Raw genomic sequence first — 72,089 nt, forward strand, 5'->3', positions numbered from 1 at the left:
CATAAAAAAAGGTCATGTGATTGATTAATGTAAAGATTTCCACAATGAGGTGATACAAATGCTAACTCAAGGTACTCTAAGAACCAAAGAGGCAATGAGAAAAGAGATACTCGTAGTTGAAGAACTTAGAAAAAATATAGATGTTCGCTAGGTACAATTTATTACCAATGGGTTACCCAAACTGATTTTGTCCGAAACCAAAGTAGCAAGTAATGAGAGCTACAATGCCTTGCTATACAATGATAGGTTTTCCTCTCAAAGCACATAACCAAATATTGTTTTTCAAGTAAACATTTGAGGCTTGACTCATAGTAGAAGGTGATTTACCTCTAAGGAGCTTGAGAAGTAAAGAAAAGCTAAGGGAAAAGAGGTAATCGATTTGTTCAACAAAGTAAAAATGCCTTTAATTAAAAAATAAACTAATGAATTCTTGAAATTGACGAAGCATAATGAGTATAATGTCATTGAACAACTAAAAAAAACTACTAAAATATCTTTGTTATCTTTGATCTTAAGTTTCAAATTGCATTGAAAGGCTCTATAAAAGGTGCTAAATGAGGCATATGTTCCTCAAGATATCAATCAAGAGACCATAGAGCACATTGTAGGCAGAATCCAAGCCTCAAATTTTCTATATTTTATTATAGATGAGTTGGACCCTAAGGGTATTAGACATAATAAATTATTAAACATCACAGTACAATGCAAAGACATTTTGATAGGCGAGGTTCTAATTGATAATGACTCAACATGACATATGTTACCAAGATATATGTTAGAGGAGATGCCTAATGATGTATCTCGTATGAAGTCGAGTAATATAGTGGTAAGGGCGTATGATGGCTCCCTAAGATAGATAATCAGGACCTTGGAAGTAGAGCTGTATGTGGGTTTGCAAGTGTTTTTCATAACACTAAAAGTGATGAACATCCATCTTTTCTATAACATGTTGTTAGGAAGGCCTTAGATCCATATTACTGAGGCAATAACTTCATCATTGCATCAAAGCTTGAAGTGTATCATAAAATCATTTATATGATAAGTAATGTGATTGTACCCATCATTTAAGTAGAGGATTGTAGGGATGGAAATATTTATGCTCTCAAGATTATGAATACGAAGTGCGTTCATGAAAATATTGTGTTGAGAAAGCCAAAAATCTTTGAAGCATCATGGATGATAGCTAAATATTTCTTGAACTATGGAATTTCATTTCAATATGACCCTGACATTATATTGTCGAAAAGGGTTAATATAATGAAATTGATATGTGTTGATCAAAGGTTCAGGCTTGGATATTAGCCCAAAAAAGATGACTATAAATGGGTTGCTAGGATTAAAAGAGAAACAAGAATGACAATAATTGAAGGAAAAATACTAGAAGATGAGAAGTTGAGAATCCCATCAATCCGAGTAATTTTACCAAGGTCTGCTTAAGTGATAAGATCTTATGCTAAAGTGCTAAAGATAGTTGATCTCCATATAAACATCTTAGAGTTTGAGAATAAGGGACAAAATATGGAGATAAAAGTGAAGGATAAAATGCTTCCTCAGTTATCTATCTACACAGTTGAGGAAACTCTTGTAAGAGCTTTTGTAAGGAGAGTATAAGATAAGGAGGAACTCCATATTTGAAAGGTTGATCTTGTTCCTTTTATGTTTAAAAAGTAATTGTTCTTGCTTGATCATGCCTGCTTAAATGCTTTGTCTTTGTTTCATTTTTATTTTACCTTTATGATCTTATTGTCAATCCAACTCATGATGCCATAAGCTTTTCCTTTGTTAATGAGCCTTTGTTTTAATAAGATCATGCATTCTCCTTTTTATTCAAAATGTGTTTTGTTTCCTTTTACTTTTCTATGTAAATACACATTTACACTAGCACACCTTTTGCTTTCAGGAATTATGAAAGTGAATCTTCTACCAATCTACAAACCCACTACACTGAGAATAAATGGGTGATCAGGAATAGGAAGAATAAGACTTAAAAGAGTTTACTAGGTTGACAATTTTGAGAAAACATACAAACCTGTCGAAGAAGAATTAAAAGCGATAAATATAGGCACTGAATAAGATAGAAAAGAGTTGAAGATTGATACTCTTATCAAAGTTAAGCAAAAGGATGATATGATCTCCTTGTTGCAAGTGTTTGCAGATGTCTTTTCTTGGTCATATATAGACATGCTTGATTTGAATACTTATATTATAATACATAGAATTCCCCTAATAGAAGGTAACAAACTAGTCAAACAGAAGTTGAGACGGATACGCTCAGACATGCTACTCAAAGTAAAGGTTGAAATTGAAAAGTTATGGGATACAAGATTCTTGGATATAGTCCATTTCCCTCATTGTGTGGCCAATATAGTGGCAATTCCTAAGAAAGATGGTAGAATTATGATATGCATAGATTATAGAGTTTTGAATAAGGCGAGCCTAAAAGATGATTTTCCTTTGCCCCACATACAAGTCTTAGTTGAAAAAGCTAAAAACAAATACCAGTTATTCATTCATGAATGGGTTTACTTATATAATCAGATTAAAATGGCTAAGAAAGGCAAGGAGAAAACTATATTTATTACACTTTAAGGAATTTTCTACTATAAGGTGATGCCACTTGGGTTGAAAAATGCTAGGGCCACTTATTAAAGGGTAATGATAACTTTATTTCATGATAAGATGCATCGAGAAGTGGAGGTATATATGGATGATATACTTGCTAAAAAAAGAGAGGAAGATCATGTGCAAGTCATGAGGAAATTGTTCGAGAGGCTGTAGAAGTTTCAATTAAGATTGAATCTTGCAAAGTTTGTTTAAGGTGAAAACATGGATATTGTTGGGTTTTATAGTAAACAATTAAGGAATAGAGGTTGATCTAAATAAGGTAAAGTCTATCTAAGCTATACCAATGCCTAAGACAGAAAAAAAATAAGAGGTTTCTTTAGGAATTTTAATTATATAGTCAAGTTCATATCCCATCCTACAGTCACTTGTGAGCCAATTTTTGGATTGTTTAGAAAAAACAATCCTGGGGTGTGGGATGATGACTACCAACAAGCTTTTGATAAGATCAATAAGTATTTATAGAACTCACCTCTGATAATACCCTCTATGTCGGGAAGACCGTTGATCTTGTATCTGTGACAGTTGATTAGTACTTAAAAGTGCTTTTTTATTAAGATTTTATATCATCATATTGCACTTAAAATATCATTCAATTCCCTAACTTAAACATGTTTTATAATAACAAGTCTGATAACAAAAGATATCTTTAATTTATGGTAAATGTTCATTTTCAATGCAGGTATATCTCATAATTTAAAGGATTGATTGATGTGTTTAACTATTGAAAGTGAAAAGATAAAAAAAGGGCTAAGCTTAAAGAAGAGATGCCGGTTCAATTCAATTTGAAACATTATTTGGTTATTGGATCATAACTAGAGCTATAGAACATGGTTTTAGGTCTAGTTTATATGGATGGAAAGCTAAAACATAGGCCTAAAACTTTCATGAAGAGTCCAAGATTTAAACCAGCTGTTTTCAAGTTCAAATTGTAGCAACAAAAGAGAAGTCAGAATTTGTTCTACAGCTCAGACATTGTTCAGTGTGCAGCCCATATCTCGAGTTCTAGAAGTCCAAATGAGCTCATTCTTGTTTTGTTGGAAAGCTTAGACAAATTCCCAGAACTTGCATGCAGACTATCCGTTCAAATTCTGATATTACCAATGATGTTTTGTTCAGACAAGAAAATAATGGTTGTCACCAAGTCAATAATTCTGAATAATTAGTCATTAAATCAATAGTTTTGAATTTTAGCCTATAAAATGAGGCATTTTCCATACATTTAAACATCTTGGTTTTCTTATCAAGATCATATTCTTGCTTTCTTTCTTTGTATTTTTGTAATGTTTAAGTTTTGCTTTCATTAATCTCTTGTTTATGCTTTTCATTATAACTATGTTCTTATCTAGTTTATTTATGTTTCTTTTATTCACAATGTTTAGCTAAGTTTATTATGTCAAGGTGAAAAGGTTTCACTAATAGTGTTAGAATAGGTATAATATAAACTCAATATGAACTTCAATGTTTATATCCAAGAAAGTTTGTTATTAACATATCTTGTCTTTTTATCTTACTAATTCTTAATACCTTGCTTGTTAAATGATTAATCTAGATTTGTGTTGTACAACTCTTGGTACAACAAATACTTTGCACTTTCATAGCCTACTATATGGTATAATCGACACCTGTGCTATGAAAAGAACTTGATTTGTTGTTAACATAAGTTAACATCAAATTCCTGACAATATTTAAAAGTATGATGTTACTAAAATAAGGTAATTAATATGATCATGTTAAAAATTTATAATAAACTATTAAGGATAAATCATCCGATTAGAACCTCCTTTGTGTATGGTTTTCAATTGATTAATAAACAAAAGTTTATACTATACTTTTCTAATATTATTTGTGGATCCTCTAACCTTGATAATTGTTTTTATCTTTGATTAATACTCAAATCAATATCACATCTCAAAAGTTCTCTTCAACTCCTTGTCATTTGTTGTTTATTATTTTATATAGTTCACTTTCCTATGATTCGACCCCGGTCTTGCTGGGTTATTTATTACTTTGACACTCCTGCACTTTAGATAAGACATCAATCTTTTGATCATGTCAGTGATTAAATATGTTATAGTCTTATTCCCAATAGGAAGATGTAAGGATGAGGTTTTGTGTGATGTTGTTCCTACATATACTACACACCTATTATTGGGGAGACCTTATCAATTGATAGGAAAGTTAAGTTGGATGGTTTTAAAATAGGTATAAACTGGAAAATGATGGGAAAATATACATGATTGAGCCATTATCACCTAGATAAATGTATGAATATTAGTTGAAGCTGAAGAAATAAATAAAAAAAAGTCGAACAAACGTTGTTACAAAATAATTGTGAGGATATGAGGCCGAGTGAAAATAAGTTGAGTTATAAATATGAAACACCAAAAGGTAAAGTCTCTGCCATTAAAGAAAAAATTGAAGGCTTCAACCAAAATAAAAAATAAATAAGGGGAAGATCGAGTGTGAAGAGAAAATGAGTGGATAGAAGAAAGAAGGGGTAAGAAAAGAAAAGTGTATAGGAAAAATGGAGAAACACTTTATTTTATATGCAAAACAAAGTGATCTTACACATGTTTATTTTTCTGATATGCCTATGATTTTATTCTTGTATAAGGAGGCATAAAACCAATGATGCAATGAATATAGCAAATCCATTCTTTAGGGATGTAGTTTGATTACATGGTGTTTTAAGAAGCATTGTGTCTAATCAAAATGTTAATTTTTTGAGCTACTTTTCAAAGGTTTTGAGGGGTAAATTAGGAACTAAACTTTTATTTTCTACTACTTGTCATCCATAAATAATTGGTCAAACTAAAGTAACAAAAATGACTTTAACTCAATTATTAAGAGCTATTATTCAAAAGAATCTTAAAAATTAGAAAGATTGTTTGTCATTTATTGAATTTGCATATAATCATAGTATGCATTCTACTACTGATTATTCACCATTTAAGATTGTTTATAGTTTTATTCCTTTAACACCATTATATTTTATTCTTTTACTTGTTAATGAAAGGGTTAGTCTTGATGGTAAAAAAAACACAGGTGGTGAAAGATTTACATACAAAGATACAACAATAAATAGAGAAATAAATGAGCAATTACATTCAAGGCAAAATGAGAACACAAATTGGTATGGCTTGAACAAGAGATTGGGTGTGTGTCTATGAGAAAAAAAAAGTTTCTTAAACAAAGGAGATCAAAATTGATGTCTTAAGGAGGTGGTCATTTCTAGATCATAGAGAAGATTAATGACAATGCCTACAAAGTGGATCTACTAGGTAAGTAAGATGTTAGTCCTATATTTAATGTTTTTTTTATCTATCTTTATTTGATGTAGGTGATGATGCTAGAAAGAATCCATTCGAGAAAAGAGGAAATGATGTGATCCAAACAACACTAAGAGATTCATTAAAGGTTCTAGTTGGTCTAGTAACAAGACTTAGGGCTAAGAGGTTCAAAAAAGCTTTCAATTGGATTCTTCAAGATACATGGCCTAAGGTGGATTTCAAAAAGATATTAAATAATTAAATACAAGCCTTGATTAATGTAATTCATGTTTAAGAATAGATTTTAAATGGGCATTCAGACATTACAAAAGGATTGGAACAAGAAGATTCAAATCTACCAATTTTGACCTTTAGCTACTTTTTAGTCATAAATGGAGATATAAAAAGAATTTCAGTGTGATTTTAGTTACATTGTAAAGTAGACACCTGTATCTTTTTAGTGATATATGGACACCTTCAAATTCATTAAGACAAGAGAGAACCATGTGTTTGGAGTTGAGTTTTAATTCCGCTATCATATTAAAAAAAACAACTTTAGTCTTATTTAAATTATATAAGATATTGTTTTATTTATATTTTAGTTATTATTAGGCCTTTTAGTGATAGTAGAACCTTTATTTCCATGCGAAGTTCTTGATTGAACTTACAAACTCTTCAAATGATTAATCAATTTTATTGTGATTTTATACCATTCATTCACATCTATTTATAGGTGTAGGGTGAGTGATCATTATGTATAACTATGATTTTCCAAGACAGGTTCTTGTTTGGTTAAGTTAAAAACCATTTAAATCTGGTTTTAATGTATTTTGGAAAGTGTTTGCATCAGTAACTGAGCTTTCTAGCCTAACAACTTCATGACTTCTTAAGGGACTACAATGCTTGCCTCTTCCTCTACCTCTTCACAAATAATTTACAATCCCATTACTCCTTCACCCTAGCCTAATTATTTGATGCCCTTGTTTTTACATATCATTCATATAAAAACAATGTTTGTTCATGACTAAACAGGGAAAGAAAAGTCAAAATTGATTATGATTAGTGAAAATGACGAGGGGTGATGATCAACCAGGAATTATGATTGATCAAGAAAAAATTATTATGAATAATGAAAGTGACTATCTATTCAAAGTAGAAGTTATCAACAAATAAAATTGATCAATGCTATAGATTATTTAAGATTAATGTGGTTATCAGCAAGAAGATAAGATAAAGTTTAATTTATATTAGAATTTATCATGTAATCTTTCTTTCCCATCTTCGTAAACATGTTTTTTTCCTTGAGTGGTGTAACTTAAGCATTCATCTTTTCTTAGGATTCTAAATCTTAGATTCTCATAATTAGCTTTATTTTTTAAGGTTGCTACCTACTTTTTTTTGGATTAAGTTTCTATTGTATAGTTTTTTTTTTTTTACAAGTTGGAAATGATTAATTGATAGCATATTATCAAAAAAAATAAAATTGAGTGACCAACATCCCTGAGTAATTCCAATCACTTTCTTCATCTCAAACTTACAATGAATTTATTTTTTTTTCATTGTCAAATGAAACTGTTTCTTAAATCTTGGGAAGAAGTTTTCGGCTATATTATTGGGTCTAAGCCATGACGTCCTCTGTTCATAGTCGAATCTAGTGATGGGAAACCCTGAAGAAATCCTGCATATCATATCTGGATTAAACAAGATCAGCTCATCTGGGCACACTGATTGATTCATCTTCTAATGATGTGATGCCTCTTATCATTGATTGTCCTCTGGATGACCTTGGAAAAATATATTGCCTCGCCCTCCAACACAAGGATCACAACTCTTCACATGGCCCTCCAAGAGCTTCATCATGAACTCAGAGTTTGTCTCATCCTACCTAATGGTGCTAAGTCTTACAATGATGAATTAGTTGTTGTTAGTCGTCCCTTGGGACTTACAAACGTTAATCTTTATGTTTTCAAAGGGTTAAGATGTGACTTCTAAGATTTGGCTATTATTCTGACTGCTCGACTTGAATATTGTTGAGCCATGAATTCTTTCATAAGAACTCAACAAAGGCCACACTGCTGCCCACCCCTAAACGGGAGACTTTTACAGGTACCAACTTGAGGCAACGATAACAACAGTTGCAGACTGAAAGGGGCAGCAGCAACTTCGGCAGAAATCGTGGCGAAGGCAGCAAAAAAAGCGGCAGAGAGGCCGCGTCTTTGGCAACTTTTGTACCCAAAGAAATCATAACTATGCAGATTCTCGTGACAATCAAAATACTGCTCAAGTTGCTCCTACTCACGCAAGTTGTCAACTCTGCAACTTCTAGACACACAGCATCAAAGTGTCCTCAACGGTATAATCACCCTCTATCTCTTACTTTTTAAGTTTTTAATTAAACAATTGAACAAAAACTAGCAAACCAAATACAGGATTGTACTTGTCGGAGAGAAATGAATTGTAATAATTCCAATATCTTCTTCTTTTTTCAATCAAATGGCGCATTTAGGGGTGTGATTAATTACTTAGAAAAGGTGTGAGAACTTCACTTATACTATATGCCAAACTATGTGATCTACCAAATTTCTCTTGCCGACGCCGAAAGGAACGTGCATAGTCCAGTGATTAGCTGCCGCAAAATTTTACTTACATGACATTCGTTTATCACGGAAGGAAAATCATCCGATGATTATGATATTGCATTAAGTCCTTGTTTTCCCACAATTCATGGTTCTGCACCGTGACCAAACAAGACATATAGCTAGTAGGGTTCGAAACGCAGCCCTAGTAGTAGTTCATCGATTCTTCATTTCTATAAAATATTTGGATCAGACGCGCCTTCTGGCTTAAATCTGTCACTTCAAGGAAAGAAGACAGACAAGAGCATTTTGCGTTTTCCGTGATCATAGTTCTTCATTCTCCTCACACATCTAGCCTCATGTGTTTGTTCTATAATGGTTACATGATGTGGTTCTAGTACCTGATTTACACTGGAAACTCACATGGACTAACATGTGATGCCACCAATTCGAATTTCCAGTTAATGGCATTAGATATCTAAATATATATTTTCTTCCTAAAAAGAAGTGAGATGGTGAGCCATGAATGTCATCTTGATATTGACTTTCGGCACGCAATCAATTACCATTTGTATGTTCCTTCACCATTTCCCTTGCATAATTTACATGCCCAATTCCATTTGACATGAAAGCTGAAAGATTTTACTTAATTCTATTAATTTTTACTATGTATTGACAAGCCATGTGTGATGTGTGTATAAAGTAACCTTTCCATTTGTGTATACACCTTACAAGAAATACCATTTATCGAACAGAACCAATATATCAAGCTACTTCTTTGTCGTTCGTCATCTTATAAGCAAAAAGAAAAGAAAATCCTAATCACAGGAAAGAAAAAAAAGGTTAAATGATTATGTCGAGGGATTGGAAAAAAAACATATTCTATTATTGAATTATCTCAATCTCAAAATTTAAGTTGTTAGGTGAAATTTCAAAATATAATTTATATTATTCTTTAATAAATTATGTCAAATAAAACTTTTTGAGTTTGAAATTTATACGGACTTATATCATATTATGTTTAATTTTTATCAAATGAATAGGATAGTAAAATTCGAACTCGTGACCACTTGGTTATCAAAACTCTTTGAATCATGTCAACCTAAAAACTTAAGTTATTAAATGAGGTTTCACGATATAATTTATATTATTCTCTAACATACCCTTATATATATATATATATATATATATATATATATAGAGACACACACACTTATTTATGTTTGGATATATATATAAAGTTCAATCAAAGAATTATAATAAATAAGTGTATGCTTTATCTTGTTTGCTTCGATATATTAAATGCGACCAATTAGAGAAAAGCTTCCAAACATGTAACGGGATAACGAAAGAAGTATATATTAGTCATCATCAATCAAGAAGCATCAAATTGAGAAGCTCATGATAATCCTAATTCAAGAACTTGCTGGTTGTTGGCAAAAATTTAAGATGGTTTGTGAACATGGTTACAACAGCAAACAATTGAGGGATGGGGGAGGTAAGGGAGGGCCGGGGTCGTCCAAATTTCTAGTAGCACGTGATACTGCTAGCAAAAAGCAAATTGAAATTTCATATACGTACAATATCCTTGTATGAGAGATTTTCTCCCTCTAACATAATGTACCAGGCCATGACATGACACGTGGCGTGTCGTGTATGCCAGGGAAAGAGCATGTGATATGAGGTTTCGATAATCAAGCTTGCAACACTCACGTAGTTATGTCCCAAACAAGGAAGAAAAACAATTACATATGCGAGAGATATGGGCACCGGAGATTGATTTTGCTTTGTCCCATTATTTCAATTAGATTTGCATATTTTTATTCATACATACATAGACATCAAACATTAAATTGTGCACATGATCAAACTTCCGGTTGTAGTTTCTTGACCACAAAATGCTAGAAAAATAACAAATGGCAAATGCTAATCGTAAAGAGGAGCGTACAAGGTTATCATCATCTGCTGCGGAACCTTGTGAACTGGTTTTTTCTCCAGCTAGGTCAATGGCCACTGAGATCATGCCATGTCAAGAAATAGTGGATTGGTAAATTTTGAGTTAAGGCCCAGAAATATAGGAGTGAGGCATCATAAGGATAAACAGTCTTTAAGTAGTTCAATGTGGCAAATTGTGATTCGAGTATGAAATTCAGTGCCTTAAAAGTCCCTGATTGGAGAGGAGTAATGTCCTCTGATCACATGGTGTTGTGCATTTAGACACCCACATAAAGGCCCACTTTGTTTGCCAAAAAACAAACATATTTCTCTAAGCCCACTTGAGACCAAACCCCGAGTAAGGAACACATCAAAGAAGTGTATGGTCTCTCTCCTTTCTCTTTCTATCTCCTGAAAAAACATCAAGCCTAGTCCACTTCTTTCTTCGATGCAGTTGTCTTCATCACATCCAACATCACTGTCTTCGTTATTGTACTCTCTCTCTCTCCCTCTTCTCTCTCTATCTTCCTTCTCCCCCACCCTCTCTTCACTTGCTCTTGTGGTCCTTCTCTTTATAACCTCTCTTATCACTTTCTCCATTTCTTCACCTCCCTACCTAGCTAATTACATTCAACACATTCCTTCCATCCTTTCTTCTCTTCTTCTCATATATCTATCTTGTTACCGTTTCCCATTTGCTCTCTTGGTCCATCAGAACTCTTCCTTTTACCAACGCCAGCTGGGACTCAAACTTTCAAACAGACGCGTAACAAAAATCCGTGTGTAGGCATGTCTAGCAGAAGGTCAAGGCAATCTAGCGTTCCAAGGATCACTGATGATCAGATCATCGACCTTGTCTCCAAATTACGCCAGCTTCTCCCTGAGATTAGTCAAAGGCGCTCCGATAAGGTACGTTAGCTCCTTGTCTTTCTTTCTCTCTTGGATTGCAGGGAAGGGAGGGACATGAAATCTTGTAGGGGAAAGTAGATAGAGTGGAGAAATACATTAGTAATGCTGCACATGATATGCTGGACAAGAATAGTGTATTACATTTATAATAATTGCACTCTCTAGACATTTTGAGCTATGACCCGGCCATCAAGGAAATTATTTTCTTAGATATCCATGTTCTCTTTGACCTTAACAGTTTTTGTAGTTGGACCAACCGAACGAAACACATTTTATGGTCTTAACAACTATTTTCGACAATTTAGTGCATACACTTTAGCTACATTAAATATACGTCAATGTTCTAACTACATGTAGTACCATGTGGTTTAGACTAACATAATGACAATTTGGTAATTTGCAAGGAAGGATTATATATATATAATTTCTCCAATACTTGTAACGTAAATTAATTAGAAAGGGTTTTGCTTGTTTCACAAAAAGTAATAATTGCTTGTGACCAATTTGAATTTTGACTTTCTTGAATGCGTATATATACACAGGTATCAGCTTCCAAGGTCCTACAAGAGACTTGCAATTATATCAGGAACTTGCACAGGGAGGTTGATGACTTAAGTGAGCGATTGTCTCAGCTTTTGGCAACAATTGATGCTGATAGTCCTGAAGCAGCGATAATAAGGAGTTTAATTATGTAATATTAATTAATTAGATGATCAGGCACCGGCCCTTAAACCGATTTATATCTATTTTCAGTTTAATAATTTGTTAGTAGACTTTGATCGCTTTATAGATCAAACAATGGTTAGCATGTATCAATTTTAAGATATGCTATAAGAGTTAGGTAATGTATGTAATTAAGTTGGTATAATAAAAGGGACTTGCACTAGCAAAGCCTTTTTTATGCGTAATCTATATCTATATATATATTAATTAATTATTATGAGATTTCAGTTATATATATATATATATATATATATATATATATATATATATATATATATATATATATAGTTATGTATGAATGTATATGTTTGTCTTCTTTGACATGACAAAGGTTGATACCAAAACATAAATTTACATCAAACATATAGTGATTAAGACTTGTCCATGTTGATGCATAGACAATAGTAACATTTTACGTATTAATCGGGTGTTTTTGTCGGTAAGTAGGGATCAAGTGGCACGTAATGTAAGCATAAAACCTAAATATATGAATCATCTCTCGCTACTGATTCGATAAAACGTTTTAATTGATTAATCAATTAATATATATACTGTAATATAATCATCCAGTTAATTTTTTTAAAGTCAATTCACTCTCTAGTTCTGTTTCTAAATTTGATGTTTATTATATCGATTTATTTGTTCGTATTCATGCCTTACAATATAGGATATATATATATAGACTGGTCGGCAGGTTCCACAATCCTTCTTTGGAATTTTGTAGGGAAAAAAAAGTTGAATAAGGTAAGTGTGAATCTTAATTTTTTGGTCAGATCCTGGCCGTCTAACTTGATGCTACTTCCTACCAATTAATTACTGTATTTGATAAAGTATCTCAATTTCCTTAAAGCTAAGTTTTCATGGTGTGCAGAAATCGTAATGCTCTATGTGAGGCTAAAAATATACGTAATAATTAAATAATTCATGTTAGGATTTGAATCAAAATATATGCTCGTCTTGTTTATATGAAATTGAATTATTTTTTGAAACCAAATTCCTTGAATTTGTATTTTAAATAAATTTTTTTATTTATGAATGTGCTTTGGAAATTTATAATAATCGGTGCACATAAAATTGGCTTCAAAACGGAAAATATATATCTTTTTTTTATCCCCCTAGATAAAATCCATAAAATTAATAATAGAGAATGTTATGTTAAGTGAGTAAATCAAGTATTGGAATTAAAAGGGTGAATTTAGGTTGAAAAATTGAAATAAAATATTCATGTGTTAACTTAAAAAGTATAAAAATGGTGGAAAAGTTAAAAAAAAAAAGACAAAACAAAACAAAGAAATGTAGATAAAAAACCAAATGGAAGAGATAAAAAGAAAAAGTGATGTTCTTGGATATAATTTAATGAAGTTTGATGTAGTCTATTTAAACTCGGTATTTAAAATACATTTGAATCTAGAAAATATGACCTAACAAACATAAATAGTATAATGTAGACCTATAAAACAAAAAATTGATAAATATGAAGAATATTTATAAATTTGGGGTGAAAATATTTAGAAAAGTATTTTGAAATTTTAAAATAAATTAATATATAGTTTTACACGTAAATAACTTTGATCTCTAGTGTTAGCCTACATGCAATCGCACAGTTTTTAACCCGAAAAGAAATGAAATTTGAGAAACATTTGTACTATAAATAGGATGGAAGTTCTCAAAGAATTAATTAAAAATCTTGATGATTAGGTAGATAAAGCAGTATAAAAATTTGGTTTTTTGACATAAAATTACATGCTCATTAATTTTATGCTATCAAGCATATTTTTCAATCCAACTATTAGATTGGATTGAAATCTTACAAGAAATCTTATAATATATTTATTTATGGTAGGGTGAAATTTTAGGATGATCAGGATTCGGGAAGGCTATACAAAAATATTAACAGCCAAATAAAAATTTAAAAACAACTTATTAAGGGTAAAATGATCAATTGAACTTTGAAGCTGGAAAAGTCAGCCTCTTCTTCGTCCTTAGATTTCTAGTAGAACTTGAAATAAAGAATAGAGAGAGAAAAAATAATTTTGGTAGCTAAATAGTAAAAACCTTTAAGAGAAACGTATAAATTATGTAAGATTTATGAGTATACATGTAAGATTTATGAGTTAGGAAGTATAAAACACCAACCAATCCATCAAGTAAATATTTAATAGAAACTAAGTGAGGAAGAGTAGAAAATCAGGACTCTAACTCTTGGCCAAGAGGATGAAATTTGAAGGAGCGGAAAAAACTTTGACTGGCTAGTTTTCAAAATCTATTTTATTGTCAGGTAAGAAATTCTAAGCTGATTTAAACAATTTTAAATGAAAAAAAAAGGATTTAATGCATAATTCTTAGATTTTTGAATTAGGATTCATAGGAGAAATTTAGAGACATTGAGAAATTTTGTGGTGGAGTATATATGAATGGCTTAGTTTATGAATGTGTAAAAAAAAATTTAGGTGTTTGTTCTTGTGGAGTTTTAACCAAGATAAAGAAAGAATGAGGATAAGTAGAACTACCTTAAATTATTATTTATTTCTTGCAATTTACATGTGTTGAAATGTTAGAAGTGATGAATATTGAATAAGATGCATGTGTTTGAAAATGAAATGAAATGAAATGGAGTAAATGATGAAATAAATAAAGTAAAAAGAATAGGAGGATTGCTTGATTTTCTTGTTCTTAGACAAGTATATGAAAAATAAATGCTAATAATATAGATTTTGGATGAATTAAAAAAATAATTGAGAAAGGGTTAGTGTTTTGAAGTTGGTGGAATCAGTCATGAGATAAAAAAGTGAAAACTATGAGATTATATAATTGTTGTGTAATTATAGGTGATTAGTAATAGTTACATGATGATGATGATGATAACGAAATGATATAATGAAATCATGTGTTAATTGTAATAGATTTCTTGATATGTTGTGATTTTGACATAAATAGAAGGTTTAAGTTAAGTGAAATTTGTGCTTAGAAATTTATATAATTGATACATTTTGATATGATTATGTATTTAAAATGAAAAATAAATGTTGTGAATAAGTAGGATGAGATAAGAGATGAAAACAACATATTGATTGTAAACCCCGGGAAAAATAAATAAATAAATAAAGGTTGCTTAAATTACAAACTAACTACATGAGAAATAAAAGTGAAGAAATTCATGTATATCATTAAATAAAAAAAGGAATTCAAAAATTTTTAAATATAAATTTTCGGGCGAAATAATTCGAGATATTATAAATAAATCTGGTAATGTTGAGGGTTGGATTTAATTGAAGAGAATAATTCACTTAAAGAAAGTGGGGTCTAAATGCAAATAAGAGATATTATAGAGTATAAATACTCTTCTCCTCACAAAAAAATCTACAGGAACCGTAATGAAAGAAAATAGGGAGTTTTGCATCTATTCTTCCAAAATCAAGAGAAAAACACTAAAATTTCAAGATATCATCCAAGATTAAGGGTTTATAGATGGAATAAACATTTGTGAGCAAGGAATTAACAAGAAAATTGAACAAGAAGAGAAAAAGGAGGGCCAACTGTTATTAGAAAAGAAAAGGAGACAATTGAAAATCTTCAACTTGTTGAATATCAAAATCTTAATTCGTACCGGGTAAGGTATTCTAAATATAATCTTAAAATTCATTTCAAATTCGATAATGAATTGATGCCATGATATTGAATTATAGGTTAGGGTTCTTAGACATGAATTGGAGAAAAAGTATTTGTTGTTAAAATTAAATTAATTCATGTGTGGTATGTGATGGGGGCGTGAAACCCAAATAATTTACCCAGAAAATGTAGTTTGTAAAAGTATTGTGTGAAAAGAAGGGGGTGACGAATCTGAACAGACTTATCTCCTGACTTTTAATAAGATTTCAGGTACGCTGATGAGGGGATTAGGATTGGATTCCTTCATAGAAATTGTAGATTTAGATATTAGCTAACCAAGAAAACTAGTCTTACTCAATTTAAAGATGTAGAAATCCAGTTATGAGTTACCAACCGAGACTGAGTCGTGACTGATTCTGTAGGGCAGTTGGACTGATTAGTTGATGAGCAATTTTGACTATCTTGGAGGCAGAACTGGGTTCTCATTCCTCAAAGAACTTGTAGTCTCGTGTCTTAACTTTCCAACGAGATCAATCTCCCTTAAAATGGAGTTTTAGAACTCTAGATATAGTTAAAAATATGATGAGTGTTCAGACAGTAGTAATTCAATGTCTAGACAGTAACAGTAGGACAGTAACAGTTCAATGTCTAGACAATAACGGTTGGACAGTAACAGTTCAAAATTAGACAATAACAGTTAGACTTTCACGTGAATACTTTATATAAAAATATAAAAGAACTGAGTCACGCGAACACTTGCACGTTGAGACACCAACTCAAATATATATATATATATATATATATATATATATATGCGTGTTATTATGAGAAAATGAACATGTGTAGAAAGTAACAGATGTGTAATGAATGAATATGGATTCTCTATAATAATTGGCTTGAAGAAATTATAACCAAAAACTTCCTTGTGATTTAGAAGGAGCAACCAGAATTAGATCTTCTGTTAGGGGAGGTTACGAGACAGGCGGAGCAGGTGCGTGATTTTCCCTTCTATTTGCACTTATACAATTTAAAGTTCTTCTAGTGAATGCAATTACAATAAATATCGTGTTCAATGTAAATAAAGTCTAGCGTATTTACAAGATTAGCTTCTGCTAATGGCATCCGTGTTAGGATTATCAGGATATAAATTACAAGATTAGCTTCGGCTAATGGCATCCGTGATAGAATTGTCGAAAAATAACTTACAAGATTAGCTACGACTAATGACATCCGTGATAGGATTGCCGGGAAATGAGTTACAAGATTAGCTTCAACTAATGGCATTCGTGTTAGGATTGATAATCTTATCAATGGTAGCTTGGGCTAATGATGTCTGTATTCGGACGCCCGGGAACGATTGATAAGACTTGATTTGTAAAGGGTATTTGTGTTTAAATGACCTAGGGAAATTGATAAATATAATTGCCTAAAAATATTCAGGTTGGATTTTGAAAAGTCACCTGGCGTATGAAACTAAATAAGAGTATTCAAATTAAGGATATGCAAATGAGTATTAATTAGGTTTAAATGATTTACAAGCAAAATAAAAGTTGATTGTTAGAATTCTTATGGATCCGATAGAAAATTTATACTTCATTCATATACATTACATGAGCATATATATATATGTCTTTTATCAACATAATAATATGTTTATTTATGTAACAGGGCCATCAAAAGGAGATTATTAGTTTAGGACTCTAGTTTGTCAAGCTTATGTAAATATTTATCTTAAGCATAATGGAATTAACACATTTATACAGTATGCTCTTGTGTATACCTTGATGTATTTATAAAAGTCCAGCGTAGCATGTAGTACATTAGTTATCTTGTAATTAACCCTTTTGAAATGTTTAAGAACACTTATTATATTGTAAATACTCTCTTTACATGTTAGTATTCTTTTTTCTTTTAAATTTTATGACATGATATGTAGGCTATATTTATTCATATTGAACTTACTCGTAGGAAATATATATATATATATATATATATATATATATATATATATATATATATATATATAAAACAAAACTTTGCTGAATTTTTGGTAGATTTCTAAAACAAAAAAAAATTACCCTCATATTAAAAACATATATTAGGATCTCTTAACATTGATCAAGTTGTACAGTTTGGGTCCGTTACATTGATCAATATAGAGTGTTAGTATGGAAAAGCTGGTTATTTAGTACTGACACTAATGAGAAGTGGTTATTGATAAATTGTTAAGTGATTGATATGAAAATTTTAGTGATTGGTTGTCGATTAATATTAGCAAGGAAAATTATGAATTATTTGTAAAAATATAATGCGATAGAAGTTAATGATGACTTGGTAAAAATAAAAGGATAAATAACAAAAATTGTATAATTCTGGTTGAATTAGTTGACTGATTGGATTTACAAATTAATCTAGTTGACCATTTGTTAAAATGATCAATTAAAATTATTATTGTTTCAATCGATCGATGGAATCGATGATTTATTGGTAAGGGAAATTAACGAAATACTAGAGAAATAGGTCAATGGATTTTTTAAAAAGAGAAGTTTGAGATGCATCGTATGGTTTTGCTAGTGATTCAATTTAATTTAGGATGTGAGTAATTTGGTTGGAAGTTGTAGGAGAAGCATTAATAAAAAAACCCGACTTTTTCAGAAGCTTGGATAGCAATAGTTAAGGTAAGGGATTGATCCTCCCTTGCCTTTTTAATTATTTATACATATTTTTATAATTGTTAGAATTGCAATGGTAATTAAATTATATAGTATGTTATTGTTGATATTTTTAATGGAAGGAATATGTCTTGAAGGTAGAAATTGGTATGTAATTTGTAGTTAAATCGCATAGACAATAATGTGTAGTACATTATAAGATTGCAATAATAGAAAAACCTTGTATGTATTACTTTTGACCGCAATAGCAGGAAAACCTTGTATGTATTACATTATGAGATTCGATGTATGATCTATTACTGATTGAAATGAAGGAAATCATGTGTAATTCGTGTGAAATATTCATGAAGTGGAAAGAGTTACGAAATAACCTCAATATGAAAGGAACAATGAATGAAAGTGTTTGGATTTGACTAATCAATTTTAAAGTTGTAAGGAATAAATCATACAGTGACGAGTTAAACTAGATTATGAATGAAATGATTATCATGATGCAAGGATGATAATGTGATTAATACAATAATGAGAAGAAAATTTATCGAGGAATAATGAAAAGTATAACATGTTAAAAATTAATATAAGATCAATGTTCTTAAAGAAAATTTTATAAAATTAGTTTTGATCATATATTTATTAAACGTTGGTAAATGAGATGATGTAGAGGTCTAATATGATTTATTTTGTAATTTTATGTATGTCACAGGTAAATTCATTCGAGGACATCTAATTTTTAGGATCACTAAGCTATTCAGAATTATATAGATAGAATATTTGTATTTGAAAAACAATTAATTGAATTTTTACATAAGTGTTACATTTTTAGAGTTTAGAAAACTTTATAAAGTGAGTACAATGTTTTTTATTTATTTATGAAAATGAGAGTTTAGAACTCGTGGTTAAAAAAATAATAATATTGACATTTGAGTTATTTTTCATTGGTAGGATTATATCTTTTAAAAAAAGTAAATGGAGCCACAATTCATTGAGTGATCACAATGCAAATACACTAAACGAGTGAATTATCTCATTATCATGTAATATTTATATAATACCTATTTCCACTCGTATAAAAATAAGATTTAATACAGTAATTATTTTCACTCATCTAAAGATTTATGAAATTTTATATTATTATAAGTTACACTTTCACACAAAGGAATAATAATTACAAAATATATATAACAATGTCTCCACCTTATCTTGTACTTGTTGTAATTAAGATTCATTCTTGAACATATGATTAGTTTTATTGTCAAATCACTACATACCATGCTAATAAAGTTTTAACAAAAATAATGTTTTCTTGTCGTTTTTATTCTCAATGTAACAATTTAATTACGAGGGAAATTATACTTAGTGTGCAGTATTAATTGGTGTTTATTAAGGTTGTGGTTTTAGCTATAAATGGGTTATATCCTCTTGGAAAATATATCTCAATTCAAAACTTTGAAGGCTGAGGAAGATTTAAGACATTCTTTAGAGAGAAATCTCTTCAGATTCACCATCATTAGACACAAATATAACACAATTTCATCATTAATATAAAAGTATACTATTAGAAGAATTAAGAATTATTTTCTTCTTTTCATATGTAAAATTAACAAAACATTTTTGAAAAGAGAAGAACATAGCCTTAATTCAGAAATGGTCATAGAGAGACATATATTTAAAGTTTTAAACTGTTGTTTCCATCGTATCCCGAAAGATCAACTTGCCACTGTAATATAAATAATATCTCCTCCGAAGAGAAGAGCTCAATGTTTTTCCATAAAAGAAAAGGAACCTAATTTGAACTAAAAAAAAGCATATTTAGCAGCTGCTTGCATGGGTACATGAACCTAAAAGATTTCTCACGTCCACACAATTTTTTCAAAAGACGAACAACAAAAAGGGACTAAACTTCCCAACAAAATCCTGTGACAAACTCATAATGAAATATGATAAACCACATTCGGCCATTTTGACAATGACATTGTATCTTAGATGAATATAGGCACTAAAAAGACTTTGTTGGTTACCACACTAATAAAAGAGTGTTTCTTTATTAAAAAAAAAAGCTGGTTCTTGCAATAAATCATAATTTGAACAATCATAGCATAGGTTCTGCCCTGCAATAATTCCTAGATCCAGGGGTTGATAGAGACTTTTCATCAACTACTGGAGGGTTTTTCTTTTATTGTAATTTCAAGTGTTTGTTTGGAAGTATGGTAGTTTTATTTTTGGAATTTATATATAAAAAAGAAAAATATGGAAAACTTGTTTTTGTTTGTTGTGTTTTGTGTATTAAAATAGGTTGTATGTTTTTTTAAAAAAAATTTATCATACCCGATCACACCACACTCTCAAATATATTTAAGAAATTTTTTGAAAGAATAATATAACCAAAATCTTGTTAGGAAAATAATATATTTGATGAATTGTGCTTTTTAGACAACAATGCAATTGATTGAGTTGCCTTGATCCAAACAACATAAATCATAAATAAAAAGAGGCCCTAACCCTTTAATTTAATTGGGACAAACCTAATAAAACCTAAAATTCAAAAACCTTAATCCAAATTGAAAATCCTAACTAAAATTCAAATTCAAAACTAACTTAAACACCAAATTCTAACCAAACCCTAACCCCAACCTTAAAATCCCAAATCCTAACTAAACCCCGAAATAAAAACCCTAAATCTAAGTCCCAAATCCAAAAGGCGAAGCCTAAAATCCAAGCCTCAAACTCTAAAAATCCAACCCAAAAACACCAAATCAAAACTCAAATCTCAATTACAAACCTCAAATCCCAAAAGCCCAAAATCAAACATTACACTCCAAACTTAAATTCAAACCCCAAACTCAAACCCTAATTTATAAACCATAAACTCAAACCCTAATCTCTAGAATTCAAACTTTAAAATTCTAAATTCTAAACCTAAAACATCAAAAGTAAAACTCAAACCCTAAGCATTAAACTCTAAACTAAATTCAAACCTCAAATCCAATCTTCATACCCTAAAATTAAACCCTAAACCAATTCATTCTGTCACACGACCAATTTTTTTATTAGATTTTTTTTACTTGTATCAAACCCAACCTAACAATCTCTTATTGAATTTGCACTTTAATAAGTTATTCTCATCACTAGTCTCTCTCTTTTTTTAACCTATTATAAAAGTTTTAAAACATTTATTATTTAAGTTTATTACCATTGTGATATAGTTCAAGTTTAGTCTTGAATTCCTTATAGTGAGCATTCAATTATGTGTTTGAAATTAGTCGTTGATACGGTTCAGTATATGGTTCAGCCTTGGATTTTTCATGATGGGTTTTTACATAGGGATGCATTTGGACATATTGAGATTCTTATGGATGATGGGTCGACCAATTTTGTTTTGGTGGGTAATTCAGTCAAATCGGGATAATCTAAGCATGAGATGTTTTTGGACAGCAAAAAAATTTATTTGGAGTGTACTTTGGGTCTGATTTAGTCCTTATTAATTAATATATGTTTGGGCCACATGGAATCCAAAGTTGGCTTGAGTTAATTAAGATGTTTGGATCAGATCAGATTTGTTTAAGGTTGATTTTTTAATTCTACAAGTACTTAAATCAACAAATATTCTCCTAAAATTCAAGGAAATTTCGTTCATTATTTTTCCTATTATTTAAGAGAATATTTAACAACAAATAAGGAAGTTTCTTAGTCAACAAAAGGATGCTAAGAGGGGGCTGCTAGATTTGATTTTCTAAGCTTGGAATGATTAATTAATTATTCTCTTAATCTAGGAAGGAAACTAAATTGGCATATATAAAAGAGAGATTTTTTTTCATTAATTATCCATGTAAAATAAAGAAATCAAACACAACAAGGCGAGAAGACTTCAGAATTAATTCCACATTCAGATTAGATTTCCTAGTTTATTTGAGACTTCTTAGAGGTGACAAATCTAATTCTAGCATATCTAAGATATTAATTTTAGATTTTTATTATTTTCTTCTTAATCATTGGTTTATTATTACTTATTTAGGTCAATTTTGTAAGTGAGATCAAATCATCATTAGAGTTATTTGAAGCATTATATAAGTGTTTTGTATGCTAAAAATAGGGGGATGAGTTTATGAAATAAACTTGTATTTTGCGTAAAATAACACGTTATCTTTGTTGTGACAAAGATCAAAGGTATAGCTAACCTTGTGACAAACATCATTTGATTAAATTTTAATAGTGTTGGTGCCTTAAGATAGGTTTTCAGTCTATCACACTTCTCAAACCTAATTTTTAGCTTCCTTGATGAAGTATCATCTTTGTTGGGGGTTGCTTGACCATGTGATCAAGAGGTTCACATCAATTGGTATCAGAGTTAGGCTCCGGAATCAGGTTATATCCTTCTCATTTTTGTTATCTATTTGTTTAACGCCAGTTTCTCTTCATCTGTCATCTTTTTATTTCGGGTCAGTACTTGTTTTTCTTTCTTGTGTTTATTTTTCTTATTCTGTGTTTATTGTGTTCTATTTAGAGAGAAAAAAAAAGAAGCAATCAGAAAATGTTATTTGGGCTAAGTCAAGGTTGTATCACATCTGTGTTGCGGCAACATATGAAAACTTATCGCAATTAACTTAAAATGTATATTTTGTTTATTTGAGGTCATTTGGATATATTTTTCTAGAATCGGGTTTTGTCTTGCCATAACGAGTCTGTTTTACGTTAGCTTTCAAAACTTAGATTTGCAATTTTGAGTCTAAAATAGTGTTCTTCATGTTGTAAACTCTATTCATGTTGTGTCTTTGTCTTCTTCTTTTTTTTTGTTTTTTTTTCTATTTGTGTCATGTATTCAGCAATGGAGAAGGAATGAAGAAGGATTCTAGCTCAAGGATGCGAAAAACTAAGCCATGGTTTGAGGTTTTTAAAATAAGTTGATAAGTGTAGAAGATTATTCTACAAACTTCAAGCTTCATGGAAAAAGAAGATACAACGCCAAAAAAAGAAAGATGAAGGAGAGCTATTGTAGTTATCATTCAAAAGTATGTACAACATGCTTATTTAAAGTTCTTATCAGTCCCTAATTCCATATAGTGTTATTGGATTCCTTATAATGAGCATTCAGTTATGTATTTAAGATTGATTGTTGATATGATTTGGTATATGGTTCAACCTTAGGTTTTTCATGATGGGTTTTTACTTAGGGATACATTTAGTCAGATTGAGGTTCTTATAGATAATGGGCTTGACCCAATTTTTTTGGTGGGTAATTCGGCCAAATCATTATTAGTTATGCATGAGATGTTTTTGGGCAACAAAGAAATTTTATTTAGAGTGTATTTTGGGTTTGATTTGGTCTCTATTATTAAGTATGAGTTTTGGGTCACATGTGGTTCAGAGTTGGCTTGGGTTAATTAAGATGTTGGGATAAAATTGGATTTGTTTGGGGTTAATTTCTTAATTTTACAAGGATTTAAATTAACAAAATGTTCTTCTAAAATTCAAGGAACACATAACTGAATGCTCATTATAAGGAATCCAAGGCTGAACCTAAATTATATCACATTGTTACAAAATTCATTTGGGTTATCAATAATGGCGCAACCTAACTTGTAAAAAGGTCTGAAAAATTATTGGTTAATTGTAGCACCCCATAACATTTAAAGGGAACACACACACACACACACAACCATAAGAACTGCCTTAAACATAATTTCCATCAATTTCATTAAAAAACGCATTGATACATAATCTCTATTTACACTTTTGTGTGAGTACATCACTTTCCAATTTATTTACATGAAGTTTATTTACAAACATTCTTCAAACCATACAAAAACCTATTCAACATAGAAAAAGAACTAAGTAACTCAATAATGCTTCGTGGGAAGCTATGATCTCCTAAAGAGAATTCCTGCAGAATATACAAAATCACGAAACCCATAATGAATATTAGTGTCATCAAGATTACTAACAATTATCAATGATATAAGCAAAATCAATTTCATTAACTTTCATAGATACATCAATCTATGTTAGATTCTAATTTAATACAATTCCATTAATCTTTGATGAACTTTTTTTTTTATCATTGCACTCATTTAAGTATCATAGTCACATCATAGTTACTCTTGTTCACAACATGTTTACTATGTTTAGTTTCTTCAAACACAATTAATTTGTACAATTGTATATATTTCATAACCATATTTGGGTCATATCATTGTTTCAATTCACAATACATTTAATTTATGAAACTTTTTGTTTTACAAACATGTTTATGTCCTTTCAGCTTCTCGAGTATTTAATTTTTTCCAACCAACACTCATGTTATTTTAACTCATTATATACCATTTTGACTTCCCACGTATGATTCATTTCAGATATATATTCATGTACTTTTAACACATATCTTGCTATTTTAGCTTTTTATATGATTATTTGCCTAGTTTAATCTCATGTAATCAATATTTATCATAATCATGGTTCATCATTTCATTTCTTTTTCAGATAGACCATGTTTTTATCCTTCACATTATTTTTTACTACTTTTAAAAAATATTTAAGCCATGCATTTTACCTTAATTTATTTCTTTCAAATGGAAACTTTTCTAATTTAATGAAATTTGGTAGAGTCTCCCCTAAAAATTAAATGATCCCTCGTGTTAACATCAACAATCCACAAATATTCCAAACAAATCCATAATCCTACCATCCTAGACCTTTACCATTACATTACTAATCATGAATAAAATTCAGCAATAGTATAACAAAATATATACACCTCTATTTTATTTTATTAATCCATAATTAACACTTTAATATAAATACACCATTTTATTCTATTAGTCAACTATTTGACTCCATCCAATGATCCATTGATAACCCGACAAGTCAATCACACTGATTCCATCGAGCAGTTTAGTCAACCAAGTATCTTGATAGTTAATTACATTGACAGCACTAGCTCCCACTAATGACAACTAGTCAATTAAATATCCCAGTAGTCAATTACATTGACATCACTAGCTCAACTCTAGACAACTAGTCAAATTAAATGCGGGTCATCAACCTCGTTGATGCCACTAGAATTAAACATGTCAGCTAGTCAAATTTAAATATGTCATTCATCAATCTCGTTGATGCCATTAGTCCTAAACGGGTCGGCTAGTCAAATTAAATATCTTTGTAATCAATTTTGATTTATATAAAGATGTCCATTATTACGGTTGATCACAAATTATATATACATACACATTTCTAGCCTTATAAGCATATTTGAATCATCATTTTTTTTCTATCTATACACAGCATTCATACTATAATAATATTTCTCTTGCCCATAGGTAATATTTTTCATGATATAATGTAGTATAAAATACATATAATTTCTATCGTATTTTTGCATTAAAATTTTTTAAATAATTAAAGAAGTAAGGGGGCAATCCTTACCTTAATTTTCTATTCCACATCTCCTCGTATAACATGTAATCTTCCGGTTGTGCATCCTACACACCCCAATGATATAAATTTAATACCTCGTTTAATCATCAAATACACATAGTTAATCCATTTATAAATGTTAACACCACCAATTACAAATTCAACCATAGAGATTTCTATTCATTTTAACACTTATCGTTTGATTGTTTTGTAATTCATCTAAATGTTCACATATTATGTCAATTTTCAAATGACTTAATTTTTCATCAACAAATTCCAATATCTAATTAACTTAATTTTTCATCAATGAATTTTAATTATTCTTTACTTGACCTTTGATCATACCTAGTATCCCCATCTTAAACACATTAACAACCATTTACATATTTAAAGTAACTAATATAAACACCGCACATGCAACTAAAACATGAAAATCATCATCACATCATTCACAAAATAATTTCAACATGCAATCAACATATTTAGCTTTTAAGACAACATAAATTAATCAAATTATCATGATTAACTTATCAAATTTCATAAAATTCTCTAAACTAAGAATTTGACTAATTTCATCACTCATAATTTGTCATAATTTCCTTAACATAACCTCAACCATATTTCTTCCAACCATATAATATAATACACATTCTCATTTAGAAATTTCAACATCAAGTTTCCAAAGCTAATTCCTATACTTTCTAGACACATATCACCACGTGTCAAGTATCCATTTAATTAAGAAGTCTACTTCCTTTATAATTTCTAAAGCTTCTGCATTACACCTTAAGCATTCAATATCACATTCTCTCAAATTTCATATCCACTATTTCCCCCCAAACACATACCATTTGTAATTCACATATCCAACTAAAAATCTTTCTTAAACACATACTTATACCAAACACTTATCCTATATCATGATTCTCACATAAACATGTTAAGTTAAAATACAATTTCACAAGATTCTACTCAATTTTTCCATCCCATTCTTCCCATAATATTAACTCAATTATGAAAATCATTTATTCAACCAAAAATTCACCTTAAGTATATACACTTAGACTTGCAAAGTGTATTAACACATGTTATCACAAAACTTCAACAAAATTCTTCTTCTTTTCCTAACATCTTCCATGGCCAGCCATAACACAACATACCTATTGGTTTATTTCAATTTTATTCTTTGAATTAATCCTTATTATCATACATTTCATGCCAATTAATCATAATATCAACAAGTAACATTTAATGATAACTCTTTTCAAATTCAATATAATCATTTTTAGCATAACATATCCAAATTTCGGATAAATCAAATGGTTTCTAAATTGGAACAATACCGAACTAGCTTGAAAAATTAGGGACCTACTATTTAGGAAGAACAATTTCTAGCCGGAGTGTTTGTTTTTTATCTCCACCATTCAAACTTTAAAGTACATCTAGATGAACAACTTATAACGATTCTAGCTCAATCCAATAGTGGAAGGAGAAGAAAATATCCAGTGACTGAGAATGTGCAGAAACGTGTTTTTCCATAAATATTTTATTGGCCATATCTCTCAAACATAGCATGATATTGCAAATCCATCTAGTTATAATGTAAAAGACATTGATAAGAACATATACCCAAAACAAAGCCTAATCCAATAATAGACGGCAGAGATATGGCTGCCAAAGTGCCTATTTTCAATGTGTTTTCTCTCAAATACCAACTCATTCTCACCTAAAGTTCTCAATCATCGTTGAATCCCTTAAATATTTTAGAGAAGATGAAGGCTTTACAAGCCATTTTCATGGTTGCTAGGTTTCCAGCTGTAACAGCCTTTTAAAAAATATTTTTTTATTGCCTTATTGACTAATTTACCCCTCACACACACACACACACACACACACATATATCAACGATCAATGTTTGTCGTGCATAAAATCATACATTATTTTACTTAAAGTTCCACTCTATTTTTATTAATGTATAACTATTTTAACCTCAATTTGTAAAAAAATTCCCTTCAATAATTATTTTACCCGAGTAGAGAATTTACGTGATTCATCACTAGGTTGACATTTCACATATCAATTTATTAATTTATTCCATCCAAAATTTAAATTAAATTACAAAAGTTTTCATCTTTGTCTATAATATTTTTCCTTCTTAATTATCTTTTCTCAATCGAAACTTGTTGTTTCTAGCATTAATTTACCAGTTTTAGACAGGAGGTTTGCATTTATTCTCTCACTTAATTTTATTAATTCACACAACCATATTGCCTTCATTCTCTTGGAAAATCTGGTTTGAAAGTATAAAAATTCAAAATATGCTATTAGTTCACTCAGCCCTATTGTCTTCATTCACTTGTTCACCTATAAATGTCTGATTTGAAATTCAATTGCTCCATCTTAAATATGAAAATTCATAAATTGATCAACAATAATGATATCTTAAACTAGCATTTCTAAAATAATTATAAATGTAGAATCAAATATATGTAAAATAAACTACAAATTCATCATTAAAAAATAACAAAACAACATATAATACTATACATAACCAACTTTATCTATCCTCTTATAAGTTTATCTTAAACTAATATTAGCATGAAATATATCAACCAATACATAAAAGATAAAACTCCTCGTTTACGTTATGCCAATTGAACAAAGTGACAAAAATGTATAATTATGTTAATTCTCAATACTTGGGGCCTATCACACTTGACATTATAGTGAACCCATAAAAATAAATTTGGCTTTTTTTTTAGAAATAGGGTAAAAATGGAAAGAAAAGTTGCTACCTAATATTATAGTCACTAAAAACCCTAGTTATTCTTCATAGATCTAAGGTAAGAGATTATACTAAAGGAAAGATATTATTACTTTAAAGTATCTTACTTATAATAAGTTGCATTGTTGCATTACTAATTTTATTTTATTCTAATGGTTTGTTGTGTCAAATTTACCAATGGTCTATCTACATGGATCTATTATGATGAGTTAAACCCGGGATAGGTTTTGTGCTTATCCATTCTAAAGTCCTAGTTATTTTTGTCACTTTCAATTTGTTTGGTGAATTGACATCTTTATACCTATTTACTCCGGATCATGACTTATGACTATCGTTAGTCTATGAAGCCATATGAGTGAATAGTTGAGTGAGTTGATGTTGAGCTTATTGAACTCAGCTCAAATCTTAGAAAAAAATGTTGCTAAATATTTTGTTTATGCGAAGAAGGTTTATAGATAATTACTTATTCAGATTTATTTATCCTATAGTACTAGGGTTCACTCATAATTTTTGCTGAATAGGATATTTCATGCCCTAGTCCTAGAATATACAAGCATTATGCATTCTAGGTTGATCTATTTAGAGGTATTACTCTTGATTAAGAAAATAATACTCTAGATTAAAACTCAAGTGTCTTTGATGAATATTAGCCTGAAGGGAGAAATTAATACTCATGATCGATACTTAAGTGTCATCAGTGAATATTAAATTAAAAATTTTAATGATAAAAACATGTTTCAAAAATAAAAATAAAGTAGGGGTGTTATTCCATAATAATATTCAAAGTAATAGTTCATTGCGAGTTTATTTACTTCAAATATTATGGATGAATAACAAAAAATATTTTATGCAATTTAAAAAGAGGAGATTTTTAGGATTTTGGAATGATGGGTTTTAAAAACTTTTTAATATGGGCAAACCTTTTATAAATACATGTAATATGATAAATACTTTTTACCTTTCCTTTTTTTTAAGGAAAAATAGGAAAATCAATAATTAAAATCACATATATGAATTCAAAAGGAATGTAAGAATGTATTTTCAAAATGTATGAGGTTTGGCCATGTACAAAACTAGCATTTACCAAAAAAGAAGAGCAGTCATTATTTATTTTAATTATCACACAAAGCTAAAGCACATTTATCAAAAGAGAAGAGCATGTCATTATTTATTTTATCACACAAAGCTAAAGCATGCAGCGTTGTCGAGAGGTTGTTTGGCACTAGAAAGAAAACTAGGCAACCATGTCTTTTTCTAAAAAATATCCATGCTAAAATCATATAAAAACAACAAGGATGAAGACACAATCACATAGACATGCACATACAAAGAAATAAATGCATCCTAGTGAAATAGACCCATAACCATGCTAAGAAACCACAAGTTCAAACAAATAAAACTGAAAGACTAACCTTCCTGCCTTATTGTTCTTCACATGCTCTCAAACCAACAATGTTATGCAAATACAAAGACCTAAAACAACTATCTCTTCTCTTTCTAAAGCAACCTGAGGCTCTTCTTTACAAAAACTAGACCTACACATACGTAGGAACTAAGAACCCATGGGTAAAAAACTACTTCAATGTTAACACAGCAAGAGAGCCAAAGATGTCCACTAAGAAAACACTTGCTCACTATCACTAACAACCCTTTACCTAAAACCTTTCTCAACAGCCAGCTGACCTTTAAGGGAACTGCCCCCTAAAGCTAAAATGAGAGCATCTACAACTAAAGACCAGGAAACCAAGGAAAGCAACACCTTTCAAAACCATCAGACTTTCACACATATTCCCTTTCATACCCAACATGGATTCAAAATAGAGTGTGAATGGTAAAATGGAAATGAAACACATCAAAGCCACTTGTTGTCAAACATGTTTGACAAGGTTGTGAATGAAAACTGGATATAAGAGTTATACATTAAAGCCAATGGCTTAAACTAAACAAATAGATGTGATAAAAAAGAAAAAAAGAAAAAGAAAGACATTATCAAGACCCTAACAAAATGAAGTATAATAAAGGATCTCACAAATCATTACAATAAGGTATGCTATGAAGGAAACGAATTATACCTGCATTTCTTCAATTCCTTAGCTAAGAATTTATCGTTGCTATGCCACCACAAAGGTTGTTCCTAACGCAAAAAGAATGGGTTCCTGATTATGGCTTCAAAACTAAGCTAGTCCTTTTCCTTCTCCCCTTCTTCATTCTTCTTCCTCTCTTTACTTGCTCATTTTCCTTGTTATGTGTATCTCTTGTTGCTTTCATACTCTCGATTTTTTTCTCTTTTTTTTCTTGAGATAGGTTTTGAAGAGCCTTTTTATAGATAAGGATGGGTCCTTTTGGGTCTTTGAGGTGGCAGGATAAATTCCCTTGATTTATAAGAAGCAATCACAACCATTACTTACAGCTCATGCTCCTTTTTTGTTTTGGCTGATTGGGGCTGTGTTTTGTAGGGTTTTTTAGGAGGTCAGGTGTGAGGCTTGTGGTGTTATTTATCCTTATTGCTAAGGGACGATAGGAATGGGGAGGGCATGAAATAGGGTGCGAGGCGAGGTTCTCACAGGCTGGCTGGGCAGAGTTGAAGGAGATAATGAAAAGTGATTCATCGTTTTAAGGTCCACTTAAAGTGAACGACATGTCACCTTGGATTTGGGCAAAATTAGGGTTTCGTTTGACACATCATTCCTGGTTAGGGTCTTCTAAAAACATGTCATCTCTAGCTCTTAAATTAAGATTCTTTTAAAAAATCTAGAATATTCCCTGAATGACTGTTTCCTTCCAATTTTAGTTTGTGATTTATCAAAGTTGCAATTCATTTTCCAATTAGGTTTTATTTTTTTAAAATCCTTTCATTTTAACCTTTGATCATTATTAATTGGGTTCTCGAATTTTAGTTCACTTTGTGATATGGCCCTTGGTTCTTCAAATTATATAATTTTGATCCAAATTGGCTCAAGATTAAAAAATTATCTTCAATTGAGTCCTTGATTAAATCAATTTTGTCTTCTAACTTTGACGTTTTTTCATTTCAATCTTAGACTTTTAATTCGTTGATTTTTGGTTAGATCGGCTTTCTATTTTAAATGTTTTTCTTCAATTAAGCCCTAATTGAACCATGTTATACCTTCTAAGTTTCCAACAACTTCATTTTCATCCTTTACTTTTTAATTTATGCAATTTAGCCCTAAAATTTAAACTTTCTCTTTAATTATACCTTTAATTGATTGACCTAGAATTCAAACTTTGTCAACTAATTCATTTTGATCCCTACTCTTCCTATTTGTGCAATTATGACTGATTTCACCCCCCTTCCAATTCTCTTTAGTAAAATTCTAGATTATATATCCATATAAATTTCACTATGTAACACCAATACTATTTTCTACTATGATTGAATTCATTGCATGTTCAATTCTTGGTAATTTTTTTTGTATACTATACTCTATCATGTTAAATTGGTAATCTATCGAAAATTCAGCAAAGTCTCTCTTTTTCATTAACAATCTCTAGAGTCAACATTAAACAATCCCACATAATACAAAGCAATCATCAAGGTCCATCCATTTTAAACCATTTTCCATTTCACTAGACATTATAATTTGGAATGTTAACAATTTCTTGTATCCATGCAAATGATATGTATTTCAAAAATCAATGTACATAGAATTCTCACGAGAAATGAATAAGATGTAACTTCCTTTAACTTAATTAAATTAGAACTTAAGTCTAAAGTATAATTTAAAGCTTAAAATAAAATAATATAATTAAGTTTGATTAACATCCACTACTTAGCCATCCAAATTAGTAGCCTTGAGAAGACATTAGTTACAAAATATAACATATGTTTAGTTTACTAACATCCTAGTACAAAATGAGATACATATTCAAAATATTTCTTACAGCTAGACTATGTAAGGCATCAACTCAACTTGGTCTTACGGTATAAGATATGGCCTTGCACAATATTTATAGTCATTAATCTTTTAAACTAGTTATAGATGGAATGCGTGGATCTCACACCTTTATCACTCAACAAGTACTTCAATTAATTCATGATCCATTTTGATGTGTTATAGGTAAGTGATGTAATATATAAACTCTTTGACATGATATATAGTGTGACACAATCACCTTATATTGTTGACTATAAATCTTAATGTTAGCCTCTAAAAAAGCAAAAAATGATAAATATTAGTATGATTGTGAAAGGCTAATACCATGGACTATTAACATAGTTAAATGTTATTATTCCTACCTATAATTGTAGAAATGACTTATTAAAAGGACTAAATATAAAATTATAGTCTTCAACTTATTGACTATGGGATCCACCCTACTAGTGGACTACTTGTGAACTTGATGCACTACTTGTGAACTTGATGCAATATGAGATGTTTTTTAGTATTGTTTTAGAAAAAAATTGTGTTTTTTTTTTTTTGCATTTTTTTATTTACAATAAGTTTGTAAAATTTCTTAAGGATTTGACAAATATTTCAATAACTCAATTTTTTTCCTCTGGAAATTAATGGTCTGCATTATGGTATAAATGTTGGCCCTACAAGTAGACTGATATTTAAATATCAAGAGTTTACTAGAAAATTCTCCGAATTATTTTGAATATTCATTAATTTTAATTGAGAGTATTTTTTACCACAATATACTAGTTATGGAAAATATTTTTGCATTCTAAGATAGGTGAACTCTGTCAGGGCATCCTACCACTAAGATTAAGTGGTCTTCAAAGACGATGTCAAATTCACTCTAACGAAGCCTCAAAAATTGTTAACTCAGACATCAATGGCGATACTTATTTCACAAAACCACTAATCTTTTTATGTGTTCACACTTCAAGCCTTATCAGTGGGTTCTTATCAAAGGTTGGTCACATTTCTCTCAAGATCAAAATGCTAAAAATAATCTCTTTGGTCTCCAAGTTTGGAAAAACCACCAAAACCTTTAAAAGCAAAGTTTGTTGCAAAACCACCATTGAAAAACCAACATAGGTAAAGAACTCATAACTATAAAACGTACTTCAGAACCCTGTCATTTTGATTAAAAGGTTAAACTTTGATCAATCTATGTTTGAACCCATAAAAAACCCTAGCAAAACCTTATAAATACCTCCTTGAAAAGTTAGAGCAGGGAGGTGAAAAAAAAAGGAGAAAAGACTGATAAAGAAACTCTAAGTGTGAAGGTTTAAGAGCCTAGCACAAGGATTTCTTAAGCTTTAAAAGGCCAATAAGCTTGTGGAAGAAATACTTTACAAGGAAAGCAAAGAGGGTAGTAGCTACTCTAAAAGCTTGAAGGTATGCTTTCCAACCTAAAAATGGAGTCCAATGGACTACTTGAGTGAATTTTTTTTTAATGTCATCTAGTCTATATTTATGTTTACAAACATGAAAATAAGGTTTATAATGTTTGGCAAGTAGTGTTGTGGTTTCCCTTTTTGTTACCATGATAGTTTGATTTGTTTTCTAAAGTTTTTTTTGTTGTTGATGTTTTAGATGTAATAAAAGTTTTCTATTTAAGTTGTTTTTTTATATAAAATAATGTTGTTTTAGTTTAACTTAAGCAATACATGTTGAAGCAATGATATTCATCCTAGATTCGCTAGGTTTGTTTATGATGAAAATGAGTCTAAAGAAACCAATTTTGAATCTATATTGAATGAACATGTAGGTAGTTTTAAGTTGATAATTTTTGGATGTGGAATATCTTGCATAATCTGGATGATTTGATATTGTTTATTGTTTCTTTGATTCAAATATGCTTGGTTATGGTAATGTGATTTATTGTAACTAAGAAAGCATGTTTTAAAGGCCTAAAATGTCAGTTATGGGTTTGATATTGGCTAGTTTTATTTATAAGCATTTTCTAGGTTCTAAGGTAGTGTTCTTCGTGTCTTGGGAAGAACATTCCCTTAACTCCATGATTTAAACTAGTTTTGGTCCAATTCTTTGCATAAAATCCTTCGGGTGACTTTATTAGTCAATAGTCTACGGTTTATTTGCATCAATATATAACCTTTGACAAAATTATAGTTTTTAAGTGATAATTGAAGTGCATGAATGTTAAATTATTGATCCTTGCATGATTTTTAACATGTTTGTGTCCTTAGTTTGTCCATATCTAGCCTGATTTCAAATATACGTTGTTAGGTTCATGTTGAATGTTCTTCATGCTCTTTGTTTTTATGGGTTTTGATCCGTTTTAATGAAACGTTTTTAAGTTTGATTTCATTTTGGATTTTGGTTTTGGTTTTTTTTTTCAAGTCAAACTAGTAGACTTTGGTTTGGTTTATGGTTGAACCAAAAGTTTCAAGTCAACCCGGTTAGATAAAAATCAGGTCAAAGGTTAAAACCATGATTGGCTAACAATGTTTTTACTAAAGGTTTTTTTTTGTATAAGGGTGTGTTTAATAAACACCCTCTAAACCTATTTTGATAGTTTTGGTTTTAGAGAAAAATAGGTTTTTGACAAATATGACCTTAAAAAAATTGATTTCTGCTTGTTGCATATGACATAATCCTTATAAAAAATACATTTTATTTATAAGAGAGATATATGTTTTTTTAGCATTGTTTTATAAAAAACTTTTGATTTTTTTTATTTTTATTTACAATAAATTTGTAAAGTTCCTTAAGAATTTGACAAATATTTCAGTAACTCATTTTTTTTTCTCTAGAAATTAATGGTCAACATTATGGCATAAATGTTAGCTCTACAAGTAGACCGATATTTAAATATTAGAAGTTTACTAGAAAATTCTTAGAATTATTTTGAATATTCATCAATTTTAATTAAGAGTATTTTTCACCACAATATACTAGTTGTGGAAAACATTTTCACATTCCAAGATAGGTGAATCATGTCAGGACACCTACATAGATTCTTCCTATAAGAATTTATCTGATCATATGAGCTCATAATAAATTCAAAATGTCAAATTTATTCATGAGCATAAATCTTTGTTCTAAGTTATAGATGAACTACCAGTTAAGAATCCATCAACACCTTTAAACCACATCTATATCACACAATGCAGTTTACCTCAGGTTTTATTTGCTAGGAATGCTAATACTTTTCATAACCACAATCAATCATTTACTTTGAAATTTCAAATAAGACTAATCCACAAAGGTTTCCTAGTGATCCAAAACTAAACAACTATGTGGCGAATCTTTAACCCTGACTTCCCGCCATACCGTGCGCACAGGTGTGACAAATAGCAACATATCACACTTAATTTCATTAATTCATATCTAATTAATTCAATTGGACAATATTCTAAATTATAGCAATAATTTTAAAATTCAACGTAAATTATATTTGATCTAATTTTTACCTAATTGATATTATATATAGCATCAATTGCAACATATCACACATAATTTTATCAATTCATATCTAATTGTTTCAATTGAAAAACAAAATCCCAATTATAGTCAATGGTATCAAAATTCAAAATAAACCAAAGAAATTTCCTCCTTAGATCCACTAATTTCGAAATTTCCGTCAGGTCAAAGAGAGTATATAAGCAAAATGCTTATAGAACCTTCGAGATGCTAATTACAATTAGCTTACTCGGGTCGATCTAGTTGAGAGGAAAATATTGATGATATAAGCACTCGGGTATACAAGTTCATGAAAGCCTTTCGGTGTGCTGCCCATTAAAAAAAAAAAAAAGGCACTGATCAGTGAGGGTTGGATTGCGGTTGTGGTGTACATTATCTTTCCATGTTCAAATTAATGTTAGGGTGTGTTTAGAATTATAACAGTGGTAATGATTTAAAAAAAAAATTATTTAAAAATATATTAAAATAAAAAATTATTTTTAATATCAATATATTAAAACGATTTAAAAATATATTAAAATTTATTTTAAATAAAAAAATGTTAATTTTTTTTTTTAAATACGAGTTACATCATACCTAAACATAGAAACAATAAAACACCAGGAAACAACTTGCCTTTACGGACGACTCTGGTCTGCAAGGACAAGCCACGGAGCTCTTCCTTAATTTCTCAATAATCCAAAAAGAAACACAGTAAACTGTATACAGAAGTCCCACCACCATTTGTGCTATGTTCCCTTTTTTTTTTTTACTATATAGTGTCCTCATAACCTAATGTAAGAATTTAAATTTAAATTTAAATATACCAAAACCTGTTACAAATTTAAATTTACAACAACTTCGTGATGAATAATTTTTCATGGCAAACAACCAATTTCAGACACAAAACTATATATTTTATTATTTTAAAAAAAAATCAGTCGTCGTAGACTTGAAGTTTTGGTGATAATTTGTGACCCATTTGTATAAAATAGTGATAAGATTTTGACCAGTTTGAAATAATTAATCTTCATAAATTAAAAAATAATTAGTAATAATAATAATTATGATTATGATTTTTCTAAAATAATTGGTTTTCCTAAAACAATTAATAATCATGATTTTTAACTAATTGTTAGTAATATTAATTGTTATTGATATCATTGTTTTTAGAGATTAATTAGCACCATCATCGTTTTTAATATAAATTGTAAACTAATTCTTAATTAATCAATTTTGATGAGAAACTCAATTGAAGAGCCAAGACTGCTCGTCACGCTTAAGCAAGCTAGGCTTAAGGCCTTGGAGTCGAGGCCTATTCTTTTCTAAAAGAAAAAAAACCTAAATAAGGAAATTCCAGAACCACAAACCTACCCACGCTATAAATAAGTACCCTTTCTTATACAGTGAACACACGAACAGATCATGCAGCAAACCCTACTCAAATGGTGAAATTACAATTCAACTGCTTAATATTCACCTGCTCTGTTCGCTCCAAGCATGTTTCTCACATTCCACCACTATTGATGACTCGGTGTTAATTTTGGTGAGATATATCACCAATAAACTTTCAGTCTTGTCCATCAACTAATGGTAACTCACGTCCAACTAGAGAAGCTAGGATATCGGCAACAATGAAGTTTGATTTTCCGTTTCGATTTCCTTGCTTTTTTGTTGCAGTGAATGGCGGTGTTTATGTCAGGGACTCCTAAAGATTTGGCTAGAGAGAGGAGATGCATCTTTCCATAGTGAAACAAATATAGGTGCATGGTGGTCAAATGAAGGAGAGATAACGGTTGGATTCACCATCATTGAGGAGAGAGAAGAAGAAGAAAGTTAGATTCAATTGTGGCGCCATCCGTAGCTGATATGTGAGCTTAGTTAATTGGATAGTTTATTTCATGTCTAATTTGTTTTATTGACCAATTTTGAATTGGCAAACTCTACTTTCACCATAAAATAACTGTTTTTTTTTTTTTTGGAAAGCTTGTTTTTTACATGATAGTAGAGTTTTTTCTCTCGATTATTTTTTTAAAAAATCATTTTTTATCTAGAAATATCATTTTTTATTATTTTTTTTGGTCACGAGGCCGAAAACATGTTATGAAATATGACCTCTCTTTATAATGCTTATAAAGAAAAGTCATTGAAAAATTTATTTTTTTTTACTTTTCATAATAAGATCGTAAAGATAAAAAAAGGAGAAAATATACAAAGAAATAGACACAAAAACATTCATGTTGGGACTAGGGGTGAGCAAATTCGGTTCGGTTCGGTTTTTATCTAAAAAACTAACCAAAATCAAAATTTAAAAAACTAAAAAATTCAAACTGGAACCGAACCGGAACCAGTTCAAACCGACCGGTTTCGGTTCGGTTCGGTTCAGTTTTTTTAACAGAAAAACCGGAAAACATGTGTTATTATTATTTTGGGCTTTTCTAGGCTTTTTGGGCTTTCTAATGGGCTCTCTGATGGGCTTTCTAATTAATGTAAATATTATCTAATTTTGTTACAAAATTCTATAATATATTTAATATTTTTTCACTAAATATTCATTTATATTAAATTATTAGTGTCAATATTGTGTTTAATATGTTGCAAGTCTTTCTAATATTTGTGTTTTGGACTCCTCTCCTGCATCAAAGTTTAAATAACACACACCAAATTAAAATTAAAATTACAAAGCATTGCCTTCAAAAGGGCTTAAAAAGAAACAACAAATAACAATGCCATAAAAAATAAAACACTTCATACAAAAAATATAAATCTTCATTGTGCACATTATCCCCATCAAAAAGCATATCAAGATGACAAGAACATTGCACTTTGATTCCGTAATACCATTGACATCAAAACCTGAAAATCAAGATCTAAAATTATAACATGATAAAATAAATTATAACATGTAAAAATAAAAAGTAGTATTTTACCATCAAAGTAACTGTTGAACTAATTATCATCCAATGCTACATGTAACTTTCCACCAAATTCTACAAAATAAAAAACTAGACATGTTAGATGATTGCAAACAATTTAATTAATAAATTACAAAATAAAAGGTGCAAGTTTCTAAAAAAAATTTTATCTGACTCAAGGTTTTCGTAGGTTTCAAGATCATTTATCAAGCTTCTTGATCCTTGATAAATTCAAAGAAATTATCAAACTAATAAAAACTTAAATATCAGGCAAAAACAAAAAATAAAATGGAAAGTAATATCAGCCAAAACATTACACAGAAACAATGAAATTAATGACTAAATAAGTAAATATAGGACACACAATCTAATTTCTAAAACTTTTGTTCCATATCACATGTCTGGTATGTACATAAGAAGGCACAGATCAGTTCATAGGCACCAAAACAACAAGAGTAGGAGAAAGGGAAGTGATTCAAACAACAAGAGATTGCAATAACACAAATAAACAGTCATGAAAATCACAAATACAATTAAACAACAAGACACAGTCAACATATATCCTCAAGTTTGAAGAGTACATATTTTCAAATCAATAAGAAAAGAAAAACATAATTTCTAATTTCTAAACACCCATAGGCACCAAAACTAGCTTCTCCAGGACAGGTGACCCAGGCTGCACAAGTTTCCTATTTAAAATGGAGTATCAATTAGATAATATTTAGTCATACACGAGACCAATCAAACCGGCAACTCTAATTGTTCATCAATACTCAAAAAAATAAACATTCCACCTCAGAGTAACACCAAGCTTTCAAAGATTTAATTCTTGTTTTTGTGTTTTCCCAGTGTTAACAGTGAGGATTGCCCATGTAGCAGCTACTTACACCAGACATTTGATATGGAACAAAAGTTTTAGAAATTAGACTGCCAACACCATTTTTAGTCATTAATTTTAGAAGTTTTAGAAACAATCACATCACACGTAATTAGTGACAGAATTAATGAAATTAATGACTAAATATAGGACACACAATCACATTACACATAAATGAATGAATGGCAATGCAGAGCTTTACCCAGAATACACATTACACACTACACAGAACACACAGAAACAGAATCATATAGAATACACAGAATGCACAAATAAAAATCATCCCTACGCTAATCACAGAATACACACTACACAGAACAATAGATTTATTAATGCAGAAAAAAATCAACCAAAATACACAGAATGCTCAAACTCTGGTGTTAAAAAAAAATCAACCAACAAATACACAGAATCACAAAGCATATGTTAAAAAAATAAAAATAGAGATTGACAGAAAAAAGAAATCATACCTGGTGTGAGTTAGGACACGATTCAAGGTCCGGTGTGAAAGAGGGAGGGACTGGTTTGCTAGATTTGAACTCTGGTGTTAAAAAAAAAAATCAACCAACAAATACACAGAATCACAAAGCATATGTTAAAACAAATAAAAACAGAAATTGACAGAAAAAAAATCATACCTGGTGTGAGTTGGGACACGATTCAAGGTCGGGTGTAAAAGAGAGAGGGACTGGTTTGCTAGATTTGAACTCTGGAGGTTCGGTGTGCCGGTGTGGTATGTGTCATGCGACTTGTGGCTGACTGGCTAGGTTGTTAGTTTTGAAGATGAAGATGGTGTGGGAGAGCCAGAGAGGGGTATGGATGAAGAATCAAAGATAGATTAACTTGGTTTTGTTGCAGAGTGAGTGAAAGTGTGAATCGTGTGAGAAGCGGCCGTGAGGATGAGGGAGCGGCTGCAAGGATAAGGAGTCGCTGGAGTGAGAGTGTCTAGGTCTAGGGTTATTTTTTTTCTTCGTATTTATAGTACCCTTTAAACCGAACCAGTTCGGTTCGGTTGGGGTTTTGCCGGTTTCAGGTTTTGAAAACCGAAACAGAACCGAACCGAAATTTTGTTTTAAAAAAATAATCGGTTGAATCGGGTTTTTTTTCGGTTCGGTTTTTTTGGTTATTTTTTCTCGGTTTACTCGGTTTCTCGGTTTTTTTGCTCACCTCTAGCTGGGATGACACAAAGCACATCAACAAGTAAATTATCACAATAAAAAACAAGTCAAATTAGGGAGCAAATCTAGGGTCGCCTAACCAGTTGAGCTACACCCTTCAGAGTATGGTTGCTGCAATCTTGAAATGCTTTCTTGGAACTGTTTTCAACGAACTTTAGACTTCAGAGTACCATTGCTTAAAGCTTCTTTTTAGTGAAGTTGTATTATTGATTATGCATTGAGTGCCACCACATTGCTGTTGTAGCTAAGCCTATTTGGAAGTGTGTTGGTTGCTTTTCAAAGTGCTTTTCACTCAGAAATATATCAAGATAATATTTTTTTATTAAAGTAATTCAGATCAAACATAAAAAGAGGCTAGAATTCTTAATAATCTGTTTATTATGAGTGCTTAAACCTAAATACAAATGAATTATATATAGGTTAAACTGAAAATATTATTCTACCCTTAATAAATAAGACTAGATAAATATTATTTAACATCTCCCCTCAAATTCACGATGCAGCAGCTACAAGCATCAAGAGTTTGCCAACTAAAAAACGAAAACGAGAGATGGAATGCGTCTTGGTAAAGAAATTTGCAATATGCAAGGAAGATGGAACAAAATGCAAAGTAATGGTGCCATGCTTGAGATGATGACGAGTAAGATGACAATTGATCTCAATGTGCTTAGTTCACTCATGAAAAACCGAGTTGTGAGCAATCTGAATAGAACTCTGGTTGTCACAATACATAGGAGTAGGATGAGAAAAGAAAACTCTCATATCAACAAGTAATTAAATAATTTCTTTGGTAGTAGATGTCATGGCAGAAGCTGAAGGAAAGTCGAAATACCAGATTTTGCAGAAGCGGAAGATAAAATATCACTCCAAAAAAAATTACAAAAACTAAAAGCAAATACCAAATTGTAAAAACTAAAGAGAAGACAAAATACCAAAACAATTGCAGAGAAAGAACAGAAATACCAAATTGTAGAAGTTGAAGGAAAGTCGAAATACCAGATTTTGTAGAAGCGGAAGACAAAATATCACTAAAAAAAATTGCAGAAACTGAATGCAAATACCAAATTGCAGAAACTGAAGAGAAGATGAAATACCAAAATAATTGCAAAGACAGAACAGAAATACCAAATTGCAAAAGTTGAAGGAAAGTCAAATACCAGATTTTGCAGAAGCGGAAGACAAAATATCACTCCAAAAAAATTGTAGAAACTGAACGCAAATACCAAATTGCAGAAACTGAAAAGAAGAAAAATATCAAAACAATTGCAGAGACAGAACAGAAATACTAAATTGCAGAAGCTGAAAGAAAATCGAAATACCAGATTTTACAGAAGCGGAAGATAAAATATCACTCAAAAACAAATTGTAGAAACTGAACACAAATACTAAATTGCAGAAACTGAAGAGAAGACAAAATATCAAAACAATCACAGAGACAGAACAGAAATACCAAATTGCAGAAGCTAAATAATCCAAAATAAAGGTTCAGATATTAATTCTTCAACCGCAAGCACAAAACTTGATCTTCATCCTTCATCTTTTAATTGGTCAAACAACCCATGTCTAATGTTTTGAAAAATGGATTTGAAGTTAAGCTTCAAAAGAATGCATTGAGCGTGCTGGAATATCTTATTGGGAATGAAGTGGATGATAATAACGATTTTGATACTAGCAATGACTCTGACATTGGTGAACATGATTTCTACAGGGGCAGCGAGTTCCATAAAATTAGTAAGCCAAGGGTTCGACCAACCAGGCTCTGATATTATGTTAAAGTAATTTAGATCAAACATGAAAAGAGGCTAAAATTCTCAATAATCTGTTTATTATGAGTGCTTAAGTTAACCTAAATACAAATGAATTATATATAGGTTAAACTAAAAATACTATTCTACCCTTAATAAATAAAACTAGATAAATATTATTTAACAAGCTACACCCCTCAGGGTATGGTTGCTGCAATCTTGAAATGCTTTCTTGGAATCGTTTTCAACGAACTTCAGATTTCATAGTACCATTGCTTAAAGCTGCTTTTTAGTGAAGTTGTATTATTGATTATGCGTTGAGTGTCGCCGCATTGTTGCTGTAGCAAGCCTGTTTGAGAGTGTGGTTGTGGTTGTTTTTCAAAATATTTTTCACTTAGAAATGTATCAAGATAATATATTTTTTATTTTTTAAAAATTATTTTTGATATCAACGTATCAAAATAATTTAGAAATACCAAAAATATATTATTTTAAAGTAAAAAAATTAAAAAAAAACTTAAATTTTAAAAAAACATTTTTAAAACATAAAAATAAACATAAATTTTTTTGAAAATGAAACCATTCCCTTTCCTGGTGAGATAATTTAGTGAGTTTGTGACAACGAAACTATCCACTACCACTTTGCTTTTTCTTTGTACTAAGTTGTAAGCTATTACTTTATGACACTGAATTTAGTTGGAGATTTGTAATGTTTTTAGATATCATAAAATGTATGCTGTTTGTTTTATTTCATAAGCCCAAAACATGTTAAATAATTTAAAGAATTGAAAATCTTTAAATTAATTTGTTTAGACAATTCAAACATAATTTAATTTCAAGCAATTACAAGAATATGCAAATTAATTAATTACCGAAATAAGGCGTTGATTAACATAAAAAATCATGGATTTTATTTAAAATAAAATAGTATTTAAATAAATACTAATAATTTCAAAAAAATATTTATTCTTAAAGCAAAATAAATTAAAATTTTAAATTAAAACATATAATAATCTACACCCAAAAAAAAATTATTATCATTACAATTACAATGTGTTCTATTTTATCTGATATCTAACAGACACAAAACAAAATCAATACACATTAAATACAAAATATGGAGGCCGGCCCATGTCTAATTCAGTCCAGTAATATTAACTACCTCATTAACCATTTAGCTAAAAGTATCTAACATCACACGTGGTGTTGGTGGCGCGTGGGGGTAACAACTTGATTATAACTCTGTCGGTTGGCACTTTCCAACTTCTAGACGTTAGTTACTCGCTCACCTCACCTCTACCTCTTTCTCTGCGCTTCATTTCTCTCTCCCTGGTTAACTAGCTAATCATCTCAGGTATGCAAACCGAATCCAATATTTTTATTTTCATTTTTTTGATAATCACTTGATTCTTTCTGATAACACGTAAATTTCGAGTTCATTATTTTCTAATGTTTTCTGATGAATTAATGAATTGTTGACTTTTTTTTATTACAAATAATCCCCCAAGTATCAAGAAATGCATGTTGATCAATTCTTTTCATGGGTTATTTCCACTTGTTATATAGCCTGGTAATATGGGCGTTTCTTTAATTTTTCTTTATCTTGGAAATATGTTTTGAAGATTTGAAGAGATTTGAAGATTATGCATGACTGTAGACTAATCTATTCTAGAAATTCATGTTAACAGTTCAAGGAAGAGCATCTAATGATTTTTTGTTGTCCTATGGGGATGTGAGGGAGGGGCCGCTGGAGGTTATGGACCTTAGGATTGCAAGATATGGCTAGGCTGAATGGAAATGATAGTGCATATTGTCTTATTCTGATACTTTTCTTATCTTAACTATCCTTTAAAAACTTGCCTTTTCTGTGTATATAATTGCATTATCTCTATAAGGTGTTGAAGGGAGCAATGATGATTTCTAGAAACAAAAATTGGCTGTGTTAGAATATGTGCTGAGATTTTATATAATACCTCCTCAATCAGGTCAACTTATATCTAGCTTGCACATTGTAAAACTTCACCATGTATCCCGGTGGTTACACTGCTGAGGTTACAAGCTTATCTCCTAAAGCAGAAGAGAAGGATGTGTACGAATTTTTTTCTCACTGTGGTGCTATTGAGCATGTTGAAATCATCAGGTAATACGCGTCCACCGAGCTTCTTGCTTGCAAATTATGTTACTCCTAAGAGAAATTTCCATGAGAGTATATTTACAAATCATCAGTATATTTATGCCATTATATACTCGAAAAACTGATTAGTGAATGCTTCTTTTGTACAAGCTCAAAAAATGAAATGCATATGTTTTACCCTTACAATTATGTTGGAATCAGTGGTTTAGATAGATAGATTGATAATATTAATTTATGACATGTTTGGAGTCTAGCTCCATCCCTAAAATAATTGCAATTCTTTTGCTAGAGGATTCCAATAATTGTCCTTTCCATTGAACCAAGATTGGTATGTTTAAAGACCTCTAATTCAGTCTCTGAAATTGAATTGCTTCTTGAACAAAAATTGAAATTAAGGTTTGAATTCCTCGTGTTTCTCATAAAAGCTTTTCCATTATTCAGTATTCATTCCTCTGCATTTCTTTATTTATTCGGTATTGTCCATTTCCATTATTTGGTAATCGTTCCTCTGCATTTCTTTATTCATCTGATAAACTAGGAATGTATTTTCCCAAGCCTATTCTCACAAAATATGAGGTTGAACATTACTATCTACAATCATTTAGGGTATTCTTAGTTGCTCACTTATTTTTCTATATTTAAGTATAAAATATTATGGAAAAGAGGCATTTGATGACATGTCAACAGTTCTGGTAACAATTAAAAATAACAGGAACTTGCACATATCAAGAGATGAGTCAAAGGGTGTTGATAGGCTAGTGTTGAATGCTATCCCTTTGTTTCTTGGATTGTTGTACTATTGCCTAGCAGCTTTTGGTTCTGCAGCCTCCATTATGCTTGCACAATCAAAACACACACGTCTATTCGTTGTTATTTTCCATGGTCATAAACTGTATTTGACTCGAGGAATGCTTACTCTGAAAACAGATCCGGTGAATATGCTTGTACCGCATACGTAACATTTAAAGATGCCTACGGTCTTCAAACTGCTATCCTGCTCAGTGCAAGTTTCTGCTCTCACTTCTGCAAAGAAAAATAGTTGATATAGTTGGGGAAAAAAAGAAGTTTGTGAGCCATTTTGTTTAAGCTACCCTCATAGCATTTTCCTCATCAAGTTACTTTCTAAGACTTCAAGATGGAAAATTCAACTTTCCTCTGCTATTATTGTGATAAAGATTTTTTTTTTCAATTGATATGACGACAATGTCACTCTACCCATGTCTGAACTCTGAATAAGTTGGAAGTTTTGACCTCAAATAATTTATCTCAATATCTTAATATTTGGATTTGAACAACCAGATCAAAGATAGCCTGGCATAAGTTGGAATTTCACAGTTCTGCTTCAAAGTATGACCTTATGTGGAATCATAAATCTGAATGACCATTGAACTAGAAGTTCATCATTACCTCTTAAGAAAACGTTCTTGGATTGCCTCTATATTTTAATCACTTAAAACTGTTTATAATTCTCTTTTAATTGGTGTTTATGAGATCATCATTAGGATTTCAGCCAATGATTTCACATGCTTATTGATGGCAAATTGCTCCTTAGTTTTCCCTTTCTGAGAAAAATTCATTTTGAAGGCTACCTTTTAGCTACAGAATAAACTTGAATGAATTTCTTTTGTTTTGTATTGTATCGAACTTCAGCTTTCAGCTGAATGATCCAATAGCCATCATGAACACCTACTTGCTTCTTTGGCCTAGCTATCTGACATTTTCTTAGTGGTTAATAGATTTATTTTGCTCTAATTTTATTTTTTAGGGAGCCACCATTGTAGATCAACGTGTTTGCATAACTCACTGGGGAACGTTTGTGGATGAATTTGATGCTTGGGGAAGTTCATCAAAGGATGAAGGAAACACCAGCTCAGCGGTAATATCTTTACTTGTGGTAGCATGCTGAGTGCTCTTTTTACTATCCCATTTATTTTGTATATAAGTTTACAAATTCCTAAGCCCATCAGTTTAAGTTGAGTATGGCAAAATTTATCTAATCTCAAAATTTGAAATATTTCTTCAAAAACTCTAAGAGGTAAAGGATAGACGTTTCCTCTTGCAACCTATTGGACAGAAAATCAAAAGTACAGTAGTATGTTTTGGATGTATCACCACTCGATACATCCAGAGTTCAACAAGCATGTTTTGGTCAATGTCCAGTTAAAACATACCTGCAAGTTACTAAGACAATACGATAGATAGTAATTGCCAATATAAGCTACCCGACTGGGTGATTTAATAAAACACTTGATGTTTATCATACAAGTGAAGGGGTTGAGGTGCATCTCAATGATGCAACCAAGCCAAATCACATCTTTATATGGCCATGATACCCTTGTATCTAAGAAGTCCTAAATTGGGTGCATAGTTTTGGAATTGTATGCCACCATGCTGTACAGCTTGCTCTTCCTTGGATGCACTATCTATTATTTTCAACACTGATTGTGAACATTGCACCCTGCTTAATAATTGTTCATAGCAAGTGAAATGACACCGTACCTAATAGTTTTCTATTAGTGTACCTTCCCTTTTGAACCAACTCTTCTACATTCTTGGCAGGGAATTCCCTTCAACCAGTTTGTTTCTACCCCTGGAGAAGCAGTAACTGTTGCTCAGGAAGTTGTTAAAACAATGTTATCCAAGGGATACATTTTGGGAAAAGATGCAATGGTCAAGGCCAAAGCTTTTGACGAATCTCATCAAGTCTTAGCTACCGCAGCTGCCAAGGTGTCTGAGCTAAGCAATAGAATTGGGCTCACTGACAAGATTTATGCAGGAATGGAAACTGTGAAATGCGTGGATGAGAAGTACCATGTTTCAGAATTCACCAAATCAGCGGCATCAGTTACTGGGACAGCAGCTGTTTCTGCAGCAACTTTTACAGGGAAAACAGCTGTAGCAGCTGCTAATGCTGTAGTCAACAGCACCTACTTTGCTAAGGGAGCTCTTTGGGTTTCAGGTGTTTTGACACAGGCAGCCGAAGCTGCAGCTGATATGGGCAAGAAGGCTAGCACATGAGTGAAGTTTTTCTTTCGAACAACAGTAAGGGTCTTTTACTTTTGTTCTTGTATAAAAATAAATTTTAGTCCTTTTAGATGCAGCTACTCATAGACAGATTAGCTTCTAATGCTTTAATGAATAGCAGCTACTATGCTAAGGGAGCACTTTGTGTTTTTGGCCTTTTGACATGTGAAGCTTATAAGTTGTTTTTTAGCTACTGGAGTTCAATGCCCAGGATTGTGCACATTTTTGGACTTTAGGCTCAAGATACATCTTATGGATCATTGATGTCTATACCTGACATTTTCAGCTGTTGTTTTTTTTTTTTTTAATTATGGTGGTTGATATCACAATTCTTCAGCTGCATGATTTAGATGGGCTGCCGTTGATACATCTTATTCACTGAAAGTCATAACATGCATTGCAACTTTCTTAGAGGTTGTTTCTTTGGTGGGTTACCTTTATGATGTTCTAACATGTGTAAATGGAAACTAAGCGGTAGGATGCAGATCGATTCTCTTGGATTCTTATTGTTGGCAGCTATGTGACGGTGCATTTTACAGCTTGCAGGTTCTGAATACAGTTCCTTGACAAATAAATTGTCAAATCTCTTGAATAATTGACCTTTGTTGCTATATGCTTGGATTATAGGGATCATAAGCTGGGCAGTCACTATTCCTGATGTGCTGGATAGATTGTGTTATGATGCAATCTGGTTCCTTTCCGAGGACCACAAAGCTGAACCATCATTTATGCTGGTGGTCAGCAAAAGTTTTGACCATTCGACGCCCGGGACTGGTCTTGCAAGGCAAGTATACCGGAAAATAAGTTTCTCTATACAATTGACTGCCACTAACATCCAAGAATGTTAGATCTTTGTATTGCGACCGTCTTCTGAGCACATCGGAGGAGGGTTGGCAACTTTACTTCTTGACAAATGTGAATTATAATGCGTACTTTTCTAGTCTTTAGTCACACATTAATTCATTTCTAATCTTTCTTATTGCCTTTTCTTGTCTGCCAGCCACTTAATGATATTGTTCTTTACCCTACGAAAATGCAGACCCACTATGTCTCTCTTTAGTCCTCACAGCCTAATAGCTCCTTTAATCCGCCAAGAATTGTGCCTCAAGAAGCAACCTTTGTCTTCTACCATCCATCTTTAATGCCTCGTTTTGCGAAACTTGCCCTAAAAAGCATGAATCATCTTCCAAAATGCCACCTATAAATACTTTCCGTAATTAAGCTATACATTTTGCATCACCTTGACCACTTTCCGAACTCAATAATTGAATGATTATGGATAGAAAAATCTTATGCAAGGGCCCTTGTTTCTCACAATAAGACAAGCAGAACCATGGCCAATTAATACATGGATCGGTGGGATTATATATCCTTGTTCAAAACGTTTCAACACATAGTGCATTTGTTGCCATTAGCCTCAGCTTGATGGAATTGTTTTGAGGAACGTTTATGGCACAGGTAGCTGATAAAAAGTAGTTTGTTCTCTACTTGTGTTCCTTTTGCTCACTGATTGCCCTTTGCATGTGACCAACAAAAACTGAAGTCAACTTGATTAGACAGAGCTGTGTCATGTAGCCAGTGTTGTGATTTTGTTGTTGGACTGTAAAGGAACTTGTGAACTTGGATTCACCGACGGGATTTGAAATGAGATGATGAGCAGGTATAGAAGGCTGTTCGGATCCCTTCGGCTGATTTATGTTGTTCTATTCATGTGTTTTTTTTATGAAATCCCCATTCTTTAATTTGGCATTGCATGAATATAAGCATTGATACACCTTGGAGTTGCTTCAGAGCGGAATAATAATTTTTTAAGAGCGTGATGTGTTTTTCAACGTGTTTTTTACTCGGAAATACATTAAAATAATATTTTTTTTATTTTTTAAAAATTATATGTAATATCAAAACATCAAAATATCTAAAAACATAAAAAAATTTAATTTTTAATAAAAATAAAATTTCAAACTTTAACCAACTCATTTTAGAACGCAATACTAAACAGGAAATTAGTAACTCATGGGATCTGGCGCCGGAGGCTATGCACCGAGTTGCCGACCTCCGCAAATGATTTGGGAAGAATTTTGGAATAGAATCTTTGATGTCATGAGTCCATTTCTGTTTCAATTTTTTATGGTCTCCGCAGCTTGGATAATCAGGTCACCTTTTAGAAGAGGAGAGCATATCGAGTGAAAAAGAACACTATGATGATCCCATGAAATATTTTGTGCAGTATTTGACGCAGCATGTTTTACTTGGATGCACATTTATTCCAGCACCCTTCGTCTTCACTAAGGTTGAGCCTGTTTTGTCTCTCAGCTGGTTACTGCAATCTTGAAATGCTTTGTTGGAACTGTTTTCAACGAACTTCAGACTTCAGACCATTGCTTAAAGCCGCTTTTCAATGAAGCTGTAATATTTTTTTTTAGTTTAATATAGGTGATCGGACCAGGTTGCATGTATCTCAACTAATTATACAGGTTCTGAAATTAACGACTATGTAAACCTCCAGTGGCTATTATATAAACAACCACACGACTGGAACATAAGACCACAGAGAGAACAAACATCTTAATCCCAAACTCTTACAACTGAACCACCACCTAAATAATAAAAACTGTATTGATTATGCGTAAGTGTCGCGTTGCTGTGGTAGTTGAGTCTTCACTAAGGTTGTAGTTTTATTTCATAAGCCCAAAACATGTAAAATAACTTGTTTTAAATTTGGATTATAATCTCTCTATATGTTATTAAAGGATTAATGAAGATACATATGAAACAATTTATAAAACATGCGTGACATTATTAACCATATGTCATTATAAATGCAGACGAGCAATGACCTCATATTGAAAAGTAAGATAAATTAAAAAATTAAAAATCTTTAAATTAATTTATTTGAACAATTTAAACATAAGTTAATTTAAAGCAATTACAAGTGCATGCAAGTTAGTTAATTACTGAAATAAGGTGTTAATTAACATAAAAACAAATTATGGGTTTTATTTAAATAAATACTAATAATTAAAAAAATATTTATTCATGAAACAAAATAAATTAAATTTTTAGATTAAAATATATGATAATCTACACTAAAAATATTTGATAAGATTTACAATTACAATATAGCTAAAACACATGGGGAAAACACTATATAGCCTTCCTCACATGTTAATGTAAATTGCTACAATGCTTTCCCCCCCCCCCCCCCAATTTTTATTTTTTTTTGTTTTTTCTCAAAATTATCTTTGTAAATTTTATTTTTTTAATATTGAGTTGGTTAAGAATTTAACTTTATAATTCTTTTTCTTTAAAACATTATAAATTGTTACAGCGTTTCCCCACATAGTTTTTTTTTGTTATGATTTTTTTTCAAAATTATTTGTCGATTTTATTTTTTAATATTAAGTTAGTTGAGAATTACAGTTGTAGCTTTTTCTTTAAAAAACTATGAATTGCTACAACGTTTCTTCACATTGTTTTTTTGTTAAGATTTTTTCCAAAATTGTTTGTCGATTTTATTATTTTAATAATGAATTAGTTGAGAATTATAATAGTAGCTTTTCTCACAAAACACTATGGATTGCTAAAGTGTTTCCTCATATGATTTTTTTTAATGATTTTTTTAAATTATATTTGTCAATTATATTTTTTAATATTAAACTAGTTGAGAGTTACAATTACAATATGTGGGGAAAACAATATAGCTTCCTTACAAATTACTGTGGATTGCTATAGTGTTTCTCCATAAAGTTTTTTTTGTTAAGGTTTTTTCTCAAATTATCTTTGTCGATTTTTTTTTTTTAATATTGAACTGGTCGAGAATTACAATTTCAAGAAATTACAAGTAAGACTAAATCATATAGGGGAAAGCATTGTAGTTTTTCTCACAAAACATTGTGAATTGCTATAGTGTTTCCTCACATGTTTTTTTTCCTCTTTTTTTTTTAGTTTTTTTTTATGATTTTTTTCAAAATTATATTTGTCAATTTTATTTTTTTAATATTAAGCCGGTTGAGAATTACAATTACAAGTAAGGCTAATTCATGTGGGGAAAAGCATTATAGCTTTTCGCATAAAACATTGTGGATTGTTATAATGTTTCCCCACAAGGTTTTTTTTTCCCTTTTTTTGTTTTTTGTTTTTTGTTTTTTTGTTTTTTTGTTATCATCTTTGTCAATTTTATTATTTTAATATTGAGCTGGTTATAATTTAGTTTTGTAATTAAAAAAAAAAAACATTATGGATTGCTATAATGTTTCCCCCACATGGTTTTTTTTGTTATGGTTTTTTTCAAAATTGTCTTTGTCAAGATTATTTTTTTAATATTGAGCTGGTCGAGAATTACAATTACAAGTAAAGCTAAATCATGTAGGAAAAGCACAATAGCTTTCCTCACAAAACACTGTGAATTGCTATAGTGTTTTTCCATGCGGTTTTTTTCCTGTTTTATTTTTTGTTATGATTTTTTTTAAAATTATCTTTGTTGATTTTTTTTTTAATATTGAACTGGTTAAGAATTTAGCTTTATAATTTTATTTTCTTTAAAACATTGTGAATTGCTACAGTGTTTCCCCACATAGTTTTTTTTGTTATTGTTTTTGTTTTTGTTTTGTAAAATTATCTTTGTGGATTTTATTTTTTTAATATTAAGCTGGTTGTTACAATTACAATATATGGGGAAAGCATTGTACCTTTCCTCATAAATTACTATGAATTACTACAGTGCTTTCCCCACAAGGTTTTTTTATGTTTTTTTAATGTTTTTTTTCTAAAATTATCTTTGTCAATTTTATTTTTTTTAATATGAAGCTGGTTGAAAATTACAATTACAAGTAAGGCTAAATCATATGGGGAAAGCATTGTAGCTTTCCTCACAAAACACTGTGGATTGTTCTAGTGTTTCACCACAAGGTTTTTTTTTCCTTTTTTTGTGTTTTCTATTTTGATATCATTTTTTTCAAAATTATCTTTGTCATTTTTTTTTAAGCTGGTTATAATTTAATTTTGTAATTATTTTTTTAAAAAAAATATTATGAATTGCTACAATGTTTCCCTACAAGGGTTTTTTTTTGTTAAGGTTTTTTTCAAAATTATCTTTGTCGATTTTTTTTTTTAATATTGAACTAGTTGAGAATTACAATTACAAGTAATGCTAAATTATGTGAGGAAAGCATTGTAGCTTTCGTCACAAAACACTGTGGATTGCTATAATGTTTCGCCACATGGTTTTTTTCCCATTTTTTCTTTTGTTTTTCTTGCTATGATTTTTTTCAAAATTATCTTTGTTGATTTTTTTTTAAATTGAGCTGGTTGAGAATTTAGCTTTATAATTTTTTTTCTTTAAAACATTGTGGATTGCTACAGTGTTTCACTACATATTTTTTTTATTTTTGTTTTTTTTATGATTTTTTTCAAAATTATCTTTTTCGATTTTATTTTTTAATATTAAGCTGCTTGTTACAATTACAATATGTGGGGAAAGCAGTGTAGCCTTCCACACAAATTACTATAGATTGCTAGAGTGGTTTTACCATATGATTTTTTTTCTAAAATTATGTTTGTCAATTTTTTTTTAATATTGAGGTTGTCGAGAATTATAATTACAATAAAGCTAAATCATGTGGAGAAAGCACTGCAACTTTCCTCACAAAACATTGTTGATTGTTATAGTGTCTCCTCATATGGTTTTTTTTTTATAACTTTTTCAAAATTATCTTTGCCGATCTTATGTTTTTAATATTGAGCTGGTTAAGAATTACAATGACAAGTAATTACAAGTAAGACTAAATCATGTAGGGAAGCACTGTAGCTTTCCACAAAAAACATTGTGGATTGCTATAGTGTTTCCAACATGATTTTTTTTTTCTGTTTTTTTTTGTTATGAATTGTTTCAAAATTGTCTTTGTCGATTTTATTTTCTTAATATTGAGTTGGGTGAGAATTTAGCTTTGTAATTTTTTTTCTTTAAAATACTGTGGACTGTTGTAGTATTCCCCTATATTTTTTTTTGTTTTTTTATTATGATTTTTTTCAAAATGATCTTTGTCGATTTTATTTTTTTAATATTGAGTTAGTTGAGAATTATAATTACAGTAATGTTAAATCATGTGGGGAAAGTATTGTAACTTTCCTTACAAAACACTGTGGATTGCTATATTGTCTCCCCACATGGTTGTTTTTTCTTATGATTTTTTCAAAATTATCTTTGCCGATCTTATGTTTTTAATATTGAGCTGGTTAAGAATTATAATGACAAGTACTTACAAGTAAGGCTAAATCATGTGGGGAAGCACCGTGACTTTCCACAAAAAACATTGTGGATTGCTACAGTGTTTCCAACATAATTTTTTTCTATTTTTTTGTTATGAATTGTTTCAAAATTATCTTTGTCGATTTTATTTTCTTAATATTGAATTGGATGAGAATTTAGCTTTGTAATTTTTTTTCTTTAAAACACTGTGGACTGTTGTAGTGTTCCCCATATTGTTTTTTTATTATGATTTATTTTAAAATTATCTTTGTCGATTTTATTTTCTTAATATTGAATTGGTTGAGAATTACAATTACAGTAATGCTAAATCATATAGGGAAAGCACTGTAGCTTTCCTCACAAACCACTGTGAATTGCTATAGTGTTTTTCCATATGGTTTTTTTTCCTGTTGTTTTTTGTTTTCTTTTTTATTATGATTTTTTCTAAAATTATCTTTGTCGATATTTTTTTTAATATTGAGCTAGTTGAGAATTTAGCTTTATAATTTTTTCTTTAAAACATTGTGAATTGCTATAGTGTTTCCCGACATGGTTTTTTTTATTTTGTTTTTTTATGCTTTTTTTAAAAAATATCTTTTTTGATTTTATTTTTTAATATTAAGCTGGTTATTACAATTATAATATGTGAGGAAAGCACTATAGCTTTTCTCACAAATTACTATGGATTGCTACAGTGTTTTCACCATATGGTTTTTTTTAATGTTTTTTTTCTAAAATTATCTTTGTTGATTTATTTTTTTAATATTAAGCTGGTTGAGAATTAAAATTACAAATAAAGTTAAATCATGTGAGGAAAGCATTGTAGCTTTTCCCATAAAACAATGTGGATTGTTATGGTGTTACCCCACATGGTTTTTTTTCCTTTTTTGTGTTTTCTTTTTTATGATGATTTTTTCCACAATAATCTTTGTCGATTTTATTATTTTAATATTGAGCTGGTTAGAATTTAGCTTTGTAATTTCTTTTCTTTAAAACACTATAAATTGCTATAATGTTTCCCCACATGGTTTTTTTTTGTTATGATTTTTTTCTAAAATTATCTTTGTCAATTTTAGTTTTTTTAATTTTGAGTTTTTCGAGAATTACAATTACAATAAAGCTAAATCATGTGGAGAAAGTACTGTAACTTTCCTCACAAAACATTGTGGATTGATACAGTGTCTCCCACATAGTTTTTTTTCTTATGATTTTTTAAAATTATCTTTGTTGATTTTATATTTTTAATATTGAGGTGGTTGAGAATTATAATTACAAGTAATTACAATTAAGGCTAAATCATGTGGGGGAAGCACTGTAACTTTCTTTAAAAACACTATATATTGCAACAGTGTTTCCAACTTAATTTTTTTTCTATTTTTTTTTATGATTTTTTTCAAAATTGTCTTTGTCGATTTTATTTTTTTAATATTGAACTGGATGAGAATTTAGCTTTGTAATTTGTTTTTCTTTAAAACAATGTGGATTGCTGTACTGTTCCCCCACATTGTTTTTTTTTATTAAGATTTTTTTAAAAATTATCTTTGTCGATTTATTTTTTTAATATTGAGTTGATTGAGAATTACAATTATAATAAGAATAAATCATGTGGGGATAACACTGTAGCTTTCCTCACAAAAAATTATGGATTGCTACACGCTTCCTTACATGGGTTTTTTTTGTTTTGATTTTTTATAAAATTTTCTTTATCGATTTTTTTTTAATATTGAGCTAGTAAAGAATTTATTTTTATAATTTTTTTTATTAACAAAAAAACTAAATCATGTAGCAAAAAGATAAATCATGTAGAGAAAATTTTTCCCACCAAAATATTATGAATTACTACGTATCATTCCATTCAGTTTTTAAATTTCTAACTACTAATACAACTTTTTATCTAATATTTATTTATAATTATAACATTTATTTTATAAGCGCTCGTCATGCAGCATACGAGATTTTCTAACATGCACGAAACAAAATCGATACACATTAAATACAAAATATGGAGTCCGGCCCATGTCTAATTCAGTCCAGTAATATTAACTACCTCATTAACCATTTAACTAAAAGTATCTAACATCACACGTGGTGTTGGTGGCGCGTGGGGGTAACAGCTTTATTATAACTCTGTCGGTTGGCACTTTGCAACTTCTAGACGTTAGTTACTCGCTCACTTCTACCTCTTTTTCCGCCCTTAATTTCTCTCTCCCTGGTTAACTACTCTCTCCCTGGTTAACTAGCTAATCATCTCAGGTATGCAAACCGAATCCAATATTGTTATTTTCATTTTTTTGATAATCACTTGATTCTTTCTGATAACACGTAAATTTCGAGTTCATTATTTTCTAATGTTTTCTGATGAATTAATGAATTGTTGACTTTTTTTTATTACAAATAATCCCCCAAGTATCAAGAAATGCATGTTGATCAATTCTTTTCATGGGTTATTTCCACTTGTTATATAGCCTGGTAATATGGGCGTTTCTTTAATTTTTCTTTATCTTGGAAATATGTTTTGAAGATTTGAAGAGATTTGAAGATTATGCATGACTGTAGACTAATCTATTCTAGAAATTCATGTTAACAGTTCAAGGAAGAGCATCTAATGATTTTTTGTTGTCCTATGGGGATGTGAGGGAGGGGCCGCTGGAGGTTATGGACCTTAGGATTGCAAGATATGGCTAGGCTGAATGGAAATGATAGTGCATATTGTCTTATTCTGATACTTTTCTTATCTTAACTATCCTTTAAAAACTTGCCTTTTCTGTGTATATAATTGCATTATCTCTATAAGGTGTTGAAGGGAGCAATGATGATTTCTAGAAACAAAAATTGGCTGTGTTAGAATATGTGCTGAGATTTTATATAATACCTCCTCAATCAGGTCAACTTATATCTAGCTTGCACATTGTAAAACTTCACCATGTATCCCGGTGGTTACACTGCTGAGGTTACAAGCTTATCTCCTAAAGCAGAAGAGAAGGATGTGTACGAATTTTTTTCTCACTGTGGTGCTATGGAGCATGTTGAAATCATCAGGTAATACGCGTCCACCGAGCTTCTTGCTTGCAAATTATGAATTTACTCCTAAGAGCAATTTCCATGAGAGTATATTTACAAATCATCAGTATATTTATGCCATTATATACTTGAACAACTGATTAGTGAATGCTTCTTTTGTAAAAGCTCAAAAAATGAAATGCATATGTTTTACCCTTTCAATTATGGGGAATCAGTGGTTTAGATAGATAGATTGATAATATTAATTTATGACATGTTTGGAGTCTAACTCCATCCCTAAAATAATTGCAATTCTTTTGCTCGAGGATTCCAATAATTGTCCTTTCCATTGAACCAAGATTGGTATGTTTAAAGACCTCTAATGCAGTCTCTGAAATTGAATTGCTTCTTGAACAAAAATTGAAATTAAGGTTTGAATTCCTCATGTGTTTCTCATAAAAGCTTTTCCATTATTCAGTATTCATTCCTCTGCATTTCTTTATTTATTCGGTATTGTCTATTTCCATTATTTGGTAATCGTTCCCCTGTATTTCTTTATTCATCTGATAAACTAGGAATGTATTTTCCACGCTTTTTCTCACAAAATATGAGGTCGAACATTACTATCTACAATCATTTAATGTATTCTTAGTTGCTCACTTATTTTTCTATATTTAAGTATAAAATATTATGGAAAAGAGGCATTTGATGAGATGTCAACATTATGTTCTGGTAACAATTACAAATAACAGGAACTTGCACATATCAAGAGATGAGTCAAAGGGTGTTGATAGGCCAGTTTTGAGTGCTATCCCTATGTTTCTTGGATTGTTGTACTCTTGCCTAGCAGCTTTTGGTTCTGGAGCCTGCATTATGTTTGCACAAGCAAATCACACACATCTATTCATTGTTATTTTTCCTTGGTCATAAACTGTATTTGACTCGAGGAATGCTTACTCTGAAAACAGATCCGGTGAATATGCTTGTACCGCATACGTAACATTTAAAGATGCCTACGGTCTTCAAACTGCTATCCTGCTCAGTGCAAGTTTCTGCTCTCACTTCTGGCAATAAAAATAGTTGATATAGTTGGGAAAAAAAAAAAGTTTGTGAGCCATTTTGTTTAAGCTACCCTCATAGCTATTTTCCTCATCAAGTTACTTTCTAAGACTTCAAGATGGAAAATTCAACTTTCCTCTGCTATTATTGTGATAAAGATTTTTTTTTCAATTGATATGACGACAATGTCACTCTACCCATGTCTGAACTCTGAATAAGTTGGAAGTTCTGACCTCAAATAATTTATCTCAATATCTTAATATTTGGATTTGAACAACCAGCTCAAAGATAGCCTGGCATAAGTTGGAATTTCACAGTTCTGCTTCAAAGTATGACCTTATGTGGAATCATAAATCTGAATGACCATTGAACTAGAAGTTCATCATTACCTCTTAAGAAAACGTTTTTGGATTGCCTCTATATTTTAATCACTTAAAACTGTTTATAATTCTCTTTTAATTGGTGTTTATGAGATCATCATTAGGATTTCAGCCAATGATTTCACATGCTTACTGATGGCAAATTGCTCGTTAGTTATCCTATTCTGAGAAAAATTCATTTTGAAGGCTACCTTTTAGCTACAGAATAAACTTGAATGAATTTCTTTTGTTTTGTATTGCATCGAACTTCAACTTTCAGCTGAATGATCCAATAGCCATCATGAACACCTACTTGGTTCTTTGGCCTAGCTATCTGACATTTTCTTAGTGATTAATAGATTTATTTTGCTCTAATTTTATGTTTTAGGGAGCCACCATTGTAGATCAACGTGTTTGCATAACACACTGGGGAACTTTTGTGGATGAATTTGATGCTTGGGGCAGTTCATCAATGGATGAAGGAAACACCAGCTCAGCGGTAATGTCTTGACTTGTGGTAGCATGCTGAGTGCTCTTTTTACTATCCCATTTATTTTGTATATAAGTTTACAAATTCTTAAGCTTATCGGTTTAAGTTGAGTATGGCAAAATTTATCTAATCTCAAAATTTGAAATATTTCTTCAAAAACTCTAAGAGGTAAAGGATAGCCGTTTCCTCTTGCAACCTATTGGACAGAAAATCAAAAGTACAGTAGTATGTTTTGGATGTATCACCACTCGATACATCCAGAGTTCAACAAGCATGTTTTGGTCAATGTCCAGTTAAAACATACCTGCAAGTTACTAAGACAATACGATAGATAGTAATTGCCAATATAAGCTACCCGACTGGGTGACTTAATAAAACACTTGATGTTTATCATACAAGTGAAGGGGTTGAGGTGCATCTCAATGATGCAACCAAGCCAAATCACATCTTTATGTGGTCATGATACCCTTGTATCTAAGAAGTCCTAAATTGGGTGCGTAGTTTTGGAATTGGATGCCACCATGCTGTACAGCTTTCTCTTCCTTGGATGCACTATCTATTCTTTTTAACACTGATTGAGAACTTGCACCCTGCATAATAATTGTTCATAGCAAGTGAAATGACACGGTACCTAATAGTTTTCTATTAGTGTACCTTCCCTTTTGAACCAACTCTTCTACATTCTTGGCAGGGAATTCCCTTCGGCCAGTTTGTTTCTACCCCTGGAGAAGCAGTAACTGTTGCTCAGGAAGTTGTTAAAACAATGTTATCCAAGGGATTCATTTTGGGAAAAGATGCAATGGTCAAGGCCAAAGCCTTTGATGAATCTCATCAAGTCTTAGCTACCGCAGCTGCCAAGATGTCGGATCTAAGCAATAGAATCGGGCTCGCTGATAAGATTTTTGCAGGAATGGAAACTGTGAAGGGCGTGGATGAGAAGTACCATGTTTCAGAATTCACCAAATCAGCTGCTAATGCTGTAGTCAACAGCCCCTACTTTGCTAAGGGAGCTCTTTGGGTTTCAGGTGTTTTGACACAGGCAGCCGAAGCTGCAGCTGATTTGGGCAAGAAGGCTAGCACATGAGTGAAGTTTTTCTTTCAAACAGCAGCAAGGGTCTTTTACTTCTGTTCTTGTATAAAAATAAATATTAGTCCTTTTAGATGCAGCTACTCTTACACAGATTAGCGTCTAATGCTTTAATGAATAGCAGCTACTATGCTTAGGGAGCACTTTGTGTTTTTGGCCTATTGACATGTGAAGCTTAAAAGTTGTTTTTTAGCTACTATGCTAAGGGAGCACTGTGTTTTTGGCCATTTGACATGTGAAGCTTAAAAGTTGTATTTTAGCTACTGGAGTTCAAAGCCCGGATTGTGCGCAGTTTTGGACTTTAGGCTCAAGATACATCTCATGGATCATTGATGTTTATACCTAACATTTTCAGCTGTCGGTTTTTTTTTTAATTATTTTTATTATGGTGGTTGATATCACAATTCTTCAACTGCATTGTTTAGTTGGGCTGCTGTTGATACATCTTATTCACCGAAAGTCTTTACATGTGTAAATGTAAACTAAGCGTTAGGATGCAGATCGATTCTCTTGGATTCTTATGGTTGGAAGCTATGTGGCGGTGCATTTTACAGCTTGCAGGTTCTGAATACAGTTCCTTGACAAAAAAATTGTCAAATCTCTTGAATAATTGACCTTCGTTGCTATATGCTTGGAGTTGCGTTTATTTATAGTGATCATAAGCTGGACAGTCACTATTCCTGATGTGGTGGCTAGTTTGTGTGATGCAATCTGGTTCCTTTCCGAGGACCACAAAGCTGAACCATCTTTTATGCTGGTCAGTCAGCAAAAGTTTTGAGCATTCGACGCCCAGGACTGGTCTTGCAAGGCAAAGTATACCGGAAAATAAGTTTCTCTATACAATTGACTGCCACTAACATCCAAGAATGTTGGATCTTGGCTGCCAAGTATTTCATCAGTTCTTTGTATTGCGACCGTCTTATGAGCACATCGGAGGAGAGTTGTATACTTGGCTTCTTGACGTTTGTGAATTATAATGCCTACTTTTCTCGTCTTTGGTCACGCATTAACTAATTTCTAATCCTTCTTATTGCGTTTTCTTGTCTGCCAGCCACTTGATGATATCGTTCTTTACCCTACGAAAATGCAGACCCACTATATATCTCTTTAGTCCTCACAGCCTAATAGCTCCTTTAATCCGCCAAGAATTGTGCCTCATGAAGCAACCCTTATCTTCTACCATCCATCATTAATGCCTCGTTTTGCGAAACTTGCCCTAAAAAAGCATGAATCATCTTCCAAAATGCCACCTATAAAATACTTTCTGTAATTAAGCTATACATTTTGCATCACCTTAACCACTTTCCGAACCCAATAATTGAGTGATTATGGATAGAGAAATCTTACGCAAGGGCCCTTGTTTCTCACAATAAGACAAGCAGAACCATGGCCAATTAATATGTGGATCAGTGGGATTATAGAGCCTTGTTCAAAACGTTTCAACACATCGTGCATTTGGTGCCATTAGCCTCAACTTAATAGAATTGTTTCGAGGAACATTTATGGCACAGGTAGCTGATAAAAAGTAGTTTGTTCTCTACTTGTGTTTCTTTTGCTCACTGATTGCCCTTTGCTTGAGACCAACCAAACCGAAGTCAACTTGATTAGACAGAGCTGTGTCATGTAGCCAGTGTTGTGATTTTGTGGCTGGACTGTAAAGGATACTTGTGAACTTGGATTCGGCGACAGGATTTGAAATGAGAAGATGAGCAGGTATAGAAGGCTGTTTGGATCCCTTCGGCTGATTTATGTTGTTCTATTCATGTGTCTTTTTATGAAATCTCCGCTCTTTAATTTGGCATTGCATGAATATAATCATAATACGCGGTAGGAACGGCCACGGTTATATTTTAAAATGATTTTTACTTGAAAGGATATTAAAATAATATTTTTTTAATTATTTTATATTAAAACATCAAAATAATTTTAAAACATAAAATAAAATTTTAAATAATAAAAAATTCAAACCTTGCCAACCTCACGCAATACAAAACAGAGGCATAATAACTTATGGGATCTGGCGCCGGAGGCTATGCATCTAGTTGCCGACCTCCACAAATGATATGGGAATTTTGGAACAGAATCTTTGATGTCATGAGTCAATTTCTGTTTCCATTTTTTATGGTCTCTGGATAATCAGTTGCTTCCAAGCATTTTTTCAGACACAGTTTATTTATTGTAAACTGAGTAAATAAGAACAATAATGAAAAAAATATTCTGGGAATTGCGGTCCTGTTCATAAGTAAAGGTGGCTTTTCTTCGATTATTGCGTTTATTTCAAAGGAATTGCTCGTTTATTAAAGAATAGAAGTTGAAACTTTGAAAGTACTGTGAGGGCAACCACTCCTTGCCTCGTCTTCTTGGACCTCATTAGTCCAAACGAACAGCATTGACCTTGTCCCTCTTCTGAAGGGAACCTGGCCTAACTCTGACCACCCATAAATCTTCACCCACTTTGTTATTATATTGAAAAAGCAACAATTAACAATTCACGCGGCTTCGTTCTATTGAGATTAATATATTCCATAGTGGAAAAAAAATATATGAGAAGAGTGGGTATTTTTTTAAAAAAATATTTGTTTGTTTAAAAATATATTAATCTTCAAACACAAAAACAAATATATTCCTTCTATGTCAACAAGAAAATTGAAGCAAGACCACCGTCTTTAAAAAACATTAATGAACATTTAAGATATAGCAAGAACACCAACTTAAAAAGATATTAATAAATATTTAAATTGTTTAGGAAGTGTTTGAAAATATAGTGTAAACCGTATTTTTACAAGTTTTGATTTTTTTTTGTTTAAAATAAAATATTTTTATGTTTTTAATGTATTGATATCAAAAATAATTTTTAAAATATTAAAAAAAATAATTTTATTTTGATATATTTTTAAATGACAATCACTTTAAACCGTACCACAACCACAGTTTAAAAAATACCCTAAATCTACTAATGATATGCCATAGTTTTGCTTCCAAAGTCACTCACAATTGAGTGCAAATGTAATGATCACATGAATACTTGCATTTTGGGACCTAGGTAAAGAGTCCTAATAATGTTTGCCAAGAAATCGTTGTCTTCAACAAAAGAGTTACAAGAGCTCTCATTACACTCGGAAAACCATCGAAGCACATAAAATTCAAAATTATAGCAAAAGCAAGCACTTCAATGAGCTCGGAAAGAGAAGATCTTGACATAAATTAGGAGAGCATAAGAGGAAGAAAGTGAAAATATTACTCTTACAAGTATCCTGAACTTCCTATGAAGGCAAAAAGGAAGTATACAATATAATTTTTCTCCGTAACACACACAAAGTAAGTATACAACATCACAATACATGACTGACTGAGGATTTTTTGAAGAACATGCTTGTAGGATACATTATTCCCAATTTCTTCTATTGCATTTTTCCCATATGAACCTCACTTCCAACGTACCAAAAACAAACCACTGTACAACAAACAACTTACAAGGAAAAACCCAGAAAAAAAAGAAACCAAAAAGAAGATAGGAGAAACAAAAATCTTGATTACCCGTCGATCAAAACTAGTCACAGCAACTGGGGCAGCGTATTAGTCCATTTTCATTGCAATCAGGGCAACGTTGAAACCCATATTCATTACTCTCTTCACTTTCTTCTAACTCTTCTAGTTCTTCATCGTCGCCTTCACAATATATCTTACAACTCCCTGAACATGTCTCACAAGGCACAAACCTGATATCCCCACAAGCCTCACAAGCCCCTCCAACTCCAACCCCACCACCACCATCCAACATTTCACACCCTTCAACCATTTTCTCTAGCAGACCTTCCTCGTGCATTCGCCGAATTTCCTCTGCTCCGCCAATGTATTTTCTCCCAATAAACACTCTTGGTAACCCTCCCCCGCTAAACCCTTCTTTCATAAGCTCTCTCAACTCTTCCTTGAACCCTGAATGCATTGATACATCTCGTTCATCAACACGAACTCCTAAGCTTTTTAAAATCACCCTCACATGGCAACAAGCCTCGTATGTTTTGCGCACCCCTCGCAAGCTTGTAAAATAAACAATTAACTTATCCTTACTGCGCTTACAATCTTTTGCAACAAAATCTACCTCCGTAGCATCATTCATAGGCAACGAAGAATCGTCGCTGTCAAAAGGAGGTTGTCTTTCACTAACAATGGGCTTAATGTAAAATGGATGTGTGGGAGAGAGCTCTTCAAATGAATTTCTAAATGTAGAGATGACTTCAGGATCGAATTCCAGACATTTGGAAGTAGCATCCTCGTCTACAACTTGAAGCCAACCAGACTTAATATTATCAGGAGAAAGTTTGCCATTCTGCAGAAAATTAGTTTTGTGACAATCAGATATTGGACTTGGATCACGAGAAATATCAAAAGAGAAACTGCGAAACCGATGAGATGAACAAGGATTCATCACATCTTCAAGCCCTTCCATCAACTCCCAAGTATTGATAATTTCTGGTTCTCCAGGTGGTGTCATAATCGGAGTCCTTGGAACAACTTTTGGGATTTTTTCTTGGATCATATTAGACCAAGTCCTGGCTTCAATCAGTCCCATTGAAAACTCCTCCTTGCTATTCAATTCTTTACTCTTCTTTACAAGCCCATTTGATCCATTAACATCACCAACATTCTTCCATTGATCATCGCCTTTTACAATAACATCAATAGTCCCATTCTGATTCGCAGAATCAAGCGCGAGTGTACCTAATGTGGTGGAGGTGAGTGACACCACATGGTAGCTATCACCCTTTTGCTGTGGTGGATGAACAACATGCATTGAATAGCTTCGAGGCAGCGGTGAGTACGGTGACTGGCAATGCTTGCATCGCTTTTGCTTCGAACCCCCGCAGCCCATTTTTATTTTTTTTCACAATTCAAAATCAATTGAATTTCAAAACAAGCAAAACTCAAAAATCAAATGACATGAAAACCAGTGAAATAATCCCCCCTGTCAGAGGAGGAGTTCGATTAAACGGTCTGTTTGGTAGAGATTGTGATGAAAAAACAAGCAACAAAAAGGATGATTACGAAAAGATTAGATGATTAAGAAATTGCTTAAAATTGAAGGGAGAATGAGAAAGGAAGCTTCTTTCTTGTTTTGGGGATGTGACAGAGGAGAACAATAGTAATAAAGATCATCACCTGAATTTACCTGTATCATAAATAAGGGAAAACTGCAAGGACAAGATTCACCAAAACAGGTTAAACAACATTAAAAACATCAACAGACAACTAACTGCCTTGTTGGATTTCTTAATTGATGATTATAGAGGGGGGAAAGAAGACAGAGTCCAATCTAATCCAAGAAAGACTTGTGTGAATGTAAATGAATGTATTATCCCCTTAAAAAAGCAAAAGTTTGGAACTTGAAGGAATGCTGGAGATGGGAACAGGAATTGAATTCTGTTTCGGAGTAAGAAGATGAATTGAATGAAGAAGGAGAGGCTTTTTTTTTATGAAAAATTAATGATATGATTGGATATGAAAAAAGGAAAGGGAAATTATGGATGGAATGATGGAAAGGAAAGAAAGAAACCAAGAAAGTTTCTTGGTTACAAAAGAGATGGGAAATGAATGAAGAATTCTTGAATTCTTCAAAGTCAAAATACAAAGGCGCACCCACCTGTTCTTATAATAATATTTGTCTTTCTAGAATTTGAAAGGCTTTGTTCCCATTTCCATGTTTGTTTCCTTCTTTTTTCTTCTTTTTTTTTTCTTTTTTCTTTTTGGTTGGTAAGCACTTGTATGTTTATTTTGCTGCGTCGTTAACTAGTAATTTTTTATTAATTATTTTTTTATATTTTTAGAGTTTATTTTAATAAAAAAAAATTATATCCTTTTGGAAATACGATGCAAACCGCGTTCCTAAAAAATTTAATTTTTTTGTATATTTTGGATCGTTTTGATGTGCTGATTTCAAAAATAATTTTTTAAAAATAAAAAAAATATTATTTTAATATATTTCAGCATGAAAAGTTATTTAAATAATAACAACAACCACATTTCCAAACACCAACTATTTCTTGAATGAATCTCACTCCATAGTTATCCTTGAGACTTGGCTAGAAGGTCAAGGAGATTACTTGCATATAAGTGAATTAACCCAAGTTTTGATTAAAAAATTTAAATAACATCATATAAAAGATTTTTTTTGTTAAATAAAACCATGTTATTTTAATAAAACATAATTAGTTTTGTCACCAATTTAACCCAAGTTAAATTTTAAATTTGATCTACTAGAACTGATAAGGTTTTATAACTACCGTCCATTGAGAGGGAGGCAGCTTATTTTGAATTCATAAAAATGTTGTTGATGTTTTATTTTTTAATTATGAATATCTAGGTTAATTTATGTATATTTCAATTAATTTTTTAAAATCTAAATTTACTTGTAAATCTCTACTGATTTTAAAATTTATAATAATCAATAACTTTAAAAAATAAATTTAAAATCTAATAAGCGGCGTCATTTTGCTAATAAAGAAAAGAAAGAAAGAATGGAAGCCTTTTTGTAAAGGTAGCTGAGGCCAATGCCAGTTTCTTATTGGATCGTGTGATAATGAAAGGCAGAGATGGGGTTGCCTGGAAGAGAGCTTGAGAGTTTAGTGCGGTGTTTTCATATTCGCATTGCAATTTCCAAGTGTGGGAGGAGATCGATTTTCAAGAGTTTGATCACCTGTCATGCTTTGAGTAATGATAACAAAACCTCATTATAGCTTCCCAGTAAAATCATTGTTTATTGAAATTGTGATTTATGGTAAAAATTTAATATTGGCTATTAAAAGTATTCATTTTTTTATAAGGTTTATTAGTAATTATCAAATTAATAGTAAAATTATCAAAATACCTCTAGAAGCAAATATATATATATATTGGTGTGAAGAGGTAATATCATGTTTTTACAATGATTTTTTTATTATTATCAATTTAGTTAAGGGGCAATTTAGTGTTTTATCAAATATTAAAAAAAAAATATAGTGAAACAATTAAAATATCATTAAAAGTAAAAAAAAAAAAAATTGTTATTATCATGTCACTTTAAGAGAAATTTGATATTTTACTTAATATATATATATATATATATATATATATATATATATATAACAAAAGACAAAAAGGTTAAGGCATGTGAGAGGTGGTTGTGCCCTTCGGACGGCACGTGCAATGCCTTCCAGCATTCAAAAAAGTCATTCTATCTAATACTCTAGGTTTGAAAAGTTAACAAGAGTTAATATTTGTTTTTTTGTTTTTTTACTCATTTTCTTTTAAGCTTTGTGATCTTTTTATATTTTCTTTTCTATTGGGTTATCTCGATTTCATGACATGGGTTTAGTGGGTTAATTTAGGTTGGCTCGCCCCTTATTCCTTGAGTTACAGGTTTGTCATGCTATTTTAGATTGAATCGAGTCTGATAATTTTTTTTTATTCAATTTCATCCTTCCGTATTTAATGGATCGAGAATTATTGGCATCCTTTATCCCCTTTTACAAAAATATTTTTTTCCAAGTTATTGTTAATTTTTTTAATTTGATCTATTTGTTGTCATTATCTATTTTTTTATCATCTAATTAAAATAAAATGAACTTATTTAACCCAGTTCTTTTAAACCCAGTACTAGCTAGTTCAAGTCTAAACGAGTCTAATTTATTAAGGATGACTTTGTTTACGTAGTAAAATGTGTTTTTTTTAATTATTTTTTATTTTATTGTATGATGAAAAATAAATTAAAACCTTTGTTATTGTATGGTCAAGTAAGTAGAAAACAATATGCATGATTATTGTGTAAGATAATATATTGTGTATTATAATATATCTTCTAGTAATATTATATAAATTAAAAATATATATTCCTTAATGTATTAAAATATGATATTTTTTTATATATAACATATTGGTATATTTTAATATATTATTCTATGTGTTATTAGTTATTTATTTTTTTAATAAAATTTTATTTTTAAAGTATTTTTATTAAATTTTTTTTAATCTATTTTTTTATTTGATTGAAAAGTGAATCTCATTAATCAAGATTTTAATTAAATCTAGATATGGAAAATTCAAGCTCAAAAGTCCCTCTATTTTTATAATTCGCTTAATATATGGTCCCTTATCAATAAATTTTTAATATGACCCTTTTAACCTTCAGTACTCAAATAAGTTTTTATGTTCAAATCCACAGGTTAAATGATGAGATGACCTGACAAATAGAACTCATTGCTCGTTTTCTCTTCTAATCCATGAATTGTTTATTGAAAGAATCTAAACTTCGTGACCAAAGTACTGTATAATAGGTATAAATCACTGTGATTATAATAATGGATTTACTTTCTTGCACTTAAGAAAAAAACCTATTTAACAGGCTTACAAGGTTATAATTGTATTTTTACATTATTCATTTTTCATTCTAAAATTATTGAGAGGGTATATTTGTTTTTTTATAAATTTTTTTAACAATAAATTTATTTGGTACCCTTAAAAACAAAAAATAACTTAAATATAGCTAAGGAGATTCTTTGTTTTTACTTTTGAATACACAGTGTAATGTAATGACTCAATCATTGTTAAAATTAAATTTGTCAAAACATATTAACAATAGCTCATTCATCATTTCATTACAGCTTTTTTGCAATAAAAAGTAATGTTATTTTTTAATACATAAAATATAAAAATATAAAAAACCGCTAACATATTCACGGCACACATCAACACGTTAGCCGCTCTACTGCCTACGAGCGGTCTATACAGCTAACTTTAATGGTTGAAAAATTTGTTTCTCCGAGTCATTTAATTTGTCTTGGCATTCTCTTCCTACTTAAGCGGCGCATGTATGATGAATTTGTTCGGTTTGACACTAGTTGTTTTTTCCCTTCGTTTTTCTCTTCACTACCTTGATTTACACGATGCCCATGGAAAAAAGAATAACAACCCTTCAATTTATTAACCCTTCAGGTTTGGAATTTTGTTTTCTTAATTTTATCCTCTTTTAGTTTCTCATCTCTCAAATTTGAACTCCATTTTTTTGATTGTTTTTTTTAGATGGTTTATAGATTTGTTTTTGTGATTTCATCCTCATTCTTTTTTTTTCATGTTTGGTCTTCATTTCTTAATTTTATTGCTATTTTTTTTCTAATACTATCCTTCATTATTAAATTGATTGGGATTTGAACTTCTTAATTAAGCCTGAGTCTAAGGTTTTATAGGTTATGATTTTGCAAGATTAACCTTGATTTACATAATTCACATGAGTTTGTTTTTTTTTTCTTTTCTATATTATTGTGGTTAACCAAACTTATTAAACTCAATGACCCGAGTTTCGAATTTCTTTTACTTCTATGAAAATCCTAGCATCGCTGTAACTCTTTTCTTCTTATATTCGGAAAATATCGACCCACCCCACGACTTTTCGATGACCATTGATATAGGTTTACGTATGTCATTTTTATTTCTTTTTTTTTATATTGAAAGTTTTCCACTTTTGGTCTTTAATATATAGTCAGTTATTATTGGGCTTTCTATTTTGTTTCAACATAGATTCCATGATTTTATCACAATCTCATATACATATCGCGGGTTTTATATGGTAACCATATTTGACTTAAGTCAATTAAGGGTGTTGCCGTTTCAATAATTTTGTTTTTTTAAAAATATATATCATGTTATACATTACTGTTTAAGTATTTAAAAAGTATTTTGGCTAACATGAGTTAAAATTTTGACTTTCTAATATTTATATAGTTTTTAAATTGTTTTTTTAAATAATTCGGCATAGCAAGAGACAAAAATACAAAATACTAGTATACACTACAACTAAATTATAAAATCTTGATAGATATTAATATATATTATAATGTTGATGATATATTAATATTAATTTATTTTATCACAATTTTATATTTGGATTATAGTGTGAATAGATAACTCAAGTAAACTTAATCCTATATTATAAAGGAAAAAAATAAAGTGACTAATGGATCTCATTTGTCATGATAACTCAGCATTTAAAATATAGATTTGCACATAAAGACATATTTTAGTATCAGAGGATTTGTACGTAGTAGGGTCACATTAAGAAAATTAATTGATAGAGGACTAAATAAAAAAAATTATAAAAGGACATGGACTTTTAAGTTCATTAACCAGTGAAAAACACTATTCGGCACCATTTTTCTATTCAAAGCAAGCAAAAAAAAAAGGCTTTCAAATTATTTTAACAATGTATATCTTATAGCAAGAAGGAGGAGTAGTCAAGGTAAGAAGGAGGAGTAGTCAAGGTAATTTGTTCTAAATCATTTTAAATTTTATAACATGTTTTCTTTTGATGATTTTATTCTTTCATTAATGTTATAATTAGGACAGTTTCTCTTTTGAAAAGTAAAATTAAAATGGTTTATTTTTTTTAATTTTTGTTTATTTTAATAAAGATAAGCAAAGTAATCTCTTTTTATTTATTTATTTATTCTTTCATGCTCATAATTATCATTAGGAGATGCTTTTATACCAATGGTTAGTGAGTTCAATACTCTAACCCATTAAGGTAGAAATTAAATTTATAGCCATGGAGTAGATGAAATAATGGTAAGAGCTTGGGACTAAGGGGTTTGTTTTATCTGTGATTTCAGGTTCAAGCCATGTGGTTGTTAATATGATAGCCACTAGAGACTTACATAATCATTAATTTCAGGACCCATGAGATTAGTCGAGGTGCGCACAAACTGACCCGGATATCCATGTTAAAAAAAATTAAATTAAATTTATATTGATACATAATAGAAGATGCCTTTCTTTATTGAAAAACCTACTTACAAACTACTTCCGCCCTCTGAAATTATAAGCGAGAAACAAAATATTTGTTGAAACTTAAAATTTCAAAATTTTCAATTTATATTTTTATAAATTTTTAACGTAGTTTCACTAGGGTTACATTAAGAACTTTGTTCCAAACTTATAGTATTGACAGATTCATACATAATTTAAATACTAATTTTGCATATGAAACAAACAAAAAAATCTGGAAAGAAAAATATATATCACTGGTCCAAAACCCCATTCTAGGGATTAAATTTATATTTAAAGATAGAATACTTTTTTTTTTAACTTGAACATTATAATCAAATCCAGATTTTCACCAACAAACTAAAATTAAAAACTAATTTTTGAAACACAGACCCATTTTTAAAATCATTATAAAAATAAAAGGAAAATACTAAAAACACTAAAAATAACTTCCAAGACAATTGTTCTTGCAAATTGAACCTATAAACAAAAAACTCATTCAATTATTGAAATAAGCAACAAGCAACAATTACAGCAAAACAATAAGAATTTCACAGTACAAACCAAGCTGAAGCCTAATTCAATATATTCCTACATACTCACCAAATTATTTTCCTTGATTTACCCTTTTGATCTGATTTACAGTCAATTCAAATTACCCAACCCATATCCTTGTAGTGAATGCCAATGGTGTTATTGCAAAGTCTACGATTATCATGACAACAAAGAAAGATAATGTAATTGATTTATTTGGGATTTTCGGTTTATATATATATATATATATATATATATGTTTCTTGCACGGATTAGGTTTTTTTTTAATGATTTGTAAAGTTAAAATCAAAGGATAAAGAGAGAGATGAAGAGAGAACAACATATAAGATAAAGATGGGTGTTTTTTTTGTAGTTTATCCTTCTTGTTTTTCTTTTTAGTTATGAGAGAATCACAGAGACACATGATGCTACATGAAATAACAAAACCATTTAATTTCTTTTTGTTCGTGAGACTATTTTATTTTTCATCTAAGTTCAGGAGAGCTTTCTACAAATTTAATACTACCTTAGTTTATTTTACACCGAAGAGTCTTCTGTTTGTGTAAAGCAAACTTCTCTGCTTTGCAGGATTACCAGTATCCAAATCAGCCAGTACCAGAGTGAATCAAGCAACGGGAATTTCCAGCCTCATCAACGCTCTATGCCTCCTAAGGTCTATGGGGAGCATTATTGTTCGTATGCTTTTTTTACTCCCTAAAGTGGCATCAGATGTGTGGCAGAAGGCCCACTTCATCACTTGCAATGAGCAAGCAACTTTCTGATATTGGGTAGGCTCTGGTGG

General features: G+C 30.8%; 4 protein-coding genes across 4 annotated transcripts; 3 read left to right on the forward strand and 1 right to left on the reverse strand.

Moving 5' to 3' along the window:
• The first annotated feature begins 3,088 nt into the window (after positions 1-3,088).
• LOC133670868 (binding partner of ACD11 1-like) lies at positions 3,089-47,999 on the forward strand. Its single transcript, XM_062091458.1, has 6 exons — positions 3,089-3,098; positions 43,855-43,916; positions 44,548-44,702; positions 45,624-45,703; positions 46,466-46,572; positions 47,256-47,999. The coding sequence occupies exons 3-6, from the start codon at positions 44,587-44,589 to the stop codon at positions 47,712-47,714; spliced, it is 762 nt and encodes a 253-aa protein (XP_061947442.1). The 5' UTR covers positions 3,089-3,098; positions 43,855-43,916; positions 44,548-44,586; the 3' UTR covers positions 47,715-47,999.
• Positions 10,783-12,222, forward strand: LOC133671115 (transcription factor PRE1-like). Its single transcript, XM_062091764.1, has 2 exons — positions 10,783-11,314; positions 11,857-12,222. Exons 1-2 carry the CDS (start codon positions 11,195-11,197, stop codon positions 12,007-12,009), a joined length of 273 nt encoding a protein of 90 aa, XP_061947748.1. The 5' UTR covers positions 10,783-11,194; the 3' UTR covers positions 12,010-12,222.
• An 8,115-nt stretch (positions 48,000-56,114) lies between the features above and the next one.
• LOC133670869 (binding partner of ACD11 1-like) lies at positions 56,115-60,310 on the forward strand. Its single transcript, XM_062091459.1, has 5 exons — positions 56,115-56,220; positions 56,852-57,006; positions 57,936-58,015; positions 58,778-58,884; positions 59,567-60,310. The coding sequence occupies exons 2-5, from the start codon at positions 56,891-56,893 to the stop codon at positions 59,957-59,959; spliced, it is 696 nt and encodes a 231-aa protein (XP_061947443.1). The 5' UTR covers positions 56,115-56,220; positions 56,852-56,890; the 3' UTR covers positions 59,960-60,310.
• A 2,872-nt stretch (positions 60,311-63,182) lies between these two features.
• Positions 63,183-65,593, reverse strand: LOC133670742 (uncharacterized protein At3g28850-like). Its single transcript, XM_062091333.1, has one exon. It carries the CDS (start codon positions 64,833-64,835, stop codon positions 63,513-63,515), a length of 1,323 nt encoding a protein of 440 aa, XP_061947317.1. The 5' UTR covers positions 64,836-65,593; the 3' UTR covers positions 63,183-63,512.
• Between the last annotated feature and the right edge of the window lie 6,496 nt (positions 65,594-72,089).

This window comes from Populus nigra, chromosome 13 (genome assembly GCF_951802175.1).
Source record: "Populus nigra chromosome 13, ddPopNigr1.1, whole genome shotgun sequence".
Taxonomy (NCBI): domain Eukaryota; kingdom Viridiplantae; phylum Streptophyta; class Magnoliopsida; order Malpighiales; family Salicaceae; genus Populus; species Populus nigra.

Coding starts and splice junctions, on each gene's coding strand:
- LOC133671115 (XM_062091764.1), top strand. CDS start 11,195: ATGTCTAGCAGAAGGTCAAGGCAATCTAGCGTTCCAAGGATCACTGAT. Junction 11,315..11,856: donor GTCAAAGGCGCTCCGATAAG/GTACGTTAGCTC, acceptor ATATATACACAG/GTATCAGCTTCCAAGGTCCT.
- LOC133670868 (XM_062091458.1), top strand. CDS start 44,587: ATGTATCCCGGTGGTTACACTGCTGAGGTTACAAGCTTATCTCCTAAA. Junction 45,704..46,465: donor TGCTATCCTGCTCAGTGCAA/GTTTCTGCTCTC, acceptor TTTTTTAGGGAG/CCACCATTGTAGATCAACGT. Junction 46,573..47,255: donor AAGGAAACACCAGCTCAGCG/GTAATATCTTTA, acceptor CATTCTTGGCAG/GGAATTCCCTTCAACCAGTT.
- LOC133670869 (XM_062091459.1), top strand. CDS start 56,891: ATGTATCCCGGTGGTTACACTGCTGAGGTTACAAGCTTATCTCCTAAA. Junction 58,016..58,777: donor TGCTATCCTGCTCAGTGCAA/GTTTCTGCTCTC, acceptor TGTTTTAGGGAG/CCACCATTGTAGATCAACGT. Junction 58,885..59,566: donor AAGGAAACACCAGCTCAGCG/GTAATGTCTTGA, acceptor CATTCTTGGCAG/GGAATTCCCTTCGGCCAGTT.
- LOC133670742 (XM_062091333.1), bottom strand. CDS start 64,835: ATGGGCTGCGGGGGTTCGAAGCAAAAGCGATGCAAGCATTGCCAGTCA.